The sequence below is a fragment of the Salvelinus namaycush genome, unplaced genomic scaffold, assembly GCF_016432855.1.
Source record: "Salvelinus namaycush isolate Seneca unplaced genomic scaffold, SaNama_1.0 Scaffold570, whole genome shotgun sequence".
NCBI lineage: Eukaryota > Metazoa > Chordata > Actinopteri > Salmoniformes > Salmonidae > Salvelinus > Salvelinus namaycush.
The window spans coordinates 96,874-157,307 of NW_024061276.1; the positions used below are offsets into that span (position 1 = coordinate 96,874).

A 60,434-nucleotide genomic window follows, 5' to 3' on the forward strand; every position below is an offset into this window, starting at 1 on the left:
TCCTGATGTCCTCTTTCAGTTGGACTAACCAAGACATTCCCTGCTCCACTGATTTCATTGAATCAGTATTGTTCCACATTTCCTCCATGATTTTACGCCGCAACGAGCGGTGATCCATGCCTTTAACTTCGGATGCATCTTGGCCATAACATTCACAAAGGGAGCGTAAATTGTCCTCAGTTAAATTCCATAAAGTCTTTTCGATTTCATCCATCAATGTTCCCTTCTTTTGACTCATATTGTCTGTTGAGTTAGAACGTTTCTTGGTAAAAACAGCAATAATAACACCTAGTTATTGAATGGAGCTGTCACAAGTTTGAGGTGTCTCTCCTCCCGCTGGGCACAGACGTCAATTCAAGGTCTATTCCATGTTGGTTCAAAGTAATTGAATTAAAATGATGTGAAAACAACGCCGATTCAATCAGTGTGTGCCCAGTGGGCCGTGTTTATTCACAAGTCTTCTGGAACTGGAGTCTCATAACACCAATCAGTGTGTGCCAAGTGGGCTGTGTTTATTCACAAGTCTTCTGGAACTGGAGTCTCATAACACCAGATCTTGTATGGTCACCTGTGTACATAGGAGGATATGGAGTGAAACAAAAACTGCTTGTGCCATTCAATATCTACATGTATAGTCCGATTCTACTTTTTGTCAAGTGTGTCAAATATATACCTTTTGTATAATGAATTTGTATTTTTACTTAATAGAACAATATCAGTGACACATTTATTTACCGATTTAATAACATTTCAATGTTCCCATGAGGGGTTTTATTTTGAAGGATACAACCCGGAAGCATTATTCCGCTAGCTAACAAGCTAAGAAAAGAGGAACAGAAAGTACAACAGTAACTAATTGATTATACACAGCTACAATCGATACCAGTCAGCAGAAAACAATACTTGTATTGTTATATCGACTCAATTTGAGCACAGCTTCAAATTAGTTAGCAGGAGCAATTAGCTAGCTAGCTAACGTTACCAAGCTAAACAGCAGCTAAGCAGAGCAGGTAGCTAGCCTAGCTAACGGATATGCAAACCTATCAACTAATAACAACGTTTAGAGGCCCTTTATGACTGTTGGTAGATACCTAATACTTAACTTACCAGCTCGATTTAAGAAAAAATATTTCCCTGTATTTAGCAGTGTACTATTAGCTAGCTAGCTTTTCAAACGCGACCTGTTCACGTTCGAGGAGAAAAGAAACAAAGGGGCGGGCCCAACAGAAAGTACGGAGGCTGAGAAAGGACTTGACATGAGGAGAGCAGTGGTTCTCAACCAGGGGTACTAGGACCCCTGGGGGTACTCGGCCCATCCACAGGTACTAGGACCCCTGGGGGTACTCGGCCCATCCACAGGGGGTACTTGAGAAGATTCATGAGACCATAGGCTTTCTGTTAAAATGCAGAGCAAAATTCAGTTGGTAGTACAGTAACCGAAAAAGGTTGGGAACCACGGGCATAATGAGTGAGAGATGAGAGAAAACTAATGAAGCTATCCTCATTGAGGACATGGACACACGTTATATTGCATCATAGCTAAATAAAAAGTAACATTACTCAATATACGTACAAATGAATTAATGTGTCTTTTATTAACCCCTTGCCTATGTAATGACACAGCACAGTGACAAAGAGGAGTGTTCATTGAGTTTCCTGGATGATTTTCACTAGTTTGTTTACAATGGTTATGATTGAGCAGTTTACCAAAACCGGCAAATGAATGCAAACTTTAAAGCAATTTGCCTTAACCGGCAGATGAATGCAAACTTTAAAGGTTCAATCTGTGATTGGTCCATTCATTTTTGGACTAATTAATTCCATATACCCATTGATCCTTGAAGAAAATAACTTATAAATACCTCATGAGCTTTAGTTCATCTATCGTACAATATCAAAACCCCAAATACACATCTTGTTTTACTCCATTGTTTGTAAACAAACAAGCACTGTATAGCCTCAAAACATTATTAAAACTATCATTTTGATATCATGAATGGTGAGTTCTTGCATCTATAGCTCTGTCTATCAATTTGACAGTGGCTACATTTCTCCAAACCTTATCCCTCAGCTTGTTACCATAACAATGACAGGGTGCCCACTTTGTTATTGTTTGAACTGCAGATTGCCCTGTAGCCCTTTCCTGCAGTCAAATTACTTAGTGGCCTCATGGGTGAAATGTTATTCATATTTTTCATAATTACATAATAAATATTTTTATATATTTTTTAAACAGCAGAAAATCTGGTGTTTTTATGTCAAACGGTTTTGTTATATTTCAGTCTTCTGTGATGTATATAAAGTGTAAAGTGTAATATTGGGATGCAATCTCTAAATTGAATACATTTCAACTCAACTCTATAAGCCTATAACCATGTGTGTGAGGTATATGTACTTGTTTCAAAGTAGATTTGTTTAAGACTTACAAGAAACACTCTGTGTGACCCTAAATTTAGCCCATTAAAATAGTCTTATTGAAAGATATATAAACGAGTCCATGTTTCTATCCACTTGAAACAACTTTCGCTTCCAGAGGATTAATCTATACAGCTAAATATATAAAAATAAACTTCACTTTCAAGATCGGGAAATGTTCCGAGCTCAAATTCATGAATTTTTATTCAAACCAGACTTAGCACTGGGGCCAAGCGGAGAAAAAACATTATTTAAAAAAAAAAATGCATGTTTATTTTTGAAACATTTACAAACCTTCAGATCAAAATCAAACTTTAGATTCACAAATGTTTCAGACATGGCAACATCGATAACTTCCCCCTCCAATTAAAATATAGAACTGAGACTCCCGGAGGAGCCTGGGTAACAGTCTGTTTAGATATGTTCTATCATTCCACTCTTTGGGAGATTCTCAATGAGGAGGGTGTCAATTTGTTAGTAGGCGATACAAATGAGTCTTCTCCACTGCTCGATGTCCTACTTCGGCAGAGGATGAACAAGAGTATCCTCGAAGTGGCACACGCGGAAGTTTTCTAAAATATGCCACGCCCCCTTTGAATCAGCTGTTTTCTCGAAGGAGAAAAGCATGCAAACGATATGCTACTTATCCTTTTATCTATAAAATGTATATCACAACTATCTACAGTGCATTCGGAAAGTATTCAGACCCCTTGACTTTTTCCACATTTTGTTACGTTACAGCCTTATTCCAAAATGTATTAAATTGTTTCCCCCCCCTTCATCAATTTACACACAATACCCCATAATGACAAAGCAAAAACAGGTTAAGACATTTTAACAATAAAAAAAAAAAAAAAAAAAAAAAATGAATAATCACCACATTTACATAAGTATTCAGAACCTTTACTCAGTACTTTGTTGAAGCACCTTTGGTAGCGATTACAGCCTCAAGTCTTCTTGGGTATGACGGTACAAGCTTGGCACACCTGTATTTGGGAAGTTTCTCCAATTCTTCTCTGTAGATCCTCTCAAGCTCTGACAGGTTGGAATGGGAGCGTTGCTGCACAGCTATTTTCAGGTCTCTCCTGAGATGTTAGATTGGGTTCAAGTCTGAGCTCTGGCTGGGCCACTCAAGGACATTCAGAGACTTGTCCCGAAGCCACTCCTGCGTTGTCTTGGCTGTGTGCTTAGGGTTGTTGTCCTGTTGGAATGTGAACCTTTGCCCCAGTCTGAGCTCCTGAGTGCTCTGGAGCAGGTTTTCATCAAGGATCTCTCTGTACTTTGCCTCGATCCTGACTAGTCAACCAGTCCCTGCCGCTGAAAAACTTGCCCACAGCATGATGCTGCCACCCCCATGCTTCACCGTAGGGATGGTGCCAGGTTTCCTCCAGACGTAACACTTGCCATTTAGGCCAGAGTTCATTCTTGGTTTCATCAGACAATAGAATCTCGTTTCTTACGGTCTGAGTCTTTAGGTGCCTTTTGGCTGTCATGTGCCTTTTACTGAGGAGCGGCTTCCGTCTGGCCACTCCACCATAAAGGCCTGATTTAGCAGAGTGCTGCAGAGATGGTTGTCCTTCTGGAAGGTTCTCCCATCTTCCACAGAGGAACTCTGGAGCTCTATCAGAGTGACCATCAGGTTCTTGGTCACCTCCCTGACCAACGCCCATCTCCCCCGTTTGCTCAGTTTGGCTGGACGGCCAGCTTTAGGAAGAGTCTTGGTGGTTCCAAACTTCTTCCATTTAAGAATGATGGAGGCCACTGTGTTCTTGGGGACCTTCAGTGCTGCAGACATTTTTTGGTACCCTTCCCCAATCCACCTTGTGAACCACAGGTGGACTCCAATCAAGTTGTAGAAACATCTCAAGGATGATCAATGGAAACAGGATGCACCTGAGCTCAATTTGTGGAGAAAGTCAAGGGGTCTGAATACTTTCCGAATGCACTGTATATGCTTAGAATACCAGTAAAATGACATGTACTGAATGATGTTGTGAAACATATTGAAGATAACAGGCAGACTGTAAATAAAGATATGGATTTGAAAGGATTTTTGTACTTGCACAGACAACAAGATCCCGTAACAATATTTCTCCATTGTCCCATTATCACTAGTTTTGACTTAATACCATTCCTTTAATGGGCAACTCAACCACCTGGTAGAGCATATTTTTAAAGAGTTCTTTAAAATTGTAAAACAACAACATATTAGTAATTTAATCATCCTTAAATTACATTACAACCTTGTAATTTCCCATTTTATACACAATTAGTACAAAAACATTTGTGGTAAATGAGGTTTGGTTTTGCTCACGTTTACTTCCTGGTTTTCAACCACCTTTGACTGGGTGTATAAAAATATGTGAGTCTGATAAATAGCATTGTTTGAGATGATAAAATATGACAAACAAAATGTATATGTTTAATTTCATAAATTTGCTGTTCAAATTAGCTCAACTGCAGGTTTGAGCTGCCTGTTAAAGGGTTTTAAGTCCCTAGCAACATTAAATGCGGTTTCCAGTTTGCAAATAGTCAAGTGTAGTTCCTTGAGTCGTTGCGACGTCGGCTTGGGGAGGGAATATACACGGCAGTGACGACGACCAAATAAAACCATTTTCGTGAAGTAATGCGGTCGGCATAAGATGGTGAGGTATTTCAGATCCGGAGAACAGAAGGACTTGAGTTCCTGTACGTTACCACAATCACACCATGAGTTGTTAATCATGAAACAAACCCATCCGCCTCACTTTAATAAGGGAACACTCATTTCATATGTACATACGGTATTCTATTCAACTATTGCTGTACATATAGTACTCTATCCTACGAATTCTAGATATACAAAATATTCTTTCCACATACTGTCCATAATGTCTATACATCCCATCACATATGCATCTTTCTCTTTTAGATTCATGTGTATTACTGTTCCCCAATCATCTCAGGCAACGGGCACCAACCACACCAGAGTAGGGTCCATGTTAAAGGAATCATCTCAGGCAACAAGCACCAACCACACCAGAGTAGGGTCCCTGTTAAAGGAATCATCTCAGGCAACGGGCACCAACCACACCAGAGTAGGGTCCCTGTTAAAGGAATCATCTCAGGCAACGGGCACCAACCACACCAGAGTAGGGTCCCTGTTAAAGGAATCATCTCAGGCAACAAGCACCAACCACACCAGAGTAGGGTCCCTGTTAAAGGAATCATCTCAGGCAACGGGCACCAACCACACCAGAGTAGGGTCCCTGTTAAAGGAATCCTCTCAGGCAACGGGCACCAACCACACCAGAGTAGGGTCCCTGTTAAAGGAATCATCTCAGGCAACGGGCACCAACCACACCAGAGTAGGGTCCCTGTTAAAGGAATCATCTCCTGGGTGTCTTTGGCAGTTGAGGCTGAATACCTCAAGAAAATAATCTGAAGTTCAAAGCACGTTACTTGGGAATTTGCGATGGTTGCGAGTCCTTGTGCAATTTTCTTCTGTTCTTCAGAAATACAATGAATCAGAACCAGCCCACGTCTGGCAGCCTGGCCGCATAGATTAGATGTAACATAGTGAACGTAAATCCGGGAAAACTCAAATTAGTATGATATGTTACGTTTTGGTATGGTTACAGGCAAAAATGTACAATAACATCTAGCAACTCAAAGGTTGCGTGTTCGAATTTCATCACAGACAACTTCAGCATTTTAGCAACATTGCAACTAATTACTACTTTTTAGCTACTTTGCATGTTAGCTAACCATTACCTAACCATAACCTTTTAACCTAACCCTTTAAGTGTATAACATATTGTGCAAATTAACATTCATAACATATTGTACTAATTTCCATTCGTAACATATCATACGGATTTTAATTCGGGACATATAAGAAATGGATAATGGACATCCACAAATTAATATGTACCATATCATACTAATTGGACTGTTTCCATTTACTATGTTACGTCTACCCATGAGTCCAGGTTGCATCTGGTCACTCTGACTCCACTGTTCATGTACAACAGGGATGGGCAACTGCTGGCCCATCAATTTCCAAAACAAATGTTTTTTTAATTTATTTTTGTAAGATTTTTTTGGGGGGGGGGGGGGACTCAGTCGGGGTATCAACTTCCTGTTGAGAGTTAGAATAGTAGAATACACAAGGTGACATTTGGATATTTAATAAACTCAGCAGTTTTTCTCTTGTTATGTCCGTCCCTCAAATAGCCCATGTCAGCTAACATTTTTTAGATCTGTAAATTAGTCTAACCAGCTATCTAAACTTCTTGTAATCGTGGGCGAATTATCGACCGCTGGGACCCCCATTGATTTTGTTAGTCACTCAAATATTATATTAAAAACAGCAAACATCTCTCTCCACCCGATGGTAAAATGTGTAGAAGGAAATTTGCTGTAAAACAGCAAGTGGCTTTCTCTGTCCCATGTCAAAATGTGTAGAATTCCATATCAAAGTGCAAAATCTTCTCTCTGTCCCATGTCAAAATGAGTAGAATTCCATGGAATTAGATATCAAATTGCAAAATCTTCTCTGTCTCATATCAAAATGTGTAGAATTGCAACCAACTTACTTTAAAACGGCAACATTTGATCTCCTCTGTCAAAGGGAGGGGGGGGGGGGGGTATGGATGTGGGTATGCAGACCCTTGAGCCGCTGTGAACCCCTCATGATGTTCAGATTGTTTGTGGCCCCCACCCAAGCAGCCCAGAACATCATTAGATAGTCTCCAATCTTTTGATATGAATATTTTGTACTTCCAAAGATGGTGGATAAATAAGATAGCTTATTCAGGCCATTTACCGCTAAAAGAATATTCAAGGTTCCTGGCAGTGTAAGTGGGCATTCCCTCTCTCGCGTGAGCTCATGGCTATTGGCTGGCTCTGGTCTACTTATTGTCCCCTCCCCGCTTGCCTGCCCAGAAGAAATTAGGCAGTGAAATGTCTCGCTCTGGGGCACCCCATATAATTTTTTATTAAGGAATGTTATCTGGGAGATTTGACTACTGGCCACACTGTATCAGTCTCTCTCCTACTGACCACACTGTATCAGTCTCTCTCCTACTGACCACACTGTATCAGTCTCTCTCCTACTGACCACACTGTATCAGTCTCTCTACTACTGACCACACTGTATCGGTCTCTCTACTACTGACCACACTGTATCGTCTCTCTACTACTGACCACACTGTATCAGTCTCTCTACTACTGACCACACTGTATCAGTCTCTCTACTACTGACCACACTGTATCAGTCTCTCTCCTACTGACCACACTGTATCAGTCTCTCTCCTACTGACCACACTGTATCAGTCTCTCTACTACTGACCACACTGTATCAGTCTCTACTACTGACCACACTGTATCAGTCTCTCTACTACTGACCACACTGTATCAGTCTCTCTACTACTGACCACACTGTATCAGTCTCTCTACTACTGACCACACTGTATCAGTCTCTACTACTGACCACACTGTATCAGTCTCTACTACTGACCACACTGTATCAGTCTCTACTACTGACCACACTGTATCAGTCTCTCTCCTACTGACCACACTGTATCAGTCTCTCTACTACTGACCACACTGTATCAGTCTCTACTACTGACCACACTGTATCAGTCTCTCTACTACTGACCAGTCTCTCTACTACTGACCACACTGTATCAGTCTCTCTACTACTGACCACACTGTATCAGTCTCTCTCCTACTGACCACACTGTATCAGTCTCTCCTACTACTGACCACACTGTATCAGTCTCTATTACTGACCACACTGTATCAGTCTCTACTACTGACCACACTGTATCAGTCTCTACTACTGACCACACTGTATCAGTCTCTACTACTGACCACACTGTATCAGTCTCTCTCCTACTGACCACACTGTATCAGTCTCTCTCCTACTGACCACACTGTATCAGAACATGCTCCACTGTCTCTGTTTCCTGGCAGTAATCCCACCTTCCTGTTGGATGCTTTCCTATCACATGTAAAGAGGTGCGAGAGGAGAAAACTAATGAAGATGTCCTCATCGAGGACATGGACACACTGCATCGCTACATAAAACCTAACACTCAATAGGATGATTGTTGAGTAAATACACGTACCCATGAAATGATCTGTTTTACCTACGCTGGGTAAACGCCCATGTCATGATGATACAGCTCAGAAAGGATGGTCAGTTTGCTGGTGATTTCACTAGTTTGGTTAGAATGTTTATGTTTATGATTGAGCAATTTGCCAAAAACCAGCAGATGAATGCAATAGTATTATTGAAATATCAATATATAAATCCATGTTTCTATCCACTTGAGACCACTTTAGCTTCCAGATGATTAACTTCTTTGGGCTTGGGGGCAGTATTTTGACGTCTGGATGACAAGCGTGCCCAAAGTAAACTGCCTGTTACTCAGGCCCAGAAGCTAGGATATGCATACAATTGGTAGATTTGGATAGAAAACACTCTAAAGTTTCCAAAACTGTTAAGATAATGTCTGTGAGTATAACAGAACTGATATGGCAGGCGAAAACCTGAGGAAAATCCATCCAGGAAGTGGGATTATTTTGATGTGGGTGGTTTTCAATTGAATGCCTATAGACTATCTAATGGGTTAGGACCCAGATTGCAGTTCCTATGGCTTCCACTAGATGTCAACAGTCTTTAGACATTGTTTCAGGCTTGTTTTCTGGAAAATGAAGAAGAATGAGACCTTTCTGTCAGTGGACTGAGGAAGCAGTACTGTTTTGCGTGCGTGGCCGTTGTTTTTCCTTTCTATTGAATATTGTCCAGTTGAAATTCTATCGATTATTTAGAAAATTGACAACCTGAGGATTAATTATAAACATCGTTTGACATGTTTTTCGACGAACTTTACCGGTACTATTAGGATGTATTCGTCTGCATGTTTTGAGCCCCTTTGAGCCAGTGGATTACTGAACAAAACGCGCCAACAGAGTTTTTGGGATATAAAGAGGGACCTTATCAAACAAAACAAACATTTATTGTGTAGCTGGGACTCTTGTGACTGCAACCAGATGAAGATTTTCAAAGGTAAGTGATTTTATCGCTATTTCTGACTTTCGTGACTACTCTACTTTGTTGGAAAATGTTTGTATGCTTTTGTAAGTGGGCGCTGTCCTCAGATAATCGCATGGTATGCTTTCCCCGTAAAGCCTTTTTGAAATCTGACAAAGCGGCTGGATTAACAAGAAGTTAATCTTTAAGCCGATGTATAACACTTGTATTTTTTATGAATGTTTATTATGACTATTTCTGTATTTTGAATTTGGCGCTCTGCAATTTCACCGGATGTTGTCGAGGTGGGTCGCTAGCAGCACGCCTGCGACAGAGAGGTTCATCTATACAGCTACAAAAATAAACATCACATTCAAGACCAGAAAATGTTCTGAGCTCAAATTCATGACTGTATCCAAACCAGACTCACAATTGGGGCCAAGTGGAGAAAAAAAACATTATTTTAAAAAGCACATGTTTATTTTAAAACATTCTTAAACCTTCAGATCAAAATGAAACAATAGGGGGTGCTGTCTCCTGTGTGTCTTCTGGTTTTTCACAAGAGCTCTTTTCTCGGAGGAACATTTTCTACAGTCAGGACATTGGTACGGCTTTGCTCGAGGGCTCCGGTCTTGACTCAATCTCTATGAGACAGCAGTGTGTTGCTGTGTGCCCCTGTCCCGTGTGTGTCGCGTTGGTGTTTCTTAATGGCTTTCTTTTCAGTGAAACCCTTCCCACAGTCGGGGCACTGGTACGGTTTCTCTCCGGTGTGGGTTAGTATGTGCGTTTTCAGCGTGTTCGACTGAGAGAAACTCTTGTCACAGTAAGTGCAGTGGTGCGGTTTCTGACCCGAGTGTATTAGCCGGTGCCGTATTAAAGAGGCAACTTGAGAGAACTTCATGTCGCAGACGGAGCATTGGAATGGTTTCTCTCCTGTGTGCACCGTCTGGTGACGTCTCATGTTAGTCTTATCAGCGAAGCACCTGCCACACTGGGAGCATTGGTAAGGTTTCTCTCCTGTGTGCTTTCTCTCGTGGATTACCAATCTATGCTTTGAATTGAATTCCTGGCCGCAAGTAAGGCAGAGGTACGAATTGTTCTCTCTTACTTGCTCATTTGTTTTCTGATGCTTGGTTTTCTGATGAATCGACAAGGCCTGAAGCACCCTGAAACTCTTCCCGCAATCGGAGCAAAGGTGCTGTTTCTCCTCGTGGGTCACCACATGTTTCTTCAGCGCTCCTGACTCCACGAAGCCTTTCCCACAGACAGAACAGACGTGTGGCTTTGCTACTTGCTCTCTGTGCTGCGTTTTCTGATGTCTTCTCAAGGCGGAGAGGAAGGTAAAGCGCTTGCCGCAGTTGGCGCAGAGGTGAGGTTTCTCTCCAGTGTGGATCCGCAGGTGAGTCTCTAACCCTGCCTTAGAAGCCAGCCTCTTCCCACAGTGAGGGCATGGCTCAGAGACCTGTGTCTTTCCTACCTTCTCTCCTTTATGTCTTCTAACATGTGTTCTAAGGTTCGAAGAGTCGTTAAATCGCTTCCCACAGAGAGGACACACAAAGGGTTTCTCACCGGAGTGCATACGAAGGTGCCTTTGATAACTATTTGAATGAGAGAAGCGCTTGTGGCATTGGGAGCAGCAGAAAGGCTTTTCACCAGTATGCGTCCTCTGGTGGCTTGACAGCCTTTCCTTTGTTGGGAAATGGCGCTTACATTCAGGGCATTGGAATTGGTCTCTATCTAGACGATGTGATTTGGAATGATTTGTTAAGCTAAGGAAGGACGTGAAAGTTTTTCCACAATCGGAGCAGAGGTGAGGTTTCTCTCCTGAATGGATAGATTGATGTTTTTTTAAGTATCCAGAATCTCTGAAGCCTTTCCCACAGACAGAGCACACGTGGGGCTTCGCACTGTCTCCTGCGTGGAGTACCTGATGTCTTCTCAGAGACGAACGAAAACAGAAACTCTTCCCACAGTCGGAGCAGAGGTGGGGTTTCTCTCCAGTGTGGGTTCTTTGATGGGACCTCAAGGCTCCTGGTTGATTAAAGACTTTCCCACAGACTGAACATTTGTGCCGTTTCACTCCTCCGTGCTCTGAATGACAAAGTTTCTGATGTTTGGTCAAGGAGGGACGGAAAGCAAAACTCTTCCCGCAGTCGGGGCAGACGTGAGGTTTGTCTCCAGTGTGGGTCTTCAGGTGAATCTTTAGTCTTGTTTTGGTTGACAACTTCTTACCACAGTGAGCACATGGATGAAGGACTTGTTTCTTCACGGCCACATCATGTTCTGAGGAACCAACATTGTTTTTGGAAGGTTCCTCTTCAAAATGTTCTCCTGAGTGAGTTCTAAAGATGTGTTTCTTCAAGTTTCCTGGATCATTGAAATTCTTCCCACGAGCGCAAACGTACGGTTTCTCTCCAGTGTGAGTTAGCAGATGTCTCCTAAGACTGGAATGTGTACTGAATGTCTTTCTGCATTCAGAGCATGTGGTTTCAGAAACATGACATTTCTCTCCAGTATGAGTTTTCAGATGCCTGGTAAGGCTGGAAAATGTACTGAATACTCCCCCACATTCAGCACATATATTTTTCTGTTTCTCTCCAGTGTGAGTTAGCAGATGTCGCTCCAGAATGTCTTTTGTGGCAAAACTCTTCCCACACTGAGCACAGGAGTGGGTTTTCTTGCGGGTTTTCTGCTCCGGTGTTTTCCTGCAGTCCATCAGCTGCACAGACACCCTCTTCAGACCCAAAATGAAGACGCTACCGGGAGAGGCACGACACAGGGTCTTCGGGAGAGACGTGTCCTGTAAATCACAAAAATAGAGACGGAATTAATCAGGGTGGGAAATGCTCTTCTAACGGTCAATTAATTTTAAAGTCTTTAAATTCCCCTCATCCACGATTATGTAACCTCCTTCTCAAAAAGGAGAAAGGTCAAGAGGAAGATCCTCAGATATTCTCCTCCAATGTCTTTTATAGAAGGAAGTTGAGGAATCAATGAAGGACTGTTGAGAAACACTGACTGGGAAAAGAAACACTCCCTTTCCGACTGGGACAATAAACACTCCCTTTCCGACTGGGACAATAAACACTCCCTTTCCGACTGGGACAATAAACACTCCCTTTCCGACTGGGACAATAAACACTCCCTTTCCGACTGGGACAATAAACACTCCCTTTCCGACTGGGACAATAAACACTCCCTTTCCGACTGGGACAATAAACACTCCCTTTCCGACTGGGACAATAAACACTCCCTTTCCGACTGGGACAATAAACACTCCCTTTCCGACTGGGACAATAAACACTCCCTTTCCGACTGGGACAATAAACACTCCCTTTCCGACTGGGACAATAAACACTCCCTTTCCGACTGGGACAATAAACACTCCCTTTCCGACTGGGACAATAAACACTCCCTTTCCGACTGGGACAATAAACACTCCCTTTCCGACTGGGACAATAAACACTCCCTTTCCGACTGGGACAATAAACACTCCCTTTCCGACTGGGACAATAAACACTCCCTTTCCGACTGGGACAATAAACACTCCCTTTCCGACTGGGACAATAAACACTCCCTTTCCGACTGGGACAATAAACACTCCCTTTCCGACTGGGACAATAAACACTCCCTTTCCGACTGGGACACTTTCCGACTGGGACAATAAACACTCCCTTTCCGACTGGGACAATAAACACTCCCTTTCCGACTGGGACAATAAACACTCCCTTTCCGACTGGGACAATAAACACTCCCTTTCCGACTGGGACAATAAACACTCCCTTTCCGACTGGGACAATAAACACTCCCTTTCCGACTGGGACAATAAACACTCCCTTTCCGACTGGGACAATAAACACTCCCTTTCCGACTGGGACAATAAACACTCCCTTTCCGACTGGGACAATAAACACTCCCTTTCCGACTGGGACAATAAACACTCCCTTTCCGACTGGGACAATAAACACTCCCTTTCCGACTGGGACAATAAACACTCCCTTTCCGACTGGGACAATAAACACTCCCTTTCCGACTGGGACAATAAACACTCCCTTTCCGACTGGGACAATAAACACTCCCTTTCCGACTGGGCCAATAAATAAATAAACAATCCCTTTCCGACTGGGACAAACACTCCCTTTCCGACTGGGCCAATAAATAAATAAACACTCCCTTTCCGACTGGGACAATAAATAAATACTCCCTTTCTTACTGGGACAAAAAATAAACACTCCCTTTCCGACTGGGAAAATAAACACTCCCTTTCTTACTGAGACAATAAATACTCCCTTTCCAACTGGGACAATAAATACTCCCTTTCCAACTGGGACAATAAACACTCCCTTTCCGACTGGGACAAACATTCCCTTTCCGACTGGGACAAACATTCCCTTTCCGACTGGGACAAACATTCCCTTTCCGACTGGGACAATAAATAAATACTCCCTTTCTTACTGGGACAAAAAATACACTCCCTTTCCGACTGGGAAAATAAATACTCACGCCTCTCACTCTTTGCTCTAGTGTGTGCCTTTCTGGAGATAACTCCGCCTCCAGTCTGTTGCTAGGTAACCAATCCGCGTCCTCCACATCGCAGTCTGCAGCGTCGTTGGATTGTCTGGGACTCACGGACTCCGCCTCCAACCCGTTGCTAGGTAACCCAGCCCTTCCCTCTCCGCTCCACTCTTCATCCCAGTCTACAGCATCATCAGCCTGGAGGGGACTCGACGGTGCACCACTAGCATCCTCCTGTATCCTCCTGATGTCCTCTTTCAGTTGGACTAACCAAGACATTCCCTGCTCCTTCAATTTCATTGAATCCGTATTGTCCCACATTTCCTCCATGATTTTACGCCTCAGCGAGCGGTGATCCATGCCTTTAACTTCGGATGCATCTTGGCCATAACGTTCACAAAGGTAACGTAAATTGTCCTCAGTCAAATTCCATAAACTCTTTTCAATTTCATCCATCAACGCTCCCTCCTCTCGATTCATTTTTGTCCCAGCAGAGTTTGAATGTTTCTTGGTAAAAGTAGCAATAAGAACTGGTTATTGAATGGAGCTGTGTCTCTCTCCTGTGTCAAATCAAATGTTATTTTTCACATGCGCCAAATACAACATGTGTAAACCTTACAGTGAAATGCTTACTTACAAGCCCTTCAACAACAATGCAGTTTTAAGAAAAATAAGTGTTAAGAAAAAAATAGAGAACCCATATCTGGAGTTGTCATAACACCAGATCTTCTTCCTGTCACCAGAGCAGTGGAATCTCCTTGTGAGGTCACCTGTGGAATCTCCTTGTGAGGTCACCTGTGGAAATAGGAGAACATGGTGTGAAAAACACAAACAGTTTTTACCATCTATCTAGATGTGTAGCTGCATTCTATTATTGCGGAGTCTGTCAAATCAAACCATTTTCAACATTAGATTGTCAATCTTACATTTTTTACTTAAAGCACCGATCAGCAGTTCAAACAATAACAAAGCGTAATCCCCGACCCTGTTTTGATAAAAAGCGGAGGGATGGGGCAGGAGAAATCTAACCACTCTCAAATTCATTGACAGAGCTATAGATGCAAGGACTGGCCATCCATGAAATCTAAATTACAGTTTTAACTATATTTTGGGACTATATAGTGTTTGTTTACAAACAATCACCTGACCTCAACCCAATTGAGATGGTTTGGGATGAGTTGGACCGCAGAGTGAAGGAAAAGCATCCAACAAGTGCTCAGCATATGTGGGACCTTCTTTAAGACTGTTGGAAAAGCATTCCTCATGAAGCTGGTTGAGAGAATATTAAGTGGCTACTTTGAAGAATCTCAAATAAATAAATATTTTTTTGTTTGTTTCCTACATGATTCCATAGTTTTGATGTCTTCACTATTATTCTACAATGTAGTAAATAGTAAAAATAAAGGAAAACCCTGGAAGGTGTAGTAGGTGTGTCCAAACTCTTGACTGGTACTGTATGTCGTGAATCGCCCATCAGTTTAAAGGAAAGGGGTGGGCGTGTCAAAAGGGGTAGGTGTGTCAAAAGGGGTGGGTGTGTCCAAAGGAAAGTAGTGGGCGTGTAGAAAGGGGTGGGTGTGTCGAAAGGAAAGTAGTGGGCGTGTCAAAAGGGGTGGGTGTGTCGAAAGGAAAGTAGTGGGCGTGTAGAAAGGGGTGGGTGTGTCGAAAGGAAAGTAGTGGGTGTGTCAAAAGGGGTGGGTGTGTCGAAAGGAAAGTAGTGGGCGTGTCAAAAGGGGTGGGTGTGTCGAAAGGAAAGTAGTGGGTGTGTCAAAAGCACTCTGCTATAAGTTGTGTTTTTTCCGTTTCTTAAAACGCAACAACCGTACATTGAGCTTCCATACCCCGAGAGTTTGGACTTCTGTTCTGAAGCCAGAGGATGAGTCAGTCGTATTTCATTGTTCGTTTTTACACAAATAATTATACATTTTCACTGACGATTGTATATTTTTGATTAAAATGCTTCATGAGTTGCATGTGTGTGCTTACTGTGACTGTCATCCTGCTATTGGCTACTAGGTAGCTACTTCCCACGCCGTTGCTGGACAGTAGTGCTTGTCAAGCGGGAGCGAAGGGCACTGTGTCCCGGCGTTGCCGTTCATGCCCCCCCATTTAGTAGCATGTAGGCTATGTATCAAGGTGGCATCTAGTTGGTGATCAGTAGAAGTTATTTCTTGTGTAGGCTGCTATTCTACTTGAGATAAAATCTTGTGAGAGAAAAACATGGCCACGTTAGCTGCCGCCGGCGACACGACTGTGATACCCAGAATGAAGCACTTCAAGTCGGCAGGCAGTCCGATACTGGACAGTAGTTCTTCTTAAGCGGGAGCGAAGAGCACTGTGTCCCGGTGTTGCTGTGATACCCAGTAGGAAGCACTTCAAGTCGGCATGCAGACCGATACAACACTGGTCGCTGACTTATCGATTCGCTGTGCAGCCCAATCAGCCACACAAAACGTTCTTGAGTGGCAAACAAATCTGCCCAATTAGCTGATTCGCTTTCCATACACCCACTCCCTCCGACACACCCACTCTCCCATACTCCGGTCGCCATATTGGGCTGCAGCGACTTGTTTTTATTTGGAAGGATCCAACAGCTACTACAAGCTCACCTGCGGCGAGGACCGCCGAGTTCGGGCCTCGTCAAGAGGATAATTCTGGCCCAGTGAGAGTGAGATTTGTGGAGAGAATGGATCCTTGCATTTTATTGGAAGATCCATATGTGCTGTCAGGTTGGGTGGAGAAGAGGTTTGGGACTATTGAGGTGGTGAGAGTAACTTGGAGTGGATTAGTGATGATTTACTGTGTTTCTTCAGTCCAGGGGGATTGGGCGCTACGGATCACGTGATTAGGGACATGTGCTTTGCTCTATGGCGCAGGGTGTCTTTAAAAGGAGTGATACATGGGGGGGGTTAAGTGTTGAGGAGGATCAGTTGAAATGGAAGATTCCCCAGTGTCTGTAACACCTGTTTGGTGCGACGCAGACCTGGTGGGGAAACAGAGAAGACATTGTCTGTCCTGCTGAGTTTCGATGTAGAGTCTTTGCCCGACATGGTTAAGTTAGAAAGTCTAAGTTATTCTGCTTTTGTTCTGAAAATACTATGGTGTTTTAGGTGTCAAGTTTATGGCCATGTTGCAGCAGTGTGTAGGAGGGAGATTCCTAGATGTGAGAAGTGTTCAGGAGGGCATAAGACGAAGCAATGTGTAGTATCGTTGGAGAAAGTTGTGTGTTAGTTGTGGGGATGCCCATGGGGTTGGAGATCGGAGGTGTCAGGTGAGAGAAAGACAGGTTGAGGTTGCCAGGTTTAGAGGAGTACAGAAGGTGTTGCATGCTGAGGCAGTGGACAGTGGTAGAGAACGATGGTTACAGGCTGAGGGATACTGACAGGATTCCTGTGAGTAGGCAGAGACCAAGGCAGAGTGAAGGAAATAATGTGATTCAGTAAGGTGGGGCTTTTTAGCGTTCATCGACACGGTTGTTACTGCAGAAATGGATCAGAAGTCACAGAAAATAGAGGTTGTGGTGGCAGTGGCTGAGAAGTACTTGAGACAGAGGATTTACTGCAAAACAGCTGCAGGGGGGTGTTGAGTGGTAGTGTTCTGTTCTCTCAGACCATTGGTCTGGAGTAGAATTAGAAGAGAGAATAGTGGAATGGGGTGGTGTTTTTTTTTTTATATAGAGGGCTAATAGTTGGCAGGGCAATTTTCATTTCCCCTAATTTTGTATTACCATATCAATTAACGTACGTAGGCCGAATGGCCTCACACCAGTACAGTAGGTGGCGCTGTACGCACCTAAAGGTTGGATGCGATCCGCCAACCAAATCCTAAAGAAGAAGAAGCAGCTAACGTTAGCTAACATGGCTAATACAGACAGAAAATACAACAGTAACTCGTTGATTTCAAATAGCTACAATCGAGATGCCTGTAGCTACGAGTCAGAAAACATTCATTTTATTCGAATATCGACTCAGTTTGACTACAGCTTAAACATTGTTTACAGGAGCAATTAGCTAGCTAGCATGCAAGCTAAAAAAGCAGCTAGTCTGAAGAGCAGCTAGCCAGCTAAATCAGCGGTTATGTAAACCTAACTACTTGCTAATTACATCTGTTGGACGACCCCTTCTGGCCGTTAGTAGATACCTAATGATTTACTCACCGGTTCGATTGTAACATAATCCTTTCTTAGTATTCAGTCGTCTTCCAGCTACCTGTTGAAACGCAAGCGGCCTGTTCACGTTCCAGATGAGAAGAAAACAAAGGGGCGAGGCTAGCAGAAAGGACATGAGAGCAGAAGGCCGAGGGTAGAGAGAGTCGACAATAGTAATACGACTATGCTCATTGAGGTCATAGATACACTATATTGCATCATAGCTAAATAATAAGAACAATTACTCAGTACACGTACTATCCCACGTGCCTATGTAATGACACGGCACAGAGAGAAAGAGGAGTGTCCAGTGAGTTTACAGGTGATTTTCACTCGTTTTATGTTTATGATTGAGCAATTTACCAAATGGGGTGGTGAAAGCAAACTTGAAAGTAGTTTTATGAAATTATCTATAAATTAATCCATTGGGTGTATTCACTAGGAATTTGTCAAAACGAAACTAGTTTTCATTGCATAACATTTTACGTTGCAAAACTGTTTGCTATGGTCTGCAACTAATGAATACATCCCAATTTCTATCTACTTCAAACCGCTTTAGCTTCTGCCGGGATGAAGTCAGCGTTTCCCAAACTCGGGCCTCAGGACCCCAAAGGGTGCACGTTTTGGTTTGTGCCCTAACACTACACAGCTGATTCAAATGGTCAAATCTTGATGATTAGTTGATTATTTGAATCAGCTGTGTGGGGGAGGGGGGCAAAAATCAAAACGTGGCAACCCTTGGTGTCCAGAGGACAAAGATTGGTTGGGAAACCCTGGATTAAGAAAGATACAAGACTGAAAGATTAGCTCAACTTCATGACTCAGCATCCGAACCAGTATCACCACTTGGGCCAAGCAGGAACAAACATGACTTATTATTTGAAAAACACGTGTTTAATTTTTAAACAACAACAAAAAAAAACATATCAGAATGAAACTTTAGATGAACAACTGTGTGAGACATCATGTCAACATCTGTAACTTCCTCCTCCAATCAACAGATGGAACGGAGAATCACCTTTATTCGCCAAACACATTTGCATGTACAGGAATTCGACTCGGTGATATGGCGCTGACACAACAAACAGAATATAGGCTACAGACAGACAACAAACTAGATATACACGCAGCATTTACACAATTCACATACAGTATGTACACTATGGACAGTGTAAGCTAAAAACTACTGACTACACTATGAACAGTGTAAGCTAAAAACTACACTATGAACAGTATAATCTACATGATGAATTGTGCATGTATTGATGTAGAACTAAAAGATGATTCCTGGCAGTCCAGGGGAGAGGGGGGATACCTAGTCAGTTGTACAACTGAATACCTTCAACTGAAATGCAACAGCCAATTAAAACACTTTATGTTACCTGTCGGTCCATTACTATGGAAACGGAAAGGAAAGGGGGACACCTAGTCAGTTGTACAACTGAATACCTTCAACTGAAATGCATTTAACCCAACCCCTCTGAATCAGAGCGGTGCGGGGAGGCCGCCATAAATCGACGTCTTCAGCGCCCGGGGAACATAACGTGGGTCTGTTAAAATATCATTCATTAGTTATTAAGCAATGACACATTACAAGAAGCGGATAGAGATACACTCATTCAGAAGAATTGGAGCCTAGACCTTTAAATAAATATATAAACACATATGTAGCTAGTTGCTTCTTCAGACTTCTTCTAAACTGCCATTTAATTCATGGATATTATTATTAGTACAAACTCATTTATTGCGATAACATAAATGTTGCCAGTAGCTAGCTAGCTTATGGAGGACGCATTTAGTGTTCAGGAACTCTGGCTATATGGCAGTTTAACTATGAAGATGACATCATCACACAAAACGCTGTTCGTTTTTGCTCCAATGCAGCGTGTAGACTGCGTCTTATTCAAGGCAATATCCGCCCTCACAACAGACAGTTAGCCTTCACATATATATTTTTGGGAATATTCTTTCAAAATCGCCACAGAGTTTATATATTCCAGCTGTTCAGAAATATATGAGGCAGATACAGAGGCTACAGCACCATGTCGATCACATTGGTCGAGGGTTCAGAAGAGGGGGAGTAAAGCATAGATTAAAAGAGAGAAACTTCAATGTGTGTGTAAAATAAACACATACGCAAAACATGATTTGTATCCTTAGTTTTGAGAAATATGCTTCTAAAAAGGGGAGGGACAGAGGCGGAGGTGAAAACTTTATATTCCTAGCCTCGGCCTATAAATTAACTGGAGACAGCATTCAAAATGGAAGACTGTTGTTTTCAACGTAACCTACTCACGTTCGCAAAACGCTGACTTGTGGACGGTCCATATAAAACATTTTAAAACATTTAGCAGACGCTCTAATCCAGAGCGATTTACAGGAGCAATTAGGGTTAAGTGCCTTGCTCAAGGGCAGATTTTTCACCTAATTTTCTCAGGGATTCGAACCAGCAACCTTTCGGTTACTGGCCCAATGCTCTTAACCGCTAGGTTACCTGCCGCACTATATATCTCCGGGTTGCAGCCTTTTCATTGGGACCAACTCACATGCACACTAGCACTCAATGTGCACAGGGAGTGCCGCGAGCAGTAATGATATTATCACGTCATCCAAAAATATATATTTTTGATTTAACTAGGCAAGTCAGTAAAGAACAAATTCTTATTTACAACGACTAAGATATCCTCAGCAACAAAAAAAACTAAAAATAAATATTGATTTCGCTTCAATTCAGCCTGTTTTGACAAAGAAATTTACCTCACTTCAGTATTATTTTGAACGTTATAACAGCCCATTGTAGGCGGGGTCCTTTTGATCAATCCCATGACTCTTTGCAAAAGATACGAGACAGATCGGTGCAGGCGTGTCCGTTACCTCGGGAATAAGATGTCATAATGTACTTATCTAGTTGCTTCGTTCAGATTTGTACAGTTGTCTTGGCAGACTTCTTCTAAAACTGCCATAGCGCGAGCCCACCATAGTAGAAGACAAGTGAAGCAACGTCACAACATTTAAAAAACAGGCAAGTGGTGTCCTTTTAGTGGTCACATTGGTACTGCACTGTTAAATACATGCCAAAATGGGAGTCATATATACATATATACACACACACACATAGATACTAGCACAAAACAGGTTCTGGATTCAGGCTAGATAGAACAGTTCAAAGCAAGCAGACAACTCATAAACAGAACACCCAGACACCAAATAACTAGTTATGGTAGTTTCTTAGTTAGCCTTTTCAGAGAAAATAAGACAAATGAACTATCACGTGGGAGTCGGGAAGGCAGCGGTGTACAATATATCTAAGTTGTATTTTAAAAATGTTTTAGTCATTTAGCAGACGCTCTTATCCAGAGCGACTCAGTCTAATGGCAGTTATTTATGCTCTTCAACCCCAGTGTGTATCTCCTGGGTTACATTCTCACAGACATTGGAACGTTGGAGCGGTTTCTCTCCCGTGTGTGAGCATGTGATTCTTCAGAGCTCTCTTCTCTGAGAAACCTTTCCCACATTCAGGGCAGTGGCAGGGTTTCACTCCAGTGTGTGTTTGCAGGTGTGATTTCAGACCAGATGAAGAAATGAAACTCTTTACACAATAGGTACATCTGTAACGCCTCTCACCTGAATGCACCCTGAGATGCTTTTTAAGATTTTGTGAAAGAGCAAAACTTTTCCCACACTGGGAGCAAAGGTAGGGCTTCTCTCCAGTGTGTACACGCTGATGACTTTTCAATTTCTGCTCATTAACAAAGCGCCGGTCACACTGAGTGCAGTGGTAAGGCTTCTCTCCCGTGTGCATTCTCTGGTGAAATAGCAGGTTGCGCTTTGTTGAGAGACACTGATTGCAAACAGGGCAAGGGAAAGATGGCTTTGCTTCTACATGCTGCTTCTGGTGTGTTGTGAAGTGTCCTAATGTTCTGAAACTCTTCCCGCATTCAGAGCAGAGGTAAGGTTTCTCTCCGGTGTGAATACTCTGATGTGACTTCAAGGACGAAGCTGCTGTAAAGCCCCTCCCACAGACGGGACACACATGCGGCCTTTCCCTGTGTTCAGCATGGACCCTCTGGTGAGATATCAAGTGGGCCTGAGTATAGAAGGTCTTCCCACAGTCAGGGCAGAGGTGGAGCTGCTCCCCAGTGTGTAGTCTCTGGTGTTTCCTCAGGGCGTAGGTGCTAGAGAATCTCTTGCCACATTCAGAGCAGAGCTGAGTTTTTTCAGTGTGGCGGATTCGCAGATGATCCTTTAATTCTTTCTTCGAAGCTAGCATCGTCCCGCAGTGAGGACACGGATGCGGGACTTTGACTTTCTTCGTCCCTCTAACCTCACCCGTGTGAAGTTTCTGATGTTTTTTAAGGCTTCTTAACAGACGGAACGTCTCCCCACACTCGGAGCACTCGTGAGGTTTGTCTTCGGTGTGAACGCGCATGTGGCTTTTCAGGCTTTTCTGACTTCCTAAATTCTTCCCACAGTGATCACAGATATGGGAGCTAGGCCTGTCTCCTGGGAGAGTTTTCGTACATCGTTTAGCACTAGACGAGCTGTGAGATTTCTCTCCTGTGCGAGTTGTCTTGCTGTCGTCTAGCTGCACAGACACCCTCTTCTTCAGACAGCGCAGTAGGGCGCTACCGCGGGACGCACGACCCGGGGACTTCGAGAGGGTGGAGGGGGGCCGGGGAGGCTTGTCCTGGAAATGGTAAAAATAGTGACCGAATGAAACAGGGTGGGACACCATCTCCTACCCGGCAAGTCTTTCCTCAATTCCTCTCATCCTCAATTATTCAAACTACTTCTCAAAATCCATTGAATGAGAAAGGCCAAGAGGAGGAACACCAGGGGTGTATTCACTACAACACAAACAGAAGTCAACGGAATGAAAACGGGGAGGGACCTACCCGACTTTGTCTAATATAAACACTTTTCCCCCCCCTGTTGTGAAACTTTTTGCAACTGTTTGGAATAATGATTACACCCCAGATGTGGAGAAAGACCAAGAGGAGGAACATCAGATCCTTTTATAAAAGGAGGTCGAGGAATCAAGGAAAGACCTGCGAAACAAAATGTAAGACTGGGAAATGAAATACTCACCCCTCTCACTCTCTGCTCTGGTGTGTGTCTCTCTGGAGACAACTCCACCTCCAGCCCATCGCTAGCCATCCAATCCCTGACCTCCTCGTCCCTTTCTTCATCACAGTCTACATCGCCATCATCATCATCAGATTGGCTGGAACTCATGGGCTCCACCTCCAACCCATTGCTAGGTAACTGAACCCCGCCCTCTCCGTTCCATTCTTCGTCACAGTCTACAGCATCATCTTCATCAGCACTGCTAGCATCCTCCTGTATCTTTCTGATGTCCTCCTTCAGTTGGACTAACCAAGATATTCCCTGCTCCTCTGATTTCATTGAATCCGTATTGTCCCACATTTCCTCCAGGATTTTACGACGCAACGAGCGGTGATCCATGCCTTTAACTTCGAAGCCATCTTTGCCACCGTGTCCATGACGTTCACAAAGGTAACGTAAATTGTCCTCGGTTAAATTCCATAAACCCTTTTCGATTTCATCCATCAACATTCCCTTCTCTCGATCCATTTTGTCCCAGCAGATTCTTAATGATCCTATTCTGATGAGTTACAATGTGTCTTGGTCCAAAATAGGGTGAGGTGTCTTTCCTTTCATATGGATTCAAAGGTCTCCTAGATCTCTCTTCCCACTGGGAGTTTTAGCAAGTGCTGCTTTGTGAGTCTCAGACCAAGACAAGTTATCCCAGGTTCTGAGTTCTCATAACACTGGATCTTCTTCCTCCCACCAGAGCAGGAGGGGAATTCCTTGTGAGGTCACCTGTGTAGATAGGAGGATGTGGTGTAATACAAAAACACTCTGTACGATCCAATATCTACATGTATAGTCAGATTCCATTGCTGTCAAGTGTGTCAAATCGTTACATTTTATATCATTCATTTTAAATATTTTGTTTTTACTAAATAGAACAATATCAGTGACCATTAATTAATTTCAATATTCCTATGACGGCTTTTATTTTGAAGGATCCAACCTGGAAGCATAATTCCGCTAGCTAACAAGCTAACGAACATAGCTAACACGAACAGAAAGTACAACAGTAACTCGTTGATTCTTTACAGCTAAAATCGATCTGCATGTAGTTACCAGTCAGAAAACAATAATTGTATTTGTGTATCGACTGAGTTTGAGCACCGCTTCAAAAGGGTTAGTATGAGCTATTAGCTAGCTAGCTACCAAGCTAAACAGCAGCTGGTCTGAGGGGCAGATAGGTTTGCATAACCACTAGCTAGCTAACGACTAATAACGACGTTTGGACGACCCGTTATGACCATTGGTAGATATCTAATGCTTTACTCACCAGCTCAAGTTTTATGTTTTCATTTCGAAGTGTCCAATTTTCTTCTAGTTAGCTATCTAACTAGCTTTTCAAAGAGCGGCCTGTACGCTTTCGAGAAGAAGCAACAAAGGGGCGGGGCCAGCAGAAAGTACGGGGGCTGGGAAAGGACATGATTGGAGAGCAGTCTCGAAAGGGCCTTAGAACTAGCTTACACATTTGCGCAAACCAAAATTTGAAAATATATTTGCAACAACAAAATGTTAAGGTGTGTATCAATTGAACCTTTTGTATATATATATATATATTTTTTTTTAAGATGCAGATATAAAAGATAAGGTCCTTCTGTTTCCAAAACCTAATCGCAAGCGATGCTTGTTAATGTTCAGACCGAGCATTGTGGCTCCTAATTAACACAACTTCCCTATTCAGAAGACGCCTTCATCCAATTTCTCTTCTGTGTGATGTAACGGAACTGTAAATCATGATCAAGGGCAATACAAGAGTCTAACGAGGTAATTGAGGTAAGCTTGCTAGCTTATTTCAATCACTGGTTGAACAACGTTGTTTCCATGTCATTTCAATTAAATTACCAACGTTGAATTGACGTCTGGGCCCAGAGGGACTGGATTCTATTATTAGCCAAGATATGATGTGATGTTGACAAAAAATCTCTGGCCAGACCAACAAGAACGACAGGATGTCCACCAAGAAGATGGGAACTTGTAGTGTGACGTACTGTGAGGAGGTACATTTTTTTTTTTTTTACAGAACTACCTCAGGTTTTCATTGTTGCTTGTTTTACATTTTTTTATTTTACATGGATGTCATTTTGTGGCAAATTTTTCTGTTCACTATATGACTTTACATGTAAGAAATGTAAAAATGGACATGCAAATGTTTCTGTTTACATGTAACACATTGCTACAAAAAATATATTTACTGTAGACACACAAATGTGCATTTCCTTTTTTCTGTGTACGACAGTATTGACTCTCCCCAGCAAACTTTTACCGACTGTTGAGATCGGTATCTAAACAGCTCAGTGTGATACACCACAGCATTCAGCTAGAGAGAACTGACATTCTAGTATAGTACCGTGAGCAGTCAGTGTCAACAAAGAAGTAGAACAAAACTGACATGTGTATATAAAACATTTCCAGGGTTGCCATGGTGAAAAAACATCTAAACATTTTGACCAGTACGGCTCAACACAATGACAAAAAAAACCTGTTTCATTTTGGTGGCATTGGCCAATTTACTGAAAAATAACTAGATTTTGAAGCATGAATTAAATGTTTTGGGGGCAATAGAGTTGTGATGTCCCATAAAACTGTTGTGACAATTTTACTTAGAGTTTAGAAAATGTTAAGACTGTTTAAAAAAAATTAGCCAAAGCGATCGAGAAACTGTAAAAAGTACCATTTTATATTCATAAAACATAACTTAAATTATACTGTTACTGCTTCCTGTTGTCATATTTTTGATTTACAACCCAGTGTCAAAACACCCTTTTTCAATGTTCAAATTCATAATCAATATGCAGAAATAGGCTGTGATACTTTGAAGACCAAAACATAAAAATGACCCTCTACACAAATCCATCGGATGTAGTGATCAAAATACAGTAGCCATATCTAGGAAAACCAACGTTCCAAAGGCTGGGCCTAATATAGTGTATAAGAGGTCATACAATAAGTTGTGTAGTGATTCCAATGTTGTGTTAAGGAATATTTGTTGGTCCGTGGTGTGTAATGAGAAGCAACCAGACGCTGCACTTGACACATTTATTAAATTACTTATTCCAGTTACTAATAAGCACCCATTAAGAAAATGAATGTAAAAACTTAAATCCCCGTGGATTGATGAGGAATTGAAAAATTGTATGGTTGAGAGGGATGAGGCAAAATAAATGGCAAATAGGTCTGGCTGTACAACCGATTGGCAAACGTACTGCAAATTGAGAAATCATGTGACTAAACTGAGTAAAAAGAAGAACCTACACTATGAAACAAGGATAAATGACAAAGAATGATAGTAAAACGTTTTGGAGCACCTTAAATGACATTTTGGGCAAAAATGGAAAACCCCAGCTCTGTCATTCATTGAATCAGATGGCTCATTCATCACAAAACCCACTGATATTGCCAACAACTTCATGATTTTTTTCATTGACAAGATTACCAAACTTAAGCAGGACATGCCAGCAACAAACGCTGACACTACACATCCAAGTATATCTGACCAAATTATGAAAGACAAGCGTTGTCATTTTGAATTCCGTAAAGTCAGTGTGGAAGAGGTGAAAAAGTTGTCTATCAACAATGACAACAGGATCTGACAACTTGGATGGAAAATGACTGAGGATAATAGCGGATGATATTGCCACTCCTATTTACCATATCTTCAATTTAAGCCTACTAGAAAGTGTGTGCCCTCAGGCCTGGAGGGAAGCAAAAGTCATTCCCCTACCTAAGAAAAGTAAAGCCCTTTTTACTGGCTCAAATAGCCGACCAATCAGCCTGTCACCAACCCTTAGTAAACTTTTTTTTTTTTTTTTTGGACCAGATACAATACTATTTCACAGTGAACAAATTGACAACAGACTTTCAGCACGCTTATAGGGAAGGACATCAAGCACAGAACAAACACAAATGACTGATGCTGAGTGAAATTGATGATAAAAAGATTGTGGGGGCTGTTTTGTTATACTTCAGTGCGGCTTTTGACATTATCGGTCATAGTCTGCTGCTGGAAAAATGTATGTGTTATGGCTTTACCCCCCCCTGCTATAACGTGAATAAATATTTTTGTATTTATTTAACCTTTACTTAACTAGGCAAGTCACTTAAGAACAAATTCTTATTTACAATGACGGCCTACCCCGGACAAACCTGGATGACGCTGGGCCAATTGTGCGCCGCCTTATGGGACTCCCAATCATGGCCGGATGTGATACAGCCTGGATTCGAACCAGGGACTGTAGTGACACCGCTTGCACTGAGATGCAGTGCCTTAGACTGGTTCGATAATTTGATTCCTGTCTAACAGAACACAGAGGGTGTTCTTTAATGGAAGCCTATCCAACATAATCCAGGTAGAGTTAAGAGTTCCCCAGGGCAGCTGTTTAGGCCCTTTACTTTGTTCAATCTTTACTAATGACATGGAACTGGCTTTGAGTAAAGCCAGTGTGTCTATGTATGAGGATGACTCAACACTATACATGTAATCTACTACAGCGACTGACATGACCGCAACACTTAACAAAGAGCTGCAGTTGGTTCAGCAGCCCGGACCTCATTGGAAAGGCTAGATGTCATAAAGGGGCAAGGACTCAGAATATGTAGTGGGGCGTTTCGGACATCCCCAGTGGCTGCACTACAGGTGGAGATGAGGGATATGCCATTGCAGATTAGGAGACAGCAGCTGGCAATGAACTATTGGGTCAACCCACAGGGACATGGGGTATCTCATCCTGCAAAAGGGATTTTACAGGTATGCTGGGAACATGAGCGAAGACAGAACACGAGCTTTGGGTGGGTGATACATCTGATTGGAGAGACTAGGGACAGATAGGGAGGGTGATGATACATCTGATTGGAGAGATTAGGGACAGATAGGGAGGGTGATGATCCATCTGATTGGAGAGACTAGGGACAGATAGGGAGGGTGATGATCCATCTGATTGGAGAGACTAGGGACAGATAGGGAGGGTGATGATACATCTGATTGGAGAGACTAGGGACAGATAGGGAGGGTGATGATCCATCTGATTGGAGAGACTAGGGACAGATAGGGAGGGTGATGATCCATCTGATTGGAGAGACTAGGGACAGATAGGGAGGGTGATGATACATCTGATTGGAGAGACTAGGGACAGATAGGGAGGGTGTTGATCCATCTGATTGGAGAGACTAGGGACAGATAGGGAGGGTGATGATCCATCTGATTGGAGAGACTAGGGACAGATAGGGAGGGTGATGATCCATCTGATTGGAGAGACTAGGGACAGATAGGGAGGGTGTTGATCCATCTGATTGGAGAGACTAGGGACAGATAGGGAGGGTGATGATCCATCTGATTGGAGAGACTAGGGACAGATAGGGAGGGTGATGATCCATCTGATTGGAGAGACTAGGGACAGATAGGGAGGGTGATGATCCATCTGATTGGAGAGACTAGGGACAGATAGGGAGGGTGATGATCCATCTGATTGGAGAGACTAGGGACAGATATGGAGGGTGATGATCCATCTGATTGGAGAGACTAAGGACAGATAGGGAGGGTGATGATACATCTGATTGGAGAGACTAGGGACAGATATGGAGGGTGATGATCCATCTGATTGGAGAGACTAAGGACAGATAGGGAGGGTGATGATACATCTGATTGGAGAGACTAGGGACAGATATGGAGGGTGATGATACATCTGATTGGTTTAAGAGATGTCTGGATACTGTGTATCAGGATGTTGTGGCCATATACACAGATGGTTCAAAAGATCCAAGGACAGGACGTACTGGGTCAGCATTTGTAGTGCAGGAATGTGGGGTGAGAGTCAGGATACGTATTACAGATCATCTGGCTGTATATACGGTGGAGATGATGACCATACTGTTGGCCTTGCAGTGGGTGGAGGAAGTTAAGCCAGAAAGAGTAGTCATTTGCTCTGATTCATGTGCAGTATTGATGAGTCTCCAGTCCTTTATATCACGTAGCAGACAAGACCTGCTTTATGAGGTGCTACAAACCCATGGCAGGACTAGACAAATATATATACAGATAATATTTACATGGCTCCCAGCTCATGCGGGAGTGGAACGAGGTAGTTGATATACCGGCTAAACAAGCACTTAGTAGTGGGGATGTTGATGTACCGGCTAAACAAGCACTTAGTAGTGGGGATGTTGATGTACCGGCTAAACAAGCACTTAGTAGTGGGGATGTTGTCGTTTCAATGAGCAAGGCAAAAAGCCTGATATGGACAGTGATGGTGGAGAAATGGCAGGAGCAGTGGAATAGAGATACGAAGGGCAGGCATTCATTTCAAGTACAGAGGAAAGTTGGGGAGGGGAGAACGGCAGGAAGGGACAGAAGAGAGGAGGCTATATTTACAAGATGGGACACAGTCAGTTGAATAAGACCTTAATGTGATAGGAAAGCTTCCAACAGGAAAATGTGAGTATTGCCAGGAAACAGAGACAGTGGGGCATGTATTGATACAGTGTGGTCAGTATGAGAGGAAAGGAGAGAGGATGAGATCTAGTATGAGGGAGAAGGGGGATACAGTGTGGTCAGTAGGAGAGGAAAGGAGAGGATGAGATCTAGTATGAGGGAGAAGGGAGATACAGTGTGGTCAGTATGAGAGGAAAGGAGAGAGGATGAGATCTAGTATGAGGGAGAAGGGGGATACAGTGTGGTCAGTAGGAGAGGAAAGGAGAGAGGATGAGATCTAGTATGAGGGAGAAGGGGGATACAGTGTGGTCAGTAGTAGAGAGGAAAGGAGAGAGGATGAGATCTAGTATGAGGGAGAAGGGGGATACAGTGTGGTCAGTAGTAGAGAGGAAAGGAGAGAGGATGAGATCTAGTATGAGGGAGAAGGGGGATACAGTGTGGTCAGTATGAGAGGAAAGGAGAGAGGATGAGATCTAGTATGAGGGAGAAGGGGGATACAGTGTGGTCAGTAGGAGAGAGGAAAGGAGAGAGGATGAGATCTAGTATGAGGGAGAAGGGGGATACAGGAAATTAGTTTAAATAGTACATTGAGTAGAACGTCATTAGATATAGTCTCAAATATTTTGTTATCTTTTTTAAGAGCAACAGACTGGCAGGTAGGAGTTGTTAGTTTCTCCCTGACTCTGGCCCACACTCCAGTACAGTAGGTGGTGGCAACGCACCATAAGGTTGGATGCCAACTGCCGATAAACCCCACCAAAAATACATCTCATCTGTGATATTTGTTCCTGCAGTCAAATGACCAAATCGCCCTCTAGTGGCCTCATGGGTGGAATGTTATTACTATTTTTCACTATTTCATTATTAAACATATAGTTTCTATGTCAAAAGGTTGTGTCATATTTCAGTGTTCCGTGATGTATATAAAGTGTAATATTGGGATGCAAACTCAAAATGTAATACCTTTCAACTCTATATATCTTTATAAGCCCATAACCATGTGTGAGGTGTATACTTTTGTTTAAGACTAACAAGAGACAATCTCTGCGACCCTGATTCAGCCCACTGCAGTAAATTAAAAGACTCAGGCCACAACAAATGAAATTAAACAATATACCACATTATTTCTTACTAGTAATACATTTATTACATACATTATTTTTGTGTGTGTTTTGTTGGAGTAATTTTAGCAACAACAAAAAATGATTTGGTCTGGTCAAAAATCTGAGTGGCTGATAGATTTTTGTCTATACCTGCCACAGTGGCTGATAGGTTTTTGTCTATACCTGCCACAGTGGCGGATAGATTTTTGTCTATACCTGCCACAGTGGCTGATAGATTTTTGTCTATACCTGCCACAGTGGCTGATAGATTTTTGTCTATACCTGCCACAGTGGCCAGTGGACCAAAACGTTGGTGATCGTGTGCCCACTGGAGCCGCTTCTTCTTGTTGTTTTTAGCTGATAGGAGTGGAATCCTGTGTTGTCGTCTGTTGCAATAGCCTATCCGTGACAAGGACGAGTTGAGCTTTCCGAAATGCCGTTCTCCACACCACTGTTGTACCGTGTATTTGCCTGTTTGTGGCCCACCTGTTAGCTTGCACGATTCCTGCCATTCTCCTTCAACCTCTCATCAACGAGCTGTTTTCGCCCACAGGACTGCCGCTGACTGGATGTTGTTCTGTTTGTCGCACCATTCTCAGTAAACCCTAGACGCTGTCGTCTATGAAAAGCCCAGGAGGCCGTCAGTTTCTGCGATATTGGAAACGGCGCGCCTGGCACTGACAATCATACCACGCTCAAAGTCGCTTAGGTCACTTGTTTTGCCAATTCTAGCGTTTTACCTTGTCACGAACATAAAGTACAACAGTGTATTAAAGCATCTCATTAATTGAACAGTCAATCTGCCTGTAGCTACCAGACAAAAATAAATTGTAATTTTATTATAATATTGACGCTGAGCTTAAAATGTCTAGTTAGCACCTTCTAACGTTAGTTAGCTACCAAACTAAGGCAGCTAGCTAGTCTCTGAGCAGAGCTAACGTTAACTAACCTAATCCTAGCTAACGGTTATGTAAACCTAGCCTCTAATTACAACGTTTGAACGAACGTTGGTAGATAAGATACCTGACCAGCTCTTCTTCTTCGAGGTTTTAATGGCGGACTACATCCCAAAACGGTGTATTGCCGCTATATACTGGGTGTGGTGAAAAGTGAGAAGCTTTAAAGATAAAAAATAAATATAATAATATAATAATCCCTACTCAGGCTCTGGGGGCCGAGAGGGTGGCACCGCACTAGAAAGTCCTCCATGTCGTTCTTCAGAAGTAAAATCTTTTAATCACAGAAATTGTTCATCTGCAGAAACATTGATATCGATATTCATTGTCTTCCTTTCAACTTGTGCTGTGCCGTTTATCCCCACTGCTGTAAATGACAGGAGGTCCACTTTCTTTACAGGATTTATGGATCCTGCTGTTGATTCTCAGGCTGTGGTGTAGGCTCTAATGTAAACCTTCCGTTCTTCACTACCGCCGGACCTTCAAATATACTCACCTTTTCCCACCCTTTTGACAGGCTCCGCATCGGAAACTAGCTCAACTGCCCTGATTTCGACTCATCGGCTCGTTTTTAAATGTCCCTTTAGAAGTATTCAGTAACTAGCTAGCTACTCAAACGCGTGTCTTTGAACCGAACTCGATTGCTTGGCCACTCGGTGGGCGGGCTTTGCGACTTGGAATCCAATCAGATGTCCGTTCCGTCGGTATGCTGGGCCAATCCAAAGCAACCGCGCCCTCCCTCACCGAAACTGGCCTGCACGTTTACTCAAAACGAACCACAACGGGCACACCAGAGCTTTGCAACATCAACAAGTTTTTATAAGTTACTTAGCGACATCGCCGGAGGGTAATTCTTAAACGGGTGAGTAAATGAACAAGGCAGAAAGGTGTGGGGTTCACCAATGATTTGTAACTAGCTGGTAGTTAGCTAGCTATGTTGAAAGTAGCCTAGCTAGGTTGGCTAACTGGATTTAAGCTTGCAAGCTAGCCAGTAGCTCGGTCTTGTTTGTTTCTTTGTATGACTCTATATTCTCCCGATTCACACAGACACGGACCTCTGACCAGACATGTCCGAGTATCTGAAGAGAGAAGACCACGGGTATGGACTTCTCCCCAGAGATTTTTTTTTTACCCAAAACCCCTTCTTGATGCGTACACCAAACGTGTAAAAAAGATTGCAAGGACTCAAGGGACTGTTGATGTTACGTCAAGACTAGCCCGAGTATGAGCCTGTCGGAGATGGACGGTAAAGCCATGAAATGCGAGATATGTTCATTGTAGTGAAAGTGGAAGAGTTCAATACTGCCCTTCCAAGCAAAAAGGCAGTAACTGCTCATAGTGTGGAACTGAGAGAAAATGGATTTTATTTACCTTGGTTTCACAGTAACTTTATGCAGTTACAGCTAACATGACCCCATTTACTCCAAAACACAATACAATAGAGGCAGGATATTTGTCCACATGATTAAGCATGTATTTAATGTAGCAAAAAATGACATTGACACATTTTAGACCAAATAAGCAGTTACTGCCTTTTTGCTTGGTAGGGCAGTATAACGATATACTTGTAATAAGTGTGAACAGCTCCCTGCCTCAAAAGATCATTATGCTACTAGAGGAGAACAGGGTCCTGAATGAACGTCTCTCTCTGGCCAAGGAGACTTCAACACTGAACGCTGATTCTGATGAAGTCACAATCCCAAATGATCTCAAGGATCATCCAGGGAGTTCTACCAGACTGGGATCCTCTGCTGTGGCTACTATGAACACTACCATGGACCACTTTCCTGAATTGACAGGTCAATCACAGATGAAAACAGGAGCCCCCCTGTCTTCGCCGGGGCCATCCGATGAGGCCCTCCTCCTGTCTTCGCCGGGGCCATCCGATGAGGCCCTCCTCCTGTCTTCTCCGGGGCCATCCGATGAGGCCCTCCTCCTGTCTTCGCCGGGGCCATCCGATGAGGCCCTCCTCCTGTCTTCGCCGGGGCCATCCGATGAGGCCCTCCCCCTGTCTTCGCCGGGGCCATCCGATGAGGCCCTCCCCCTGTCTTCGCCGGGGCCATCCGATGAGGCCCTCCCCCTGTCTTCGCCGGGGCCATCCGATGAGGCCCTCCCCCTGTCTTCGCCGGGGCCATCCGATGAGGCCCTCCCCCTGTCTTCGCCGGGGCCATCCGATGAGGCCCTCCCCCTGTCTTCGCCGGGGCCATCCGATGAGGCCCTCCCCCTGTCTTCGCCGGGGCCATCCGATGAGGCCCTCCCCTTGTCTTCTCCGGGGCCATCCGATGAGGCCCTCCTCCTGTCTTCTCCGGGGCCATCCGATGAGGCCCTCCTCCTGTCTTCTCCGGGGCCATCCGATGAGGCCCTCCCCCTGTCTTCTCCGGGGCCATCCGATGAGGCCCTCCCCCTGTCTTCTCCGGGGCCATCCGATGAGGCCCTCCCCCTGTCTTCTCCGGGGCCATCCGATGAGGCCCTCCCCATGTCTTCTCCGGGGCCATCCGATGAGGCCCTCCCCCTGTCTTCTCCGGGGCCATCCGATGAGGCCCTCCCCATGTCTTCGCCGGGGCCATCCGATGAGGCCCTCCTCCGCCGCTCTTGTGACAAGACATTTACCAGTCGGTCTAAAAAACATGAGAAAAACCCCTCAAGAGATGGATCTCACCCCTGTGACCAGTGTGAGAAGAGTTTTGTAACACAAAAACTTCTGGAAAAACACCAGATGAGTCACTCCAACTCTCATGTGTGCTCTGATTGTGGAAAGAGATTCCGTCGGGCTGATCACCTAAAGAGACATCAGAGAGGCCACACTGAGAACAAACTGTACATTTGCCCTCATTGTGGGAAAAGCTTTGGTTACTCTGGAAAGTTAACCCAACATGTGAGACTTCACACTGGGGAGAAACCCTACCAGTGCTCCGATTGTGGCAAAATGTTTGCTGCTATTAAAACAATGAAAAGACACCAAGAGGTTCATTCAACACATAGGGTGAAGCCTCATGTTTGCACTACCTGTGGAAAGGGCTTTGCTCGACATGAATACTTAAAAAAACATTGCACCATTCACACTGGAGTGAAACCGCATCAGTGCTCTGACTGTGGAAAGAGCTTCTGTCTGCTTGATCATTTAACTCGGCACCAGAAAAAAGCACATGGAGAGAGGCTATTCCCTTGCTTTGTTTGCAAACAGTGTTTTGTTTCAGAGCACACCCTGAAAGTTCATCAGAAAAAGCATACAAGGCCTTACCACTGCTCCCTATGTGACAAGAGATATGCCGATAAGGGGAATTTAGCAGTCCATCTGCGTGTACACACTGGAGAGAAGCCACACCTTTGCTCCCAGTGTGGGAAATGTTTCTCTGGTAAACAACAACTTCAATTACACCTCTTGGTACATTCAGGTGAGAAGTCTTATAAATGTTCTCACTGTGAAAGGAGTTTCGCTAATACGCCTATCCTGAAAAGACACATACGAACCCACACCGGAGAGAAACCGTACCGCTGCTCTGAATGTGGGAGGAGTTTCGCTGATGGGGATACACTCACAAAACATCTGCGAACCCACACTGGAGCGAAGCCGTACCTTTGCTCTCTGTGCGGGAAACGTTTCTCTGTTAAACAACGTCTTAAAGAGCATCTAATGGTACATTCAGGTGAGAAGCCTCATCCCTGTTCTCACTGTGCGAGGAGTTTCACTAGTACATCTAATCTGATAAGACACTTGCGAACCCACACTGGAGAGAAACCGTTCAAATGCCTTGACTGTGGGAAGGGGTTTGCTCGCTCGGCAACCCTCAAAAATCACCAGCGTATCCACGGTAGGGTCACCAAGGACCAAGCTCCCAAGGACCAATAGCTGCACAGAGAACTCTACATAGTAGCTTCACCACAACTGTCTGTCGTGTGTCTGTACCAGAAGTCAGAATATCAGAAAAAGTATTCTCTGTAGGCTCTATTTCTCTTACATTATTTTAAGGGGTTTTAAGTGGGGATGCGCGATATATCGGTGAACATATTGGAATCGTCCGATATTAGCTAAAAATGCCAACATCGGTATCGGCCCGATGTCTAGTTTAACACCTATGTCAAAAACCGATGTCAAAGCTACCGTATATACCTAACGTAACGTAGGTACATGACGTAATGACGCCACATAAAATTTTGCGCTACACCTACAACACAGAATTCTTAACCTCGCCCACAATGTCTGCCGTGTGGATCGAGCAGTCAAGCAGTCATTTGAAAGAGTAAGAACATTTCAGCGAGACAACTCAAAGGCGAAATCCATTAAAGCCAAAATAATGGAATTCATTCCCCTTGACAATCAACTGTTCTCTGTCGTGGGTGATGTTGGCTTTCGCCGACTCGTCGAGCGCCGGTACACACTACCAAGTGCTCTATTTTTCAGATGTTGCCCTACCAGAGTTACACAGTAATAGCGTCACTGCTATTAGCTTCACAACATACATACTATGGAATGCCGTTTGGGTCTTTGCATGTCAAAAAAGATACAGTAGCACTGTCAAAGCTGTACAAAAAAGTTTACAAACAAGCAAACACACCGGACACGAACGATGTGTTTACAATACCGCGTTGGTAATAAAGCATCATTTGTTCGACCGCAACTTCTGGGGTAGCTAGCTTTAGCTTGGTACCAAGCTAGCACCAATACAACCAGCCTGAACACAATGACCAGTAGGACCTGCAGTCATTTTCATTATTCTTAGCAATGATTTAGGAATCCTTGTAAGTATTAGCTAGGTTGCCACTTGTTGTTCGCCTATTGAAATTGAAATTCAGTTCATGAAAATAAATAGCTAGCCAGCTACTTAACCCTGTTGCCCAAAGCTAACGTTATAAGCAGCCAGCTAGCTTCATCTGGCAAGTGATGCTCGACCGGACCGGGTAATGTGTTGTGAAGCTAGCCACAATAAGTATTAGGCATAATAGTGGAATTTGCAGTTTGCCTTTAAAATAAAAGTATGTAGTAGACAGTGATGCAAATTTAATACATATAGTATAATTATGCTATACTTTTATTTTGAAGGCTAACCGCAAGTCCACTATTGTAGCTAATCCTTATTGTGGCTAGCTTCACATAGATGGGTCCAACCATTAATCAAATAAGAACTGTCTTATAAATCAGGGTTATTTTAGATGATGACACCTAGCTATGTAGTTAGCTAACTAACTGTAGCTACTGAAACAGATGTTGTTTTACTATGTTTTTGGGGAAGAACATTGTTTGCATCCATCAGCTAGCTAGCTTTTTTTATGACCAGCACTGTAGGTGCGCGATACAACTTTACCAGCATCATAGCATACGTATCGATGAATCGTTGTGACTTGAAATACGAGTGATAGTGTAATCAATGTGTAATAACTACGTAAAAAATGTATGAACGCCTTATATTATTATGTGATGTGCGGTCATATTCAGGTCCTGATTGGTCAATAAGCTTATTTGACACATCTAATAGTGTTATCTGACACGCAAAGACACAAACGGTGTTCCATAGCATGAGAAATCCTGGTTGAGAATGAAACGACTGAACAAATGAACAAGGAAACAGCACAGCAAGTAAGTTTAAGAAATATGTTTTGATTATGTTTTACTGGTAATGGGCACACACGTAAATGCCAACAAAATAACTTTTTGATCAGTGTGTGTGTAACCTCTATTTAACTAGGCAAGTCAGTTAAGAACAAATTCGACGACGCTGAGCCAATTGTGTGCCGCCCTATGGGACTCCCAATCACGGCCTGATGTGATGCAGCCTAGATTCGAACCAGGGACTGTAGTGACGCCTCTTGCACTGAGATGCAGTGCCTTAGACCGCTGCGTCCATGTGTGTGTTAACGATTTAACTGTACTAGAATGCTTAAAAGGCCGCAAAAATGGTTCATATCGGTTATCGGTATCTGTTTTTTTAGCAAGGAAAATATCGGTATCGGACAAAAATGTCATCGGTGCATCACTAGTTGTAAGCTGTTGGTCCTGATACCAGATACTACTAGTACTGTGAAATGTAGTCGATGTAATGCCGTATCACAACGTACTTCTTTCTGCTGATTTAGTGTCTTTCTCTCAGGACTAAACACATGTCCCTGTTAGTCACAACTACAGATCATTAGAAGTGTCCTAGAAAAGAAGTTGACACAGTTGTCAATGTCTTGTTCTTCCTCTCTCTCTCTCTCTCTCTCTCTCTCTCTCTCTCTCTCTCTCTCTCTCTCTCTCGCAGTGCATGCTGGGTGTTTTTGGAGTTTGAGTGTTTGGTGTGGAAAGCTCTATCCTAACTAATTTCTTGATTCCTTTCTTTACATGTTATTTTCTATGGTGGAGGGTTAATGCAATATTTGTTTTAGCGGTATCCAAAGTTTTTTTTTCAAAGTTAGGGTGGAAGAGGACAGAGAAACTTTCCTGGGGTTTGGAAGTTGTGGTGTGCGCGATGGCTTCTCAGCCTAGCGCGGAGGAGACGCTGTCTATACAGCATGGATTCAGGTGTGTTCCTGAGAACGGAGTTAAGGTGGAGGAGGTTCTGCTCGCGGTCGGTGAACAGGTAGGAGCTGAGTTTATACATTCTGCTTCTAGAATGAACAAAGCTGTGGTTGTGTTCATGAAAAGGGCTAATTTGGTTGGTAGGCTAATTGCTAGCGGAATATTTGTAAGGGATGTGTTGGTGTCAATTTCACCTCTCTCTACCCCTTCAACAAGAGTTGTAGTGGCAAATTTGCCTCCGTTTATTACGGATGATCAAATTAGGAAAGAGCTGAGTCGTTTTGGTAAGTTTGCTAGCGGTTTCCGTGTACTGTCAGCAGGGTTTCAGGCAGATGCCGTTAAACACGTTGTTTCGTTCCGGAGGCAAGTGTTTATGTTTCTGAACAACAACGAGCAACAGCTAAATGTGCACTTTAAAGTGAGACATGGGGAGGGGCTCTATGCAGGTTTTGCCAGCACAGATAGTCTACGGTGTTTTGAATGTGGGGATTTGGGGCACAAGAGTTTTGCGTGCCCACACAAAGGCCGTAGACAAGGTGAGGGTACAGGCGCCAGTGGGGGAAATCGAGGTCAAAGTGCAGGGGGTAAGGAGATGCAGACAGCAGAGGCTGGGCCTAGTCAGGCTAGAGATGGTGGTGTAGATGAGGTTGGGCCTAGTCAGGCTAGAGATGGTGGGGTAGCTGTAGCTGAGTTTAGTCAGGCTAGAGATGGTGGGGTAGTGGAGGCTGGGTCTAGTCAGGCTAGAGATGGTGGGGAAGCAGAGGCCGGGTCTAGTCAGGCTAGAGATGGTGGGGTAGCTGAGGCTGGGCCTAGTTATGCTATGGAGGGTGGTGTAAAGGGTGCTGGGTCTAGGCAGGATATGGATGGTGGTATAGAAGAGGCTGAGTCTAGTCAGGCTATGGATGGTGGGGTAGCTGAGGCTGGCCCTAGTCATGCTATGGAGGGTGGTGTAGATGATGCTGGGCCTAGTCATGCTATGGAGGGTGGTGTAGATGATACTGGGTCTAGTCAGGTTATTCTAGTGGATGAGGAGAGTATAGTGGGGAAGTGTAAGAGATTAGGGGTGGAGGAGGAGGGTGTCAAGCGGAAAAGGAAAAAGGGTGTGGGCAAAGGCACAATGGAAATGTTGCCTGTTGCTGTGGGTGAGGCCCTAACCAGAGAGAAAGAGCAGGTGGTCAGGGTGGGAGATAGAGAAGAGGAGGAAAGTGAGTCTGAGGAAGAGGATGAGGAGTTATTTTTTTCAGACTCTTCTTCAATTGGCCCGGAGCTGACAGCCAGTCAACCAGAGGGGTCTAAGTACACGTTGAGAGAACTGACAAGGTTCCTGAATGAGACTAAGGGGAAAAAAGTTAATCTTGAGGCTTTTTTTCCTGATCCTAGAAAGTTTGTAAGATCAGTAAAACATGCAATGAGAAATGAGGGGCATGGTGTCCTCTCACCCAGGAAACGGTTTAGGTTGAGGAAGTGGGTCACAACAGTGCGTAAAGGTTTACCTTCAGACACTGTTTAAATGTTTAATTTCTTTCTGACACTGGGGCTTTTTGAGCTTTGCTATTGGTCTATTTCTCTGCTGGCTTTTCTCCCACTTCTTATGGAGACTCTTCGGGTAGGCTCGCTTAATATAAATGGCGCCAGAGATGCGGGAAAGAGGAGTGTGTTGGGTGAATATGTAAAACAAAAAAAAGTACATGTGTTGTTTCTGCAGGAGACGCATAGTGATGTGGTGAATGAAGTTGATTGGGGGCTCTGGTGGAAAGGGGCAAGTGTGTTGAGCCATGGGACAAATCTTAGTGCAGGGGTGGCAGTCCTTTTTGCACCGGGTCTGTCAGTAAAAATTTGCTCCTCAAAGGAAGTGTGTAAGGGTAGGTTGCTTGTTGTTAAAGCAGAAATTAACAGCATGGGTTTTGTTTTTATAAATGTGTATGCGCCTAACACAGGGAGAGAAAGAGGGGTTCTATTTGGGAGTCTTAGACAGGAACTCTCACAAGTAGCGCCTGAGGAGACGCTGGTGATCGGAGGTGACTGGAACTGTACAATGGATTTTACAAAAGACAGAAATGGGGAAGAGCCTCATTCAGTGTCAGTGGGAGTGTTAGGGGACATCATTAATCAGTTTGACCTAGTGGATGTTTGGAGAACTAAACATCCAAACACAAGACAGTATACATGGGTGAAGGTTTTTGGGGCTAGGGTGAGTGCAGCCCGACTTGATCGTTTTTACATATCTAGGAATCAGAGCAATAGGCTGCTGGGCGCTACCATTCTCCCAGTGGGTTTTTCGGACCATCACATAACCATGGCTCGGCTGTCTATTTCACCAGGGCCCCGGCAGGCATCTTATTGGAAGTTCAATGTAAAGCTCTTACAAGATGCCACTTTTTGCTCAGTTTTCCAGACCTTTTGGGAAAGGTGGGGGCAGCGAAGAGAGGAGTATGAGTCTCTGAGTCAATGGTGGGATGTGGGGAAAGTGCAGATTCGGCTTTTCTGTCAACAGTACACAGCTCTCTCATCATCAGAGGCTAGGAGAGTATTGGGGGAACTAGAGCGGTGTATTAGTGAGATGGAGGTAGAGATGGTGGGGCAAGGCAATGTAGGCCTCCAGGCTAATTTAGCCGAATTACGTAGGGACCTGGGCAGTTTTTTCCAGGTTAAAGCAAAGGGAGCACTTGTAAGAGCTAGGTTCTCCATGCTCAAGGAGATGGATGCTCCCAGCTCCTTCTTCTTTGGTTTGGAAAGACAGAGCAGTGAAGCCAAGGGTATGCATTGTCTACGGCTGTCTGATGGGCGGGTGACCTCTGTGGTGGGGGAGATGCGGGAGCGGACTGTGGAGTTTTATACTGAATTGTATAGGGCAGAAATGTGTGATCCTATGTGTGCTCAGGTCTTGTTCGCAGGACTCCCTAAGCTCTCTCGGGCACAGAGGGATGAAATGGACATTCCTCTGTTGTCACATGAACTGGCAGAGGCCGTAACCCAGATGTCCCCCGGTCGTGCACCGGGGGTCGATGGACTCCCAGTGGAGTTTTACAAAAAATTCTGGGGAATAATTGGACAGGATTTCTTTTGCGTCTTGCGTGAATGCATCGGGGTAGGAGAGTTGCCGATGAGCTGCCGTCGGGCGGCTCTGACTCTCCTGCCCAAAAAAGGGGACTTGTGTGAACTTAAGAACTGGAGGCCTGTGGCATTACTCTGTGCGGACTACAAGATTTTTGCCAAGGTCCTCTCTAACAGACTGAAGTCCCATCTGGACTCTATAATACACAAGGACCAGACATATTGTGTACCGGGACGCTCAATCACGGACAACTTGTTCTTGATTAGGGACATGTTGGACTTGTCGAGAGGTTCTAATGTGAACTTTGGACTGGTCTCTTTAGATCAAGAGAAGGCTTTTGATAGAGTGGATCATGAGTATCTGTTTAATGTGATGTCTGTGTTTGGGTTTGGGAAGAGTTTTGTGACCTGTGTGAAGCTGTTGTATGCTGGGGTGTCATGTATGGTTAAGGTGGGAGGGGGGCTCAGTAGGCCAGTCTGGGTGAGACGGGGCATTAGACAAGGATGCCCTCTATCTGGGCAGCTATACACACTAGCCATTGAGCCTTTTTTAGGACTGCTACGCAGGAGACTGCAGGGAGTGTGCTGGACAGGCATGGGTGTGGTGACAGGAATAGCAGTCTCAGCATACGCAGATGATGTTTCTGTGATGGTCAGGGATGGGCAAGATATGCAGGAACTAGAGACCAGTCTGAAGGTGTACGAGGGAGCTTCATCAGCTAAGGTAAACTGGGGAAAGAGCAAAGCTCTGTTATGTGGGGCATGGGGGGATAGGGCTCATCCTCTGCTTCCAGGGGGTTTGCAGTGGGGTTGTGAAGGGCTTAAAGTGTTGGGGGTGTACCTGGGCTCGGAGAGGTGGGTCAGGAAGAACTGGGAGGGGCTGTCACAGGCAGTGGTGTCAAGACTGGCCAGGTGGAGGTGGCTCCTATCCCAAGTGTCATATAGAGGGAGGGTGCTGATAATTAACAACCTGGTGGCATCTTCCTTGTGGCATAAACTGGCTGTCCTCAACCCCCCCGCCGGTCTGCTTGCAGACCTGCAACGCAAGCTGGTGGATTTCTTTTGGTCGGGACATCACTGGCTGAGGGCGGTAGTGTTGTACATGACCGTCCACGAAGGAGGACAGGGCCTGGTGGAACTGGAGAGCAGGATGGCTGCTTTCCGGCTAAAGGCGGTACAGAGACTGCTGTATCATACCGATGTTGGCTGGAGGGAACCAGCATGCGCACTGCTGAGGAGAGCTGGTGGATTAGGGTTGGACCGGCAGCTGTTCCTCATGAAGCTGGAGAGGCTGAGTACAGCAGGTCTCTCAGAGTTTTACTCTGCGGTGCTGAGGGCCTGGCAGCTGCTAAGGCCCATACGAGAAGGGGGTGTGGAGCCTGGGCAGTGGGTGTGGGAGGAGCCTATTTTCCACAACCCAGCCATCCCTTTGAGATCGGTTCAGTCTGCCACCCTGCAGAGGCAACTGATGGCAGGGGGTTTACGAAGGCTAGGTGACCTGAGACTGCTGGGAGAGGAGGGGTGGAAAACCCCGGAGGTCTTGGCGCAACAAACAGGAATAACGTCTCTTAGACTGTTGGAGAGATTCCTGGAGGAGGTCCAGGAGGCACTGTCTGAGCAGGTAAGGGGGGTGTTTGAGAGGCCAAAGGGAGAGGGGCCACCAATGTTTCCGCCACTGCAGGTGACGGCAGAGACTGGAGACTGGCAAGGGGGTCTGGAGGACTTGTTAGATTTTAACACTCCGAGCCTGGGGGAATTTGAGGGGGTGGGAGGTAAAGCTCTCTACAACCTCTGCGTTAAGGTTAGGAACATTAGAAGTCTAACAGGAGTGAAGGCACATCAGTGGCAGGGGGTATGTGGGGCGGAGAGTATGGTGGGTTTTAGATGGAGGGCGCTCTACAAACCCCCAGTACCAAAGAGGTCAGGGGACCTCCAGTGGAGGGTTCTTCATGGAGCCCTGGCCACTAACAGGTGGTTGGCACGTGTTGATCCGGGAATTGGGCAGGGGTGTCCTTTCTGTCAAATGAATGAAACTGTGATTCATGTGTTTTCTGTGTGCACCAGGTTAATGCCATTAATGTCTCTGTTGGAATGTCTGTGTGAGAGGTTGGGGGTGGTTTTTGCTGTTGGGATGTTTATAATGGGATACAGGTATTCGAGTAAGGAGAAAGAAAAATGTGTTTTGTTGAATTTTCTGTTTGCTCAGGCAAAATTAGCTATTTGGCTAACAAGGAGAAACAGGGTCAAAGGTGGGGGGATAACAGACCCTTTACTATTGTTTAATGGGATGGTCTCTGCGCGCCTTAGGGTTGAGTTTGAGTTCTATAAACTGATCAAATGTGTGGAGATGTTTGAGGAGATATGGTGTGTTGGGGGGGCTGTCTGTATTGCTGGGGAAGATGTTTTGGATATACGGTTGTAGGAGAGGGTATTGTTTTTGTGTATGGTGATGTTGGTTTGTATCATGTGGTAGATGGAAAGGTGAGTATGGTACATGTATGCAGTACAGGATATATTTTTGTTTTTTTATTTTTAGGGGGGGGTGAGTGTTAAATGAAATGAGAATGTTTCAATAAAGAAAGACAAAAAGTCAAAAGTCTCTCTCTCTCTCTCTCTCTCTCTCTCTCTCTCTCTCTCTCTCTCTCTCTCTCTCTCTCTCTCTCTCTCTCTCTCTCTCTAAACAGGGACAATAAAGATGTTTTTGAACTAATAATTGTTTAGCCTCAGTTTTTTTATGGGTCTCATCTCAACGCTGTATAGGAATATATGTCTGTCATGTAGCTGCATGTATTAAGGTTTATTTGTATATATTTAGCCATGATGCAATGTAAAGTGTATTCATGTCCTCAAGGAGGATAGCTGCTGGTATATTAGTATTTTCCCTCACTTCTCTCAAAGGCCCAATCCTAAATCAACCCCGACTCCCTTGTGGAGATCAGAGAGGATTTGACAGGTGTAAGCAATCTGGTAATAGCTCCACTTTGCCCTCTGATAGGCTAGGTGGAAGTTTCATCATGTTGCTTACACCAATCATATACTCTCAGATCTCCACAAGAGCATAGGACAAGGGTTTCCCAAACTCGGTGCACGTTTTGGTTTTTGCCCGAGAACTACACAGCTGATTTCAAATGATCAACTAATCATCAAGCTGATTTAGTGTCCTTCTCTCAGAACTAAGCACATGTCCCTGTTAGTCACCTTCTCTCAGAACTAAGCACATGTCCCTGTTAGTCACCTTCTCTCAGAACTAAGCACATGTCCCTGTTAGTCACCTTCTCTCAGAACTAAGCACATGTCCCTGTTAGTCACCTTCTCTCAGAACTAAACACATGTCCCTGTTAGTCACCTTCTCTCAGAACTAAGCACATGTCCCTGTTAGTCACCTTCTCTCAGAACTAAGCACATGTCCCTGTTAGTCACCTTCTCTCAGAACTAAACACATGTCCCTGTTAGTCACCTTCTCTCAGAACTAAGCACATGTCCCTGTTAGTCACCTTCTCTCAGAACTAAGCACATGTCCCTGTTAGTCACCTTTAGCATGGTGGTTCTGACTCTATACTGTGACTTTGTGGGTGGTTTAGCATGGTGGTTCTGACTCTATACTGTGACTGCAGTGATGAATAACTCCATGATCGGCCTCTGCTCCCTCTCAGCAGTGTTCCTCACCAACAGTCCTCCGATAGTGTGAATTCAACTGGGCTGGCCACTGAGACAGGATGTGCACTCCGTAGGTTCATTCACTACGTTCGCGGGCACTGCCTTCACAGTAAACACTGTATATGTCGGCTCAATGGGAAATTTGCTTTGGATTTCAATTGCACTATGATGTGGCTCTTCAGTGGTACGGCTTGAATCCAGGCCTTATTTACAGTACACCACTGATCGTTTCAAGAGGTGGATAACATCCTACCCAATTCCCATTTTAAAAGTTCTTTACCATTTACAATTCAAACAAAGATAATTCATAGATCAATTAGGTACAAAACAAGACCGGTACAAAATAGGAACATAAAATGTTTACAACTTGGGTAAAATCTCAAGGCATTCTCCCCTCTGACCTTCTCCGCCAATGGATTTTGAGATTGAGACGAGGACGAGGAGTATGCAATTGAGATATTCCATTGATCGCCAGTAGGAGGATGTGATGACATAATCAGGAAGTTACATCAGGCAGTCGCCAGGGCTTCACCGGCTGCAGGAGGAAAACATGAAAAAAGAATCACCACACTGAATTTCGCTGACAGTGACTTCATTGAAATCACAAACAGGGACACGCTTTTTAACGTGACATACAGTCTCAATAATACTTACCTTTCAACCTCCAGTCACTCTTTGACATCGTTGGCTTTGCTGACGTCTCTGTAGCAGTTAATGGATCTCCTGCAGCCGAGCCTTCATCTACCTCCTGGATCTCCTGCAGGCGAGCCTTCAGCACTTCATCTGCCTCCTGGATCTCCTGCAGGCGAGCCTTTAGCGCCTCCTGGATCTCCTGCAGGCGAGCCTTTAGCGCCTCCTGGATCTCCTGCAGGCGAGCCTTTAGCGCCTCCTGGATCTCCTGCAGGCGAGCCTTTAGCGCCTCCTGGATCTCCTGCAGGCGAGCCTTCAGCGCTTCATCTGCCTCCTGGATCTCCTGCAGGCGAGCCTTTAGCGCCTCCTGGATCTTCTGCAGGCGAGCCTTTAGCGCCTCCTGGATCTCCTGCAGGCGAGCCTTTAGCGCCTCCTGGATCTCCTGCAGGCGAGCCTTTAGCGCCTCCTGGATCTTCTGCAGGCGAGCCTTTAGTGCCTCCTGGATCTCCTGCAGGCGAGCCTTTAGCGCCTCCTGGATCTCCTGCAGGCGAGCCTTTAGCGCCTCCTGGATCTCCTGCAGGCGAGCCTTTAGCGCTTCCTGGATCTCCTGCAGGCGAGCCTTTAGCGCTTCCTGGATCTCCTGCAGGCGAGCCTTTAGCGCCTCCTGGATCTTCTGCAGGCAAGCCTTTAGCGCCTCCTGGATCTTCTGCAGGCGAGCCTTTAGCGCCTCCTGGATCTTCTGCAGGCGAGCCTTTAGCGCCTCCTGGATCTCCTGCAGGCGAGCCTTTAGCGCCTCCTGGATCTTCTGCAGGCGAGCCTTTAGCGCCTCCTGGATCTCCTGCAGGCGAGCCTTTAGCGCTTCCTGGATCTCCTGCAGGCGAGCCTTTAGCGCTTCCTGGATCTCCTGCAGGCGAGCCTTTAGCGCCTCCTGGATCTTCTGCAGGCGAGCCTTTAGCGCCTCCTGGATCTTCTGCAGGCGAGCCTTTAGCGCCTCCTGGATCTTCTGCAGGCGAGCCTTTAGCGCCTCCTGGATCTTCTGCAGGCGAGCCTTTAGCGCCTCCTGGATCTCCTGCAGGCGAGCCTTTAGCGCCTCCTGGATCTCCTGCAGGCGAGCCTTTAGCGCCTCCTGGATCTCCTGCAGGCGAGCCTTTAGCGCTTCATCTACCTCCTGGATCTTCTGCAGGCGAGCCTTTAGCGCCTCCTGGATCTCCTGCAGGCGAGCCTTCAGCACATCTTTTGCCTTCTGCAGCCGAGCCTTCAGTTTCTGCCTCTCCTCAGTGGCCACCTCGGAGCCCTCTGCCTTCTCAAACACTTCCTCAAAAGGTAAACTAAGGTTAATGGTGCATTCAAGACAACTCGGAACTCTGGTGGGGGAAAAAAAGTGCAGACTGAAAAATCATTGTGCACTGTCATCCAACACCAGTCTAAGCTCATGTTTCCCAGTCCGAGCTAGTTTTTCCCAAGTTCCCAGTGGTCTTGAATGCACCATAATTTACTGATTTTATACAGCAGCTGAACCAATCAGCAGGAACACTGATTGATTAGTAGATGAAGTCTCACCTCTTCAGTTTCTTTCCTCTTAAATGTTGTAAAAAATGTAATCTTTATTTAACTAGGCCAGTCAGTTAAGAACACATTCTTATATTACAATGACGGCCTACTGGGGAACAGTGGGTTAACTGCCTTGGTCAGGGGCAGAACGACATTTTTACCTTGTCAGCTCGGGGATTTGATCAACACTCTAACCCCTAGGCTACCTGCCGCACCTCTGGGATTCGATCAACACTCTAAACACTAGACTACCTGCCGCCCCTCGGGGATTCGATCAACACTCTAACCCCTAGGATACCTGCCGCCCCTCGGGGATTCGATCAACACTCTAACCCCTAGGATACCTGCCGCCCCTCGGGGATTCGATCAACACTCTAACCACTAGACTACCTGCCGCCCCTCGGGGATTCGATCAACACTCTAACCACTAGGCTACCTGCGTTGTTTGTTGGCAACCTTGTTATTTACCAAGTTTTTGGAACAGATTCCGGTTGGAACATTCCACAAATTATAACCTACCCACTACCCCTCTGTTCACCAGTCTCAATTCAATGACAGTCTTTTTAATGACACAGTTCACCAGGGTCAATTCAATGACAGTCTTTTTTAATGACTCTGGATAACTGACTGCATGTTTCCCTGTAATCCATTAACTACTAACTCCCAAGGTCTCCGTTAACGACTAACTCCCAAGGTCTCCGTTAACGACTAACTCCCAAGGTCTCCGTTAACGACTAACTCCCAAGGTCTCCGTTAACGATTAACTCCCAAGGTCTCCGTTAACGACTAACTCCCAAGGTCTCCGTTAACGTCTAACTCCCAAGGTATTCGTCCCAAATGGCACCCAATTCAGAATGAAGTTCTCTACCTTAGAGCAGGGCCCTAGGCCCATAGGGAACATGGTAGCATTTGGGACGCAGGATGGTCCCTATCAATATTTGACTTACCAGTACTAACCAAACCATTCATGTGGCTCTTCTTCTTTTGTCATCTTTCACATGGAGGTGCTGTTGTTCTGTCTGACTGTACCCCTCTTCTCTCTTAACCGATAGCCCTCAGACTCTTTGTGCTCTGGTCGCTATGGTTACACTCAGAATCCATGGAGCGGGTTGTGGACATAAAAGACGCAAAGAAGAGAGAGAGGGGGCGGCTGGATTTGAAGCTTCTGAAAGTACCAAGGTAAGCCTATTTAATATCCGCACACACATTAACAAAGTTTTCCAAACCTCGAAGACGCACCATTTTACTTTAACAAAACTGCTTGGAACTGGCATCAATGTAGCTAGTAGTTTTGTTTTCATTTTTGGATTCCCATGCACGACGAGTGCAGACTTCCTGGTACGTCACGCATATAAATATATACTGCCACAAGATGGCGACATAATCCACAGGATGAAAACACATAATGAGAGAGAGATGGAGAGAGAGATGGAGGGATAGAAGTGAGTAATCCACTGATTACAGGGACCTGGAGTTAAGTACCCTTCCACCCTACGACATCGCCTCAATCAACTGTCTACACACACACACACTCTCGACGTTGCGACATCCCTCAATCAACTGCATTCACTGGAGAGAAAGAGAAAGGGAAGGGTAGAGAGGGGGGGATTGAGGGAGGGAGAGATGGGGGAGATTGAGGGAGAGAGGGATGGGGGAGATTGAGGGAGAGAGGGATGGAGGGAGCGATGGGGGGGATTGAGGGATGGAGGGAGAGATGGGAGGGATGGAGAGAGAGATGGGGGGATGGTTTGAGGGAGAGATGAGAGGGATGGGGGGATGGAGAGAGGGAGAGAGTGAGTGGGAAGCTTGAAAGGTAGTAGAGGATGAGACAGAGAGCTTCGTTGCTCCTCTCAGTGGTCCTGTGCGGCTCAGTTGGTAAGACTGTGGTGCAAAGTAACACAAAGGTTGTGGGTTCAATTCCTTTAGGGATCACATGTACATCGTTCCATAGTGTGTGTGGAGAGAATGGGAGAGAGTAGAGACACGTTCCATAGTCTGTGTGGAGAGAATGGGAGAGAGTAGAGACACGTTCCATAGTCTGTGTGGAGAGAATGGGAGAGAGTAGAGACACGTTCCATAGTCTGTGTGGAGAGAATGGGAGAGAGTAGAGACACGTTCCATAGTCTGTGTGGAGAGAATGGGAGAGAGTAGAGACACGTTCCATAGTCTGTGTGGAGAGAATGGGAGAGAGTAGAGACACGTTCCATAGTCTGTGTGGAGAGAATGGGAGAGAGTAGAGACACGTTCCATAGTCTGTGTGGAGAGAATGGGAGAGAGTAGAGACACGTTCCATAGTCTGTGTGGAGAGAATGGGAGAGAGTAGAGACACGTTCCATAGTCTGTGTGGAGAGAATGGGAGAGAGTAGAGACACGTTCCATAGTCTGTGTGGAGAGAATGGGAGAGAGTAGAGACACGTTCCATAGTCTGTGTGGAGAGAATGGGAGAGAGTAGAGACACGTTCCATAGTTTGTGTGTAGAGAATGGGAGAGAGTAGAGACACGTTCCATAGTCTGTGTGGAGAGAATGGGAGAGAGTAGAGACACGTTCCATAGTTTGTGTGGAGAGAATGGGAGAGAGTAGAGACACGTTCCATAGTTTGTGTGGAGAGAATGGGAGAGAGTAGAGACACGTTCCATAGTTTGTGTGGAGAGAATGGGAGAGAGTAGAGACACGTTCCATAGTCTGTGTGTAGAGAATGGGAGGGAGTAGAGACACGTTCCATAGTTTGTGTGGAGAGAATGGGAGAGAGTAGAGACACGTTCCATAGTTTGTGTGTAGAGAATGGGGGAGAGTAGAGACACGTTCCATAGTCTGTGTGGAGAGAATGGGAGAGAGTAGAGACACGTTCCATAGTCTGTGTGTAGAGAATGGGAGAGAGTAGAGACACGTTCCATAGTCTGTGTGGAGAGAATGGGAGAGAGTAGAGACACGTTCCATAGTGTGTGTGGAGAGAATGGGAGAGAGTAGAGACACGTTCCATAGTTTGTGTGGAGAGAATGGGAGAGAGTAGAGACACGTTCCATAGTCTGTGTGGAGAGAATGGGAGAGAGTAGAGACACGTTCCATAGTGTGTGTGGAGAGAATGGGAGAGAGTAGAGACACGTTCCATAGTCTGTGTGGAGAGAATGGGAGAGAGTAGAGACACGTTCCATAGTCTGTGTGGAGAGAATGGGAGAGAGTAGAGACACGTTCCATAGTCTGTGTGGAGAGAATGGGAGAGAGTAGAGACACGTTCCATAGTCTGTGTGGAGAGAATGGGAGAGAGTAGAGACACGTTCCATAGTCTGTGTGGAGAGAATGGGAGAGAGTAGAGACACGTTCCATAGTCTGTGTGGAGAGAATGGGAGAGAGTAGAGACACGTTCCATAGTCTGTGTGGAGAGAATGGGAGAGAGTAGAGACACGTTCCATAGTCTGTGTGGAGAGAATGGGAGAGAGTAGAGACACGTTCCATAGTCTGTGTGGAGAGAATGGGGGAGAGTAGAGACACGTTCCATAGTGTGTGTGTAGAGAATGGGAGAGAGTAGAGACACGTTCCATAGTGTGTGTGGAGAGAATGGGAGAGAGTAGAGACACGTTCCATAGTGTGTGTGGAGAGAATGGGGGAGAGTAGAGACACGTTCCATAGTGTGTGTGGAGAGAATGGGAGAGAATGGGAGAGAGTAGAGACACGTTCCATAGTGTGTGTGGAGAGAATGGGAGAGAGTAGAGAGAGTCACTGCAATGCAAGCGTTCTGGCCAGTAATCATTCTTACCAATCATTCTGTGTCTCTCTATCAGACGCTCCCTAGCCACCCTAACCTGTTCAGACAGATGCGCTGTGACTGGTCTAATCATGTGTGAGATTAGATGTTTAAACACGTGTGTGTTTGCCGCTTTCAACCATTTTCAATCAAACAAAAAAACTAGGCATAAGTAATGACTTGGATTTCTGGTCAAACAGATGGAGAAGAGGCCATTTGAAAAAGGTACCAGAAACACATCAAAACACAATAACGTCGAGGTAAAAAACCCATGTATGTAGTTCTGCCCTTGAGCTGTTATTGTCTAGTAATGTTCTGTATGATGTCATGTTTCATGTTCTGCATGATGTCATGTTTCATGTTCTGTGTGATGTCATGTTCTGTATGTCGTCATATTTCATGTTCTGTGTTATGGCATGTTTTGTGTTCTGCGTTATGTCATGTTTCATGCTCTGTGTTATGTCATGTTTCATGTTCTGTGTTATGTCATGTTCTGTATGTCGTCATATTTCATGTTCTGTGTTATGTCATGTTTCGTGTTCTGTGTTATTTCATGCTCTGTGTTATGTCATATTTCATGTTCTGCATTATGTCATGTTTCATGTTCTGTGTTATGTCATGTTCTGTATGTCGTCATATTTCATGTTCTGTGTTATGTCATGTTTCGTGTTCTGCGTTATGTCATGTTTCATGTTCTGTGTTATGTCAATGTTTCATGTTCTGCGTTATGTCATGTTTCATGTTATGTCATGTTTCATGCTCTGTGTTATGTCATGTTTCATGTTATGTCATGTTTCATGCTCTGTGTTATGTCATGTTTCATGTTATGTCATGTTTCATGTTCTGTGTTATGTCATGTTTCATGTTATGTCATGTTTCATGTTCTGTGTTATGTCATGTTTCATGTTCTGTGTTATGTCATGTTTCATGTTCTGTGTTATGTCATGTTTCATGTTCTGCGTCATGTCATGTTCTGCGTTATGTCATGTTCTTCATTATGTCATGTTTCATGTTCTGTGTTATGTCACGTTTCATGTTCTGTGTTATGTCATGTTCTGCATTGTCATGTTTCGTGTTCTGCGTTATGTCATGTTTCATGTTCTGTGTTATGTCATGTTTCATGTTCTGCGTTATGTCATGTTCTGCATTATGTCATGTTTCATGTTCTGTGTTATTTCATGCTCTGTGTTATGTCATGTTTCATGTTCTGTGTGGGTACATTACTAGTGTATCTGCATTATGCATGGTTCTGGGTACATTACTAGTGTATCTGCATGGTTCTGGGTACATTACTAGTGTATCTGCATGGTTCTGGGTACATTACTAGTGTATCTACATGGTTCTGGGTACATTACTAGTGTATCTACATGGTTCTGGGTACATTACTAGTGTATCTGCATTATGCATGGTTCTGGGTACATTATTAGTGATCTACATTATGCATGGTTCTGGGTACATTACTAGTGTATCTGCATTATGCATGGTTCTGGGTACATTACTAGTGTATCTGCATGGTTCTGGGTACATTACTAGTGTATCTGCATGGTTCTGGGTACATTACTAGTGTATCTGCATGGTTCTGGGTACATTACTAGTGTATCTGCATGGTTCTGGGTACATTACTAGTGTATCTACATGGTTCTGGGTACATTACTAGTGTATCTACATGGTTCTGGGTACATTACTAGTGTATCTGCATTATGCATGGTTCTGGGTACATTATTAGTGATCTACATTATGCATGGTTCTGGGTACATTACTAGTGTATCTGCATTATGCATGGTTCTGGGTACATTACTAGTGTATCTGCATGGTTCTGGGTACATTACTAGTGTATCTGCATGGTTCTGGGTACATTACTAGTGTATCTACATGGTTCTGGGTACATTACTAGTATATCTACATGGTTCTGGGTACATTACTAGTGTATCTGCATTATGCATGGTTCTGGGTACATTATTAGTGTATCTACATTATGCATGGTTCTGGGTACATTACTAGTGTATCTGCATTATGCATGGTTCTGGGTACATTACTAGTGTATCTACATGGTTCTGGGTACATTACTAGTGTATCTACATGGTTCTGGGTACATTACTAGTGTATCTGCATGGTTCTGGGTACATTACTAGTGTATCTACATTATGCATGGTTCTGGGTACATTACTAGTGTATCTGCATGGTTCTGGGTACATTACTAGTGTATCTACATGGTTCTGGGTACATTACTAGTGTATCTGCATTATGCATGGTTCTGGGTACATTACTAGTGTATCTACATGGTTCTGGGTACATTACTAGTGTATCTGCATTATGCATGGTTCTGGGTACATTACTAGTGTATCTACATGGTTCTGGGTACATTACTAGTGTATCTGCATGGTACTGGGTACATTACTAGTGTATCTGCATTATGCATGGTTCTGGGTACATTACTAGTGTATCTGCATGGTTCTGGGTACATTACTAGTGTATCTACATTATGCATGGTTATGGGTACATTACTAGTGTATCTACATTATGCATGGTTCTGGGTACATTACTAGTGTATCTACATTATGCATGGTTCTGGGTACATTATTAGTGTATCTACATGGTTCTGGGTACATTACTAGTGTATCTACATTATGCATGGTTCTGGGTACATTACTAGTGTATCTACATTATGCATGGTTCTGGGTACATTACTAGTGTATCTGCATGGTTCTGGGTACATTACTAGTGTATCTGTATGGTTCTGGGTACATTACTAGTGTATCTGCATGGTTCTGGGTACATTACTAGTGTATCTACATTATGCATGGTTCTGGGTACATTACTAGTGTATCTGTATGGTTCTGGGTACATTACTAGTGTATCTACATTATGCATGGTTCTGGGTACATTACTAGTGTATCTGCATGGTTCTGGGTACATTACTAGTGTATCTGTATGGTTCTGGGTACATTATTAGTGTATCTACATTATGCATGGTTCTGGGTACATTACTAGTGTATCTACATGGTTCTGGGTACATTACTAGTGTATCTACATTATGCATGGTTCTGGGTACATTACTAGTGTATCTGCATGGTTCTGGGTACATTACTAGTGTATCTGCATGGTTCTGGGTACATTACTAGTGTATCTGTATGGTTCTGGGTACATTATTAGTGTATCTACATTATGCATGGTTCTGGGTACATTACTAGTGTATCTGCATGGTTCTGGGTACATTACTAGTGTATCTGCATGGTTCTGGGTACATTACTAGTGTATCTGCATGGTTCTGGGTACATTACTAGTGTATCTGTATGGTTCTGGGTACATTATTAGTGTATCTTCATTATGCATGGTTCTGGGTACATTACTAGTGTATCTACATGGTTCTGGGTACATTACTAGTGTATCTACATTATGCATGGTTCTGGGTACATTACTAGTGTATCTGCATGGTTCTGGGTACATTACTAGTGTATCTGCATGGTTCTGGGTACATTACTAGTGTATCTGTATTGTTCTGGGTACATTATTAGTGTATCTACATTATGCATGGTTCTGGGTACATTACTAGTGTATCTACATGGTTCTGGGTACATTATTAGTGTACCTGCATGGTTCTGCGTACATTACTAGTGTATCTACATTATGCATGGTTCTGGGTACATTACTAGTGTATCTACATTATGCATGGTTCTGGGTACATTATTAGTGTATCTACATTATGCATGGTTCTGGGTACATTACTAGTGTATCTACATTATGCATGGTTCTGGGTACATTATTAGTGTATCTGCATGGTTCTGGGTACATTACTAGTGTATCTACATTATGCATGGTTCTGGGTACATTACTAGTGTATCTACATTATGCATGGTTCTGGGTACATTACTAGTGTATCTACATTATGCATGGTTCTGGGTACATTACTAGTGTATCTGCATGGTTCTGGGTACATTACTAGTGTATCTGCATGGTTCTGGGTACATTATTAGTGTATCTGCATGGTTCTGGGTACATTATTAGTGTATCTGCATGGTTCTGGGTACATTACTAGTGTATCTACATTATGCATGGTTCTGGGTACATTACTAGTGTATCTACATTATGCATGGTTCTGGGTACATTATTAGTGTATCTACATGGTTCTGGGTACATTACTAGTGTATCTACATGGTTCTGGGTACATTACTAGTGTATCTGCATGGTACTGGGTACATTACTAGTGTATCTACATTATGCATGGTTCTGGGTACATTATTAGTGTATCTGCATGGTTCTGGGTACATTACTAGTGTATCTACATTATGCATGGTTCTGGGTACATTACTAGTGTATCTGCATGGTTCTGGGTACATTACTAGTGTATCTGCATGGTTCTGGGTACATTACTAGTGTATCTGCATGGTTCTGGGTACATTACTAGTGTATCTGCATGGTTCTGGGTACATTATTAGTGTATCTGCATGGTTCTGCGTACATTACTAGTGTATCTACATTATGCATGGTTCTGGGTACATTACTAGTGTATCTACATTATGCATGGTTCTGGGTACATTATTAGTGTATCTACATTATGCATGGTTCTGGGTACATTATTAGTGTATCTACATTATGCATGGTTCTGGGTACATTATTAGTGTATCTACATTATGCATGGTTCTGGGTACATTACTAGTGTATCTGCATTATGCATGGTTCTGGGTACATTATTAGTGTATCTGCATGGTTCTGGGTACATTACTAGTGTATCTACATTGTTCTGGGTACATTACTAGTGTATCTGCATGGTACTGGGTACATTACTAGTGTATCTACATTATGCATGGTTCTGGGTACATTATTAGTGTATCTGCATGGTTCTGGGTACATTACTAGTGTATCTACATTATGCATGGTTCTGGGTACATTATTAGTGTATCTGCATGGTTCTGGGTACATTACTAGTGTATCTACATGGTTCTGGGTACATTACTAGTGTATCTGCATGGTACTGGGTACATTACTAGTGTATCTGCATTATGCATGGTTCTGGGTACATTACTAGTGTATCTGCATGGTACTGGGTACATTACTAGTGTATCTGCATGGTTCTGGGTACATTATTAGTGTATCTGCATTATGCATGGTTCTGGGTACATTACTAGTGTATCTACATGGTTCTGGGTACATTACTAGTGTATCTGCATGGTACTGGGTACATTACTAGTGTATCTGCATTATGCATGGTTCTGGGTACATTACTAGTGTATCTGCATGGTACTGGGTACATTACTAGTGTATCTGCATGGTTCTGGGTACATTATTAGTGTATCTGCATTATGCATGGTTCTGGGTACATTACTAGTGTATCTACATGGTTCTGGGTACATTACTAGTGTATCTACATTATGCATGGTTCCGGGTACATTACTAGTGTATCTGCATGGTTCTGGGTACATTACTAGTGTATCTACATGGTTCTGGGTACATTACTAGTGTATCTGCATGGTACTGGGTACATTACTAGTGTATCTGCATGGTACTGGGTACATTATTAGTGTATCTACATTATGCATGGTTCTGGGTACATTACTAGTGGTTCTGGGTACATTACTAGTGTATCTACATGGTTCTGGGTACATTACTAGTGTATCTACATGGTTCTGGGTACATTACTAGTGTATCTACATGGTTCTGGGTACATTACTAGTGTATCTGCATGGTTCTGGGTACATTATTAGTGTATCTGCATGGTTCTGCGTACATTACTAGTGTATCTACATTATGCATGGTTCTGGGTACATTACTAGTGTATCTACATTATGCATGGTTCTGGGTACATTATTAGTGTATCTACATTAAGCATGGTTCTGGGTACATTACTAGTGTATCTGCATTATGCATGGTTCTGGGTACATTACTAGTGTATCTACATTATGCATGATTCTGGGTACATTACTAGTGTATCTGCATGGTTCTGGGTACATTACTAGTGTATCTGCATGGTTCTGGGTACATTACTAGTGTATCTGCATGGTACTGGGTACATTATTAGTGTATCTACATTATGCATGGTTCTGGGTACATTATTAGTGTATCTACATTATGCATGGTTCTGGGTACATTTCTAGTGTATCTACATTATGCATGGTTCTGGGTACATTATTAGTGTATCTGCATGGTTCTGGGTACATTACTAGTGTATCTACATTATGCATGGTTCTGGGTACATTACTAGTGTATCTGCATGGTTCTGGGTACATTACTAGTGTATCTGCATGGTTCTGGGTACATTACTAGTGTATCTGCATGGTTCTGGGTACATTACTAGTGTATCTGCATGGTTCTGGGTACATTATTAGTGTATCTGCATGGTTCTGGGTACATTATTAGTGTATCTGCATGTTTCTGCGTACATTACTAGTGTATCTACATTATGCATGGTTCTGGGTACATTACTAGTGTATCTACATTATGCATGGTTCTGGGTACATTATTAGTGTATCTACATTATGCATGGTTCTGGGTACATTACTAGTGTATCTGCATTATGCATGGTTCTGGGTACATTATTAGTGTATCTGCATGGTTCTGGGTACATTACTAGTGTATCTACATTGTTCTGGGTACATTACTAGTGTATCTGCATGGTACTGGGTACATTACTAGTGTATCTACATTATGCATGGTTCTGGGTACATTATTAGTGTATCTGCATGGTTCTGGGTACATTACTAGTGTATCTACATTATGCATGGTTCTGGGTACATTACTAGTGTATCTGCATGGTTCTGGGTACATTACTAGTGTATCTGCATGGTTCTGGGTACATTACTAGTGTATCTGCATGGTTCTGGGTACATTACTAGTGTATCTGCATGGTTCTGGGTACATTATTAGTGTATCTGCATGGTTCTGGGTACATTATTAGTGTATCTGCATGGTTCTGGGTACATTACTAGTGTATCTGCATGGTACTGGGTACATTACTAGTGTATCTGCATTATGCATGGTTCTGGGTACATTACTAGTGTATCTACATTATGCATGGTTCTGGGTACATTATTAGTGTATCTGCATTATGCATGGTTCTGGGTACATTATTAGTGTATCTGCATGGTTCTGGGTACATTACTAGTGTATCTACATGGTTCTGGGTACATTACTAGTGTATCTGCATGGTACTGGGTACATTACTAGTGTATCTGCATTATGCATGGTTCTGGGTACATTACTAGTGTATCTACATTATGCATGGTTCTGGGTACATTATTAGTGTATCTACATTATGCATGGTTCTGGGTACATTATTAGTGTATCTGCATGGTTCTGGGTACATTACTAGTGTATCTACATGGTTCTGGGTACATTACTAGTGTATCTGCATGGTACTGGGTACATTACTAGTGTATCTGCATTATGCATGGTTCTGGGTACATTACTAGTGTATCTACATTATGCATGGTTCTGGGTACATTATTAGTGTATCTGCATTATGCATGGTTCTGGGTACATTATTAGTGTATCTACATGGTTCTGGGTACATTACTAGTGTATCTGCATGGTACTGGGTACATTACTAGTGTATCTGCATTATGCATGGTTCTGGGTACATTACTAGTGTATCTGCATGGTACTGGGTACATTACTAGTGTATCTGCATGGTTCTGGGTACATTATTAGTGTATCTGCATTATGCATGGTTCTGGGTACATTTCTAGTGTATCTACATTATGCATGGTTCTGGGTACATTATTAGTGTATCTGCATGGTTCTGGGTACATTACTAGTGTATCTACATTATGCATGGTTCTGGGTACATTACTAGTGTATCTGCATGGTTCTGGGTACATTACTAGTGTATCTGCATGGTTCTGGGTACATTACTAGTGTATCTGCATGGTTCTGGGTACATTACTAGTGTATCTGCATGGTTCTGGGTACATTATTAGTGTATCTGCATGGTTCTGGGTACATTATTAGTGTATCTGCATGTTTCTGCGTACATTACTAGTGTATCTACATTATGCATGGTTCTGGGTACATTACTAGTGTATCTACATTATGCATGGTTCTGGGTACATTATTAGTGTATCTACATTATGCATGGTTCTGGGTACATTACTAGTGTATCTGCATTATGCATGGTTCTGGGTACATTATTAGTGTATCTGCATGGTTCTGGGTACATTACTAGTGTATCTACATTGTTCTGGGTACATTACTAGTGTATCTGCATGGTACTGGGTACATTACTAGTGTATCTACATTATGCATGGTTCTGGGTACATTATTAGTGTATCTGCATGGTTCTGGGTACATTACTAGTGTATCTACATTATGCATGGTTCTGGGTACATTACTAGTGTATCTGCATGGTTCTGGGTACATTACTAGTGTATCTGCATGGTTCTGGGTACATTACTAGTGTATCTGCATGGTTCTGGGTACATTACTAGTGTATCTGCATGGTTCTGGGTACATTATTAGTGTATCTGCATGGTTCTGGGTACATTATTAGTGTATCTGCATGGTTCTGGGTACATTACTAGTGTATCTGCATGGTACTGGGTACATTACTAGTGTATCTGCATTATGCATGGTTCTGGGTACATTACTAGTGTATCTACATTATGCATGGTTCTGGGTACATTATTAGTGTATCTGCATTATGCATGGTTCTGGGTACATTATTAGTGTATCTGCATGGTTCTGGGTACATTACTAGTGTATCTACATGGTTCTGGGTACATTACTAGTGTATCTGCATGGTACTGGGTACATTACTAGTGTATCTGCATTATGCATGGTTCTGGGTACATTACTAGTGTATCTACATTATGCATGGTTCTGGGTACATTATTAGTGTATCTACATTATGCATGGTTCTGGGTACATTATTAGTGTATCTGCATGGTTCTGGGTACATTACTAGTGTATCTACATGGTTCTGGGTACATTACTAGTGTATCTGCATGGTACTGGGTACATTACTAGTGTATCTGCATTATGCATGGTTCTGGGTACATTACTAGTGTATCTACATTATGCATGGTTCTGGGTACATTATTAGTGTATCTGCATTATGCATGGTTCTGGGTACATTATTAGTGTATCTACATGGTTCTGGGTACATTACTAGTGTATCTGCATGGTACTGGGTACATTACTAGTGTATCTGCATTATGCATGGTTCTGGGTACATTACTAGTGTATCTGCATGGTACTGGGTACATTACTAGTGTATCTGCATGGTTCTGGGTACATTATTAGTGTAATCTGCATTATGCATGGTTCTGGTACATTACTAGTGTAATCTACATGGTTTGGGTACATTACTAGTGTATCTACATTATGCATGGTTCCGGGTACATTACTAGTGTATCTGCATGGTTCTGGGTACATTACTAGTGTATCTACATGGTTCTGGGTACATTACTAGTGTATCTGCATGGTACTGGGTACATTACTAGTGTATCTGCATGGTACTGGGTACATTATTAGTGTATCTACATTATGCATGGTTCTGGGTACATTACTAGTGTATCTACATGGTTCTGGGTACATTACTAGTGTATCTACATGGTTCTGGGTACATTACTAGTGTATCTACATGGTTCTGGGTACATTACTAGTGTATCTACATTATGCATGG

General features: G+C 43.8%; 3 protein-coding genes across 6 annotated transcripts; 1 reads left to right on the forward strand and 2 right to left on the reverse strand.

The window, feature by feature from the left end:
• Positions 1–9,903: 9,903 nt before the first annotated feature.
• LOC120041891 (zinc finger protein 665-like) lies at positions 9,904–18,348 on the reverse strand. 3 transcript variants are annotated; one of them, XM_038986752.1, is made up of 4 exons: positions 18,105–18,348; positions 17,741–17,772; positions 13,940–14,746; positions 9,904–12,236 (listed from the first exon to the last, which is right to left on the reverse strand). In XM_038986752.1, exons 3-4 carry the CDS (start codon positions 14,429–14,431, stop codon positions 10,074–10,076), a joined length of 2,655 nt encoding a protein of 884 aa, XP_038842680.1. In that variant the 5' UTR covers positions 14,432–14,746; positions 17,741–17,772; positions 18,105–18,348; the 3' UTR covers positions 9,904–10,073. The 3 variants fall into 3 exon arrangements, with proteins under 3 accessions (XP_038842680.1, XP_038842679.1, XP_038842681.1); XM_038986751.1 differs by having other exon boundaries at positions 17,676–17,772; XM_038986753.1 differs by lacking the exon at positions 17,741–17,772.
• Positions 18,349–18,973: 625 nt separating this feature from the next.
• LOC120041887 (gastrula zinc finger protein XlCGF26.1-like) lies at positions 18,974–24,590 on the reverse strand. Of its 2 annotated transcripts, XM_038986748.1 has the most exons (4): positions 24,481–24,590; positions 23,184–23,939; positions 21,952–22,782; positions 18,974–21,860 (listed from the first exon to the last, which is right to left on the reverse strand). In XM_038986748.1, exons 2-4 carry the CDS (start codon positions 23,688–23,690, stop codon positions 21,828–21,830), a joined length of 1,371 nt encoding a protein of 456 aa, XP_038842676.1. In that variant the 5' UTR covers positions 23,691–23,939; positions 24,481–24,590; the 3' UTR covers positions 18,974–21,827. The 2 variants fall into 2 exon arrangements, with proteins under 2 accessions (XP_038842676.1, XP_038842675.1); XM_038986747.1 differs by having other exon boundaries at positions 18,974–22,782.
• Positions 24,591–33,246: 8,656 nt separating this feature from the next.
• Positions 33,247–35,978, forward strand: LOC120041893 (zinc finger protein 260-like). The gene has a single exon (XM_038986754.1). It carries the CDS (start codon positions 33,297–33,299, stop codon positions 35,538–35,540), a length of 2,244 nt encoding a protein of 747 aa, XP_038842682.1. The 5' UTR covers positions 33,247–33,296; the 3' UTR covers positions 35,541–35,978.
• The last annotated feature ends 24,456 nt before the right edge of the window (positions 35,979–60,434 follow it).

What these genes read in the sequence shown, in the direction of transcription:
- LOC120041891 (XM_038986753.1), bottom strand. Translation starts at nt 14,431, where the DNA reads ATGAATCGAGAGGAGGGAGCGTTGATGGATGAAATTGAAAAGAGTTTA. An exon ending in TAGAGCAAAGAGTGAGAGGC is followed by an intron (nt 12,237 to 13,939) that starts GTGAGTATTTAT and finishes TGTGATTTACAG; the next exon opens with GACACGTCTCTCCCGAAGAC.
- LOC120041887 (XM_038986747.1), bottom strand. Translation starts at nt 23,690, where the DNA reads ATGGATCGAGAGAAGGGAATGTTGATGGATGAAATCGAAAAGGGTTTA. An exon ending in CAGAGCAGAGAGTGAGAGGG is followed by an intron (nt 22,783 to 23,183) that starts GTGAGTATTTCA and finishes TACCATTTCCAG; the next exon opens with GACAAGCCTCCCCGGCCCCC.
- LOC120041893 (XM_038986754.1), top strand. Translation starts at nt 33,297, where the DNA reads ATGCTACTAGAGGAGAACAGGGTCCTGAATGAACGTCTCTCTCTGGCC.